Below are 58,086 nucleotides of genomic sequence, written 5' to 3'. Positions count from 1 at the left end.
CACTCTAGATGCCCGGTATGTGTCTAGCAGCCATTGAGTTGATTTTACATCCAGTTTACGCAGACCACGCACACCATTTGGCACATTGTGCAGTTACAGATTGTGTGGTCAGCGATTTGTTCCCCACTGCCACACTCACAGATGGAACCATTCCCCATTTGTGCCTACACCATCTCAGGGTTTTAAACTTTTTTGTCAGGAATAACTTTTCGGTTTTTAATCTTTATCTTCGAAATGACAAAGTCTCTTATACATTATTTCAGGTAGTTTCGCATACTTGTATAGGTAGTTTCGTAGACTTGTAGAGACTCTGCACCAAGGGCGCTTGGCCGATCACCGAAATTGACAAAGTGAAAATTCCTATAGGTGTTGCAGGGGAGTTAATCTAACTAGATGCCGCTGAATAGAGAGCAGTCCTGAAATGCGTTGCTCAAGCGCTCATCACCCCGAGAGCCGAACCAGCGCAGCTTGATCTAGAGTCGGGCACTTAACCACAGCCAGAGATGGGCAAGATCACCAGTATTGGTGATCTTGAAGATCAAGATCACCAAATTATGTGATCTTGAAGATCAAGATCAAGATCGTGATCTTGAAGATCAAGATCACTTTTTGTGTACTTGAAAAAAAATGAAGTTTTTGATAAATGAAATTGCAAAAAATAATAACTATTAGCAATCTGGGTAAAGGTATATAGTTGGTATTGCTAACTTTTACTTTTAACTACTCGATCGCTGGCCTAAGAACTGTAATAAGTTAGTGACTGTTGCTATTATAGGCCTATCAATTGTTGACGTAGTTTGCTTAGAATCGCAACGTCACCCCCAAGGCCGAGGTTAATTACAGTAGTTCTGAAAAGTCGCAAAATTTGCAATTAGTTTTATACTTTTTATTTATAATAAATAAATAAACATAAACTTTGAACCGCATCATTTTTTACCAAATTTTTGTCTGGTTCATGTGGGAGTTTTTATTCGTGTTAGGCTACTAAGTAGTTTTAACTTTCACTGCATTATGTAAATGTTTATTGCACCATTTACCCACCTGGCAACTTTGATACTGTTGTCTGCTATTATAAAAGTTCAGAGGTTTGCGGTCCGACAAACCGCTCCATACTCAGACCCTAAACAAGTCTTCGTCTGGTTGATTTGCTGCAATAGACCACTTTACATGACCCGCCATTCTAGACTTTTGAAACATCTAAAATTGGGTCAATAAAAGCAAACATTTCTTTAAAATTCACATTAAATCATTTTTCATTATACGTCAACATAAAGTACACGGAAGTTGACTTCTTTATTATGACCAACACAGAAAACTTTTTCAATTTTGAAATGGCAACACTGACCAGATTAGATGGATACTTTAATCAGTGGTTCTTAATCTTTTTTGTATGTTTTACCCTTTTAACAAAGATGAATATCAGATTTACCCCCAATAGATAAAATGGTGCTCATTTATTAAAAAACTAAAGTAACAAATTTCATCAGTTATATTCAATGCGACGGTTGCCCTTGCTTTTTGGCAACGAGTTGTTTAATGTCTGGTAACGTAGGAGATAATGCACAACCAGTGCCGGTCTTTGGGGTGTTCAAACCTTGCGATCGCAAAGGGTCCGCAAATTAGGGGCGCCCGTAATTTACTCAGAAAATGCAGTAATTGTTGTCATTTCTAATGGAAAAAAATCAATTCGATTCACAAGCAAGTACCGGTATCCTTGAAGTCAGTTGCGGTTCTCAGAATGCGCAAAATTCAAAGTAATTTTTCAAAATTTTCTGGGGGAAGCCTCCCAGATCCCTCCGCCGCTGGGTGTCGCCTTCGGAGAACACACCGTCAGGCTTCGCCCGCCGGCCGTCAACCCCCCTCTTTCAAATTACCTAGCTACGCTACTGAATGGGATCATTGTCATTGGGGCCGCAAAGCATATTCCGCACACGGCCCGAAATGCCCTAAGACCGGCACTGTGCACAACAAATATCAGACTCAACATGAAGTTGGTGTCGTGCTTTAGGTTTGATAGTAAGCAATGCAGAGAAGCCGCATTCGCATAGGTAAGTTGAAGAAAACGTGACCAGAACATTCAGACCTTGAATACCTATCCTTGGATAGCAATGTTATATTTTAACCCAAAACTTTTCTAGGTTGCAAGAGTGAAACTCATCGTTTGCAAAAGAATCGTTTGTTAATTTTATAAATTCTTCTTGGATTGCTTCAGGAACATTCACTTTACATACAAAAAGATTTCTCGCTACTATCATCAAAATGCTGCCAGTATTTATCTCGGGAAAATATCGTTCAAACTCCTCCTGCAAGTTTTCAAGATAACTGACGATGTCATCCTTCAAGAGATCATTTCCAGTTATGTCCGTCAAGCGGTGAAATGTTATACACAATACCAACACCTACAACTGGCACAATTTTTCTGTCCCGTCAACTGATGTGGATATTTTGATAAATAGCTCATTTACCCCCCAAAACGAGGAAATTTACCCCCAGGGGTAAATTTACCCCAGTTTAAGAAATGCTGCTTTAAATCGTCTTTTGTTGGGCACATATCATATTAACAGTGGCTTAATGTTAGTAGTTGCCACTACCTACTTTGTACAGTACGAGTTCTAAAAAAATGCCTCTATGTAGGAAGTAAAATTCAATTTTAAAGTGATCTTGATCTTATTGTTCTTCAAGATCAAGATCACACAAAAAAAAGTGATCTTAGATCAAGATCACCAAAAAAAAAAAGTGATCTTGAAGATCAAGATCACGCCCATCTCTGACCACAGCTAAAGGGCAATTGTGCAGTTGTCACGTGGTTCTGTTTACATTTCTGTTGTAGAATCTCAAAACTAAGAAACAAAGCGAACACAAGAAAGCGTTGATTGAAACTGAACAACTCGAAACCCATTTTTCGGGCTAACTTGACGACATATTAGAAAAAGAGAAGCGATCCAACGATGGGTCGCGACCTATACTTTAAGAATCCTTGTTACCTACTGACTCTTATTGGTAGGGTTAATGAAAGCAGTAGAGTGGGCTAGCCATAGTGTGGAATTAGGGTCTCAACCCCGATCGATGGAATGCTTCGTGAAATATATATTCAGTCGCCATCTCCGCCTGAGCCAGACTGCACAGCTGCCATCATGAGTCCCGGTTTTGAACTAGCTCGCCAAGTGAGTTCGGTCGCGGAATACTTTTACGTTTTGTGGATGTATGCACCTGGCTGTAGTTGTAGCCAAGACAGCTTGAAATATTTTTATGACGAAATTTCTTTTACTAAATCAACGTGAAAGCAGACACAATGGAAACTTCATAACTTATCTGAACTGAAAGTAGCCTACTATGCAAAACTTTAAACATCCCATATAAATGTAATTAGGCCTACTACTTATGGCAAGTCCTATTAGTCTAAATCTACTTTCTATGACGAAATGCGACGACTTCACGCATCCGAAATTTGTTAAATCGAAGTAATCGAGAAAATGATTCGTTCAAAAAGGACAGTATAAAATAAATCAATCAACTAAAGAGAAATTGGTTTATTTTCAAATGCACTCAACAATTTTAAACCATATTGCGAATCAAAAAACAAAAATACAACAACTGAACAAACAAAAGAAACAATAACGCGGAAGACTAAAAATATGAGAAATTGTCGAGGGAGACAAACAAACGAACCATGTCTGCCTCCATTGACAAAAGCAATTACACGATGTTTGAACTTGTATGGTGAAAATACAAAAAACGACAACATAGCTATAACCGCTGTGACTAGATAGTGAAATTGAATGTGAAACTAGCCTCAGTTTGCTTTTGGTGGTTGTCAGACGGTTTGTTTTTGATAACCATTAAAACGTTGTTCTGCTGGCTGCTAGCATTTTTTGCAACAAATGCAAGCGGGCTATGAGCCACACAGTAAATAAACCGCTTTTTACAATGATTTAACGTCTACAGACCAGGGGCGAGTTTAACTGATGGGGCTCGGGGCACTTTTAGATCGGGAGGCCCCTGTGCAAAAAAGTTTTTCGCGCTACTTGGAAGTCACCCACACCGTTGTTAATGCCTTTACGTCAAGCTCAGTCACCACCTTCTGACTAAAAATTAATCTTGAAAGAAAAAGGAGACATTTTGCAGAAACTTCAAAGGCTGAAAGAAAATAATAACACAAAATCACATTTTTCCACGTCGGAGGGCCCGGAGCAACTGCACCCTCTGCCCCCCCCCCCCCCCCCATAAATCTGGGCCTGCTACAGACGTTGAATCAATGTACAAAACGTTTGACTTGCTGTCTGGACACTCGGCAACACAACAAACATAATCTCTTATGTCTTCACAAGACAATAAAGTCGAAATGGGTCGAAATATAAGTTTTTCTTTCACTCTCTATCTTTTGGGTTTGGTGGCAGTGCAAATTTAAACAAGATCGTGATTTCTAAACTCTGTTTTTATTGATACGCATTTTAAACCATTTTGTTTTGCGATCTATTCCTTTTATGGGTACCAATTTCGTTTGCTTGCTTTGTCGTTCTCTACATGTTCTCGTCAACAATGAAAAATAAAATTGAATTGAAATCTTTGGGATGGAAAGCATCATCATATTCCACCTTTTCCTCGCCGTTGCCAAGCAACACCAACTTCCTCGGAGTCATCTGATTCTACTCACCTTGTCATCTAAAACGAATAAACAGGTCTAAGCAGGTTTAAACAAAGTAAAGCGGTTTGGTGGGGTGAAGTTGGCATGTTTTGAAAGAGCAGTTTCTAACCTAGTGCCCGTGGAAAGGTCTTACACTTTTAGGGTGTCGGTCGTACACTTTTAATCCCTCAATTCATTTCACCACTATTGTAGATTTTTTTTTTTTATCAATTACAAATGAAATTAATAATTTTTAGTTCACCTGGTTTTGTGCAGACGTACCACGTCATTGGCATCATACTCTCCACACAAGCAAGTGGTTTGTGCTGTCCTCTCTTCCAGCCACCTCACTGGCTGGATTCATGCGGAAATCTTCGTACCTATAATTATGACTAAGAGGTTGGCATGGAAGGCATTAAAACCATTCGTAGTTTACGTTAAGCTTCTTCTTGCGTTTGAGGCCGCCGCAGATCACGTTGTTACATCCAGGCGCAGCAACCAATGGATTGTGTGGCTGCATGTTCGACATGCAGTGCTTGACAATTCATTGTGCATGTATAAAACAAACATGAGTTCGATACCTAGCCGGCATTTGGCTTGTTCTTGGTTGGAAAGCCACTGTAACTCGTAAGTGGACAAAATGTTCATTTCATGAAGATTTTCGATGCCTATATTTTCAATGGTATTTGCTTTCTTTCTCCATATTTGTTTTGCAGCAAGACATTTCACTTTGTAAGTTTAATGTAATTATGTCAAAATATAGCAAAAGCTCTCATGCACTTGTCACTGAACAAAATAAATTACCCATCTCCTCCACTAATCACTAATGCAGTTGTTCGGATCTGAGATGAAGCGGAAGCGGATGAGGCTCTCCGTTTGATAGAGGATCTTCTTCCTCCTAAAGGAATCAAATAAATAAACAATACTAATATAGTCTAAACTCTAATTGGTATCCGACAAATTGTTCGTAAGCAATTGTTCGTAAAATTAATTCTTCGTAAAACAATTCTTCCTAAAGCATTTTACGTGCATGCAGTTAAAATTTGATGTATACGAAGAAATGCTTTACGAAGAATTGTTTTACGGATTTCATTTTACGAAAAACAGTTTACGAACAATTGTTTTACGAACAATTGCTTACGAACAATTTGCCTATAACCAGTCTAATTAGTGTAAAAGTATAGAATAATATGGTTTATATTATAAAGATGTAATTATATATTATACTTAATGTAATAATTTAATGCAATGCAATAACAAAATTAAAAAATAATAAGAAGAACGTAACAATAACTTTATGAAACACTTTTACCTGTCTGGGTACATGTTTGTCTGTTTTTGTTGTTACTCTATAACCAAAGTTGTCAGAATACTGAGCATCAAACCATAATTACACTCCTCGCTTTTTAATTGATTCAACGTCTGCATACATTGAATCGATGAACTGATGTTGCTAGGTGTGATTACAGTACTCACCGGTGTTTGTTGAATCTGGATCCATCACCTCAACCGACGTGATAAACCTCACATGGCCAGTGTGCCCGTAAGGCAATCCCTGTGCCATCAAGGGAATAGGAATAGAAGAGGTCGAGGCATTTATTGCCGGTAGCGCCACCGTAAGGACAACTCCAGCGCTGGTTCCAACCCACAAGAGGTCTTTGTATACCAAAAGCGAAGTGATTCGAAGACAAGCAGCCTTGTGTTGTCGAATGATTGCATCAGAACCTGCATACAATTGTTTTGTTATAAATTTTACTATGTGAACAAATTGATTTTTGCAACAAAGTGCTCTTACTGAATTTATCAAGATCTGCAGAAGTTGAATCAATATAAAAAACGGTTGATTTGCTGTCTGGAACATACGTATCGCATTATAAGGACAGTTTTCCATTCAGTGACACGCGGTTGATAGAATAGTCGGCAGACGTGATGATTTCACCTGCTATGCATGTTGTAGCCTAACAGCATACTCTTAACCTCGGTTACTTGGTTGGAAACGCAGAGCTTGTTTTAGTGTTTCCATCTCAATTTTGCGAAACTGTAATGCTTAACCTTCAGAAGACGATTTCTAAGACCGAAGATAAATATTCAACAAACTTTAATCATATAAAAAGGGGGTGTACCTACATACATCTGTTGAATTGGCCCAAGATGCAACAAAAGGATCCGCAAAGGATACCAACTAATTTATTTGGGTTCAAACCAAAATGAGTTGGTGATACTCACTTGCAAGCATCTTGCTCACAGGATGTGATACATCGATCTCCGTTATCTGATCGTGTGTTATTGAGTTGAACAGCTTCACTTGGGGTCTTCGGTCCAAAGCCACCCATACTCCGTGACCACACCATACCATGCAATGTATCTGAGGAAAACATGAGTGTGTTGATTACTGAATACTGAAAAGTTTGGGTGTTCATCAGGACAATTATCGTTTCTAGCACTAGTTGCAACGTTCATCTGATGAAATTGAAAGTAAAATTAACAACAAACAAGATTCAACGTCAATGAAGCAATAAACCATCTTGTTTGCTGTTAATTTTACTTTCAATTTCATCAGATGAACGTTGCAACTAGTGTTGATTACGTTGAAAAAGCTTGTGTAGATATCACACTAACACAAAACCACAATTCCTCACTTGCAAACAAGCAAACAATGTTCTTTAGCTCAAAACCAACAAATTATCCAAGACAATTATCCAATGGGCCGCATAATACAATTGGCCGGTTTTATTAATAAGTTTTAGGCATTTTTCTGTATTATTTTTTGTGTTGAATTTCTAAACGTACAATCGTTCATTTCGTGCTCTAGTAATTTGCAATTCTATCGTATTTCAGTTACGGTAAACTTATTTGTCGCTTTCACAGTGTTCTCTGTCAAAACTTATGCACAACTTGCTGTCAATGACCGTATGCTTCTGAACACAACGAAACAGGAGCAGCATACAACCACTAAGAACTACAGGAGCAAATTATGAACCACAGAATAACTATCTGAGACACGGGGATTTGACTTAATTAACAGTATTCATAAACTCTTACCTGTCTTTTACTATCTTGGCTGACAGGAAAAAATGACTTTAAGTTAAGATTTTTAATTTCCAAGATTCTGATTTGATTTTGACACCCGCACCAAAGCTCTTTATCGTTGACGACAATCATCTTCGTGATTGGATTGTTTGACGAAGATCCTGCGTCGTATCATCATCAGTGGTTAGATACTAATAGGCTTTTTACGAATATTTTCAGATTTGTGATGAGGGCTCAAGTTAAGCCGAAAACGTTAAACAAAAACTAAACAAAAAAACAATCTTTTAACTTGACCTGGTGAAAATACTGTTTAACTTATATTTATCATATAATTTTGGGAGAGAGTTCAACTTTTTGTACCACCGACAAACAAGGCACAACAAGCCACAATAACTTCACCTGATTAACATTACCTGTCAAACACTTTTTACTGTCAAATTCCCACTGTCCCGTATTAACCATGCGATTGTATATCATCAAGTCACCGTTGCTAAGGGCAACGAAAACCTGTAAAATTCAAAAGTAAATAAAGTCAGCTCTTCCATTGGTAACGTAGAACTATTTGCAAGGGAAACATTTTAACTTAACCAAAGAATAGACTTTTTACGTTATCGAAAACAAAAAATATTTGGAAGCACTTTTGCATCAAATACAGTTATTACTCTCTAAAACCTCTACAGTCTGTTTCACCCTAAAAGGGGGATGCTCTACAGCTCTGCATCTGGATCGTCAGAAGATCCTTATTCAAATAATTTCTTATTCTTCTGTGGAAACACTTTTAGATTCTTTGGTATTAGTCCATTAGGAATTGAACCAAAATTTACCAAAACAACTGGTTGGTTGGTTGGTTTTGAACCTTTATCCTCGGACTGACAAAGCCTTGATAGGGGATTCCTCGTAGTTTCGCATACTTGTAGAGGCTCATGACGCAGGGCCGGTTACCGAGATTGACCGAGTGAAGTTTCCAATTGTTGAAGTGTTGTTGCCGGGGAATTATTTCATTCACTAGGTGCCGCTGAATGGAGAGCAGTCCTGAAATGCGTTGCTCAAGCGCACACTCCGAGAGTCGAACCAGCGCCACATGATCTTGAGCCGGGCGCGTAACCACTGAGCTAACGGGGCGGACTAACTGGTGGGGACACAATAAGTTAGCAATTGTAATGCATCTTCTTTCAATGAGAAAAACATAAACATTTTTTTTCCTTGAAACCTGCTGACAATTTCATCTGTAAAACATCATGCTAAATTATGAAAATAGAATGACGATTAATATTGAGCCAGTGGTGTAACAATAACTTGGTGCCAGGGAGTGCAAAAGGGAAATAGTCCTCCCGCTTCCCTGCAAATTTTCCATCCTGACAGTCGGAGAAAAAACAATAAATGTTAATGACGATGTACTTGCTAAGTATCCACATACCTGCCCTTCATGATGTACAATGCATTGAACTGGTGCAGTGTGGTGAAGCTGAACGCAAGGCCGACTGTCGCTTCTCAGTGATTCTGAAGTCGAATATATCTTGATCCTGCAGTACAAATAAACCAAATATTTGCATTGGTTTTGGTGATATTGGAATTGGCTGATTAATTTAATAAAAGACTCTTACAGCGAGGGTCATTTGGCTTCAAGTAGGAAAGACTTCGAAGTCTCTGTAAGTACGTTAAACAGTCAAGATTGAGCTTCATATTGAAAAGCTTTCTCACCTCAAGGATAACCGTCTTCCAATCAATCAGATTAGATTAGATTCTAACTTATTACTAAGTTTACGAATACATTGCTTAAGAAGTTTGCAATACTGTAGAGTTTACAGGACTAATCTCTGCATTAAAAAAATAAATCAAAAGCTGTTATTTCAGTTGAGAAGATGTTGAAAGTAGCAAGGCTAATGACCTAACAATATACAACATCGACATACTTTCCATCTTCAGTCCCCAGCCACATGGAGCCATTGTTTGAAAGCGCCTTTCGTCCATTTACATTGTTGTTGTCATCCATAAGTAGATCTTCAAGACTTCCATGTAGCGTAGAACCATCGTTATCTTTTTTGTATGCTCCTCCTCCGAGAAGAGCGTGCATCATTGAGTTTGGAGGAATTCGACCTCCGGAAGATATTTCCGAAGGGGAAATCTCATTCCCACCACTCGAAAGGTCTGTCAGGATGAAACGAGAAATTCAGGAGTCAAAATACCAACACTAGCCCCCTAGATCGTGATGAATGGAGACTGAGGAGTGAGGATGTGCCTTGCTAGACCCCGTCCTACCCTGATTCTAGGAAATGAGACGTAAAACAGGAAGAAGAAGAAGAATGCTTTAAATTTAGCTTCAAACGTCCATAGCTTTCAAAATGAGTAGTTTTCCAATAGAAATAACTATTTAATTTGATTTTCTAAAACGTTAACACTTTTGAAAACTTATATCAATTTGACACAAATCACAAAAACCAGATGCTTTGCAACTTTAGCTTCCAGTGGCAAAGTAAAAAGTGATGAAGCTATAGCCATGTGACCTCCATATTTAGGATTGACTACTTCACTTCAAAAAAAGACTAAGGTGGATTAAACATAACTAAACTGAATTAAATCAAGTGGAGATTTTGGAATGCCGCCCCTCGAGAGGGAAACATGAGCTATCCACCCCAGTATTCGGCCCAGTTAACTATGATCTTACTGACGAGCTCTGCATCTGGTCCATTAAACATCGCATCAGTTGTGGTATATATACGACGACGAATATATTCAAACGAGTAACTTTATAATCTAAAACAGAGTGAAACTGTTCACCAGGCATTTGATAATTAAAGTAACTTGCGTTCTTCTGATGACTATAGGCTACTAGGTTACCTCCTGATGTTAAAGATGATACCTCCTTTTATGACGTTTATAATTTATAATCTAATGTAGGCTCATATTACTCCAATAAGAACTTCATCAACTTACCCATATTGCTCACACTTGTGTTTGTGCTGTGAGGGCTGATGTTACTTAAGGTACTGATGGGGCTTGTGTTGTCTTCGTCGGATTCGTCACTAACAAAAAAAGTCAAATTATTTCCAAACACGGCAGGCTATAATGACGCTATTTAAACGTCAGATATCAAAATACCGGTGGTGAATTTGTAAATCTGATGTTTGAGCAGTGAATTCAAACTAGACTCTTGATTCTGCAAAGAAGTGGATTCGAGACCTTGTCGAGTCACAGCAAAGGCCACATAAAAAATATAACATGACATATAAACAAGAAATACTATTAATACTACAAAAAGTGCTCAATGCCAAGCAGAGCAAATTACATCAAACATAGTTATTAGTTTTTAAAACCTCTACAGCCTGTTTCACCCTAAAAAAGGGTTCATCGGAAGGTTCTTCATATGATACCCATTTTAGGGTGAAACAGGCCGTAGAAATTTTAGAAAGTAATAGCTATATTTGATGTAAACTGCCATAATATATATATAAAACGCCACGAAATCATATTTCTGCTTAGCGCTCAGCATTGAAGGAATTGAAATTAAACAATATATACTATTAATACTACAAAAAGTGCTCAAAGCTAAGCAGAGCAAATTACATCAAATTCAGTTACCATTTTCTAATAACTACAGCCTGTTTTATTTTACTGAGGATCTTCAGGATATCCTTATTGAAATAGAATATTTCTACTCTAATATTTCTATTTTAATTTTATTTGAATAAGGACATTCTGATGATCCCCAATATAGGGTGAAACAAGCTGTAGAAGTTATTAAAAAATAGTAACTGCATTTGATGGCATTGGAATTACATGTTGACAAAAGAGCTTTCAAAGTAGAATAATAAAAAACACATTTAGTGCCAGCGAGTTCTAATTTAACAAACATTTCACTTTTCTTGTACAGTAGAATTCGCCTATAGTGACACCTGAAGGGACCGCGGAAAAAGTGTCACCATAACCGAAGTGTCACTATAGCGGAATTCTACTTAACTGTTGCGTATGCAAACGGGACTTTGCAACAGGTGTCACTATAGGCGAAGTGTCACTATAGCCAAAGTCACTATAGGCGAATTTTACTGTAATATTTCAGTCATGTGCCTTGCAAAATAATAAAATATGAAAAACCAAAAATATGATATAGCCTAAGGATGACTTACGAATCATCCCACGAAATAATGTAACGAGCTGGGTTACTATTTGAGGAAGAGCGGCGTCTGGTATGGTAGTTTCCTAGAGGAGCGACAGAGATCTCACTGAGCAAGGTGTCAGTTCGCACCAGCTTCCGATCCCAAGGTGGGACCTAAAACAAAATCATGGTTTGAAGTGCGTCATCAATTTGATTGTCATATTTATGTAAATAGCGGTGACAGTTCAGTTAAAATGTTCCAAGTTATGCATGTATCCATACAACTATATATAACTTTTTTATTTCTCAAGGCTTTGACATCCCTGTCTATCAATTGGTGTGCTGGTGTGTTGCTTTCTGCAGCTTGTACTTGCACGACACATAAAATGACACAATTCTGTGAAGGATGTGTAATCTAATTGAGAGCATGGCCAACCTTAACCAAATTTACAATATTCCTTACTCTTCAGTGTGTATCACTAATGCCAGTATAGTGAAAAAAGAATTCTGTTTTTACAGTTTTTATGATGAAAATGTAATCAAGTAGCCATTCAGTCGCTTTCTGATCGAATGCTTCCTAGCCACGCGTCTCGTTCAAACGCGCTATCTTATGCGATTAATGGCGCTTCGAAAGTAGATTTTAAGTAATCTGCCAGCACATCTCACTACATTGTTTTTCAATTTAGGTATCTTACCGGAAACTACACTTGCAACCACACACACCGTGCTACAAACCACACGGAGCTGAAATGAGGGTTATTCATTACAAACATTACTTGAGCAATGCAGCAAATCTTGGCGTTGCAGATTGTCAGACACAGTGATTGCATCGGTTCGGGTTCAAGGGTCAAAATGCAAATCTAAAATACAACAAAATAAAACAGCCTTGAATAAAACAACGAGCACTTGCATGGAGTTTGAAAAGCATCCCAGACAGTAAATCAATAGTCTTTTTTACCTTGATTTAACGTCTGCAGACGTTAAATCAAGGTAAAAAACGATTGATTTGCTGTCTGGGATTTACCTGAGTTTACCACACAGTAGGCCTAACGTAAAAAGACTAGCGAAAGTGTCTCTGTTAAAATAACTCTTCTATATCCGGTTACCGATAAGTCTACCTCAAAAATGTGAGAGTGCTGCTTCTCTGAAAACCAATATTACTTTGACAAGTCGCAGACTTTCCACGTTTACGCAAGGTTGAACTACTTTACACCAAGGGTTAACAATCGACCCCCAAATTGTCCATGGAAAATTTCAAGAAGGGTCGCCAATGCATAAATTTTAGAAAAAAACTAGGCCTGCTAAAAAGTAAGCACAAAAAAATTACATGTTAAAGAGTACAGTAGTTACGCAAAATTATCAGTCCATTGTCATTCTTAGAGGTCAACAGTCTTATGACAAGACGTGCATGACAAAAAAGATTTGGAAACACTGAATTATCTAGAATCTAGATCATAAAATATTTTTATTTCTTTCCAATCGTGTTGGTGATGAATTACTTTTGTATGATCTGACACTCAAATGTAAAACGATTGCTTACCTGTCCCACGTATCCGTCTGTATTGCAAACCCAAACTTCCCTGGTACCAGGAGATGTGTCAACGTTCGGGGAAGCGCACGAAAATTGCATCCCATTTCTGGTCTTGCTGATAGGAATGGCTTTCATAAAGGCAGGCTCCCATTTACTTTTCTGGGATGCTGTAAAAAAACAAGCAAATACGTAAAAATCTTACAAATATCATAAAAAAATCAAAATAAAATCTTTTATAGTTGAAAAAAGTATGAAAATTTAATTTTTCTTCAAGAGACTACTTTTCAGAATGAGTCAAGTTATGAAATATTTTTTACTGCATTCTATTAAGCTACAGATTTCATAAAAATACAATGAAGAAAAAGTTGGTTATTGAAAGGATGTAGCAAATTTGTTGCAATTTCTTTTTTCAGAATAAAAAAAATTGTTTTAACTTTTTAAACCCTGTTCTTTCAACACCAGTTAAAGCTCTTAGATCTTATCATGCATGGCAAAGCCGCTGAACAATGTAACAGCATTTAAGCGTGTTATGTGACCTTTTGAAGCAGAATAAACGTAGCCAAAACTTTAAAGTTTTACCTTGCTTCGTTATGCAGACAAGCCGCCAATAAGGCCCGATTGACTGATAACAAACGCAAACAAGTTTTACCAATCAACCCTTACAGTTTGACAAGATATTCAAAATGAAAGTTAAACAAACAGCAAATCGAGAAAATCCGGCATTTAGCGGATGACGACTTAATCGCATTTCCTGCCAAAGTAGGTGCGGCGGGGCGATAGAGGCTATACAGTACTGCATATGTGAAAACTTTGTAAAAGTATGAACAATGAAATAGTTTTTCAAATGCCACCGCATTTAAGAGACTGCTTTGATGATATGCGGTACTGTGCAGTGTACACTGTTGTTTTGTTGCGCAATGTCTTAAGAAAACAGGTATAAAGAATAAGTAAAAGAAAAAAGAAAAATTTAGTACATTTGTTTTTTTTGGATGTTTTAAATGTTGCGAGCTATAGAAAGGCCAAAGAAGCTAATAAACTGGTGAAGCCAAAGGCAACATTATGAAAAGTAGCATCATGCAGTTCAGACAAGGACAAATAGACAATTTTGCTTCTAATTCTATAATTTGTAATGCAAATGCATCATCTTTTCCATGTTACCGTGGTGTAAACATCATTTGTTGTATCATCATACAGATCTTCGATAAAATGCTATGAATAGCGCGAAAGGTACGCCGATATGGCAAATGAAACGATAATGCTTGCTATCAGTGGGTACTGGATTTTTAGTCTTGTGATGCTAGCCAGAAAAAAATGCACTGTTGATTCTTTTACAGCGGAGAAAGTCTAAGGTGAATTTTAGCTGAACCAAGTGCTGAGTCAGACTGGGCCTAAGACACACTCGACATCAACACCCATCTCAACACATCGCCATAACAGTAGCCTACGAAAAAAACAATGCGCGGATACGAGCTAAAGCCGGTGACGTTGAGAAGTTAAGCACTAATTGGGTCCCAATAAAACATACACTAACATGAAATCGAAACTCACTGAAGTTCTTTTTTGCTTCCCAGAATAAATGCTCAAACTGCGTCTTGTTTTCTTCACTTGGAAACTCAAATTGAAACAATTTCATGCCATCCCTAAAAATAGTTTGAAGTATTTAATGGGTTTAACAATAAGTTATTTAGGCAAAAGCAGAAAAGTCCATTACAAAAACAAGATAATAACAACACCCTGAGAAGAACAGTTTAACGTACTGTACTTCATGTAGGCAACGTTTGACAATTCTTAGTACATAGTAAAAATGTCCATTACGTAAACAAAATAAAAATCAACAACAAACAACCAAGACACTAACTGTGTCGGGATTCCTATCTCGAGTCTTCCAGGTAGGCTGAGGCTTTGGCGGGCTTGTTGCTGCTTCTCTGTGATGCGCTGGTTGGCCACTTGGAGGAGTTCCTTTACTGTGTCGTCAAGTTGCTGAAATTTCAATAAAATGTTGAAAACAAAATTTCGGTTTAGAATTGTTTTAAAAATCTAAGCTTTATGGAAGGGTCTGTATGTTTACCTACTTTAGATTTATCAGTTTTTTCTTCGCTGCTCTTTCAAGCAATTGCTTGGTAGGCCCGCTTAACCTGTTAAACGTGGGCAGTAGTGGTCTACACGAAAGCATGGTGAACCAACTAAGACCATGGTGATCCAGTCCGCACCACAGTAAACAAGCTCTTTCCCATACAATGATATACCACTTCAGACTAAGTCAGTGGTTCCCAAACTTTTTTGAGCGCGACCCAAATATGAGTTTGGTGAACATCTCGCGACCCAAGACGCAGAAAATCTGTATAAACAATTTCAGCAGTCTATACTGTTTTTGCAATGTTTGCCTGCTTTTTCTTCTTCTCTCGTTTGACTTGTAGTAGCTTAGATTGGCAATGCCTCATCGTGTAGCCATGATACGGTAGTTGGGTCCGGTTGTCAAATACGGTACCGATGTTTCCACTTGGAGGCCGTAAGATGGGACATTCGTGGAATATGTGTAGCATTGTTTGTTCTACCGCTCCGCAGACACATATCGGCGTATTGTGCAACCCCCACCTAAACAGATTAGCTCCAGTGCAGCCAACGTCACATCTGATCCTGTTCAATGTGACCCATGCCTTTCTTGAGAGGTCTGCTCCAGGAGGGATGGAGAGTGCTGGTATAACTGAAAACTGGGGAGGGATATGTGGCAGCTCGTTCCATTCCTGGGCCCATGTCTCCATGCGGCTGAAGTTCTTATCCACAAGCGGTGTAGCATATCAATGAAATGGTTGATGACAGGCGTTGAAGCCTGACTGGTCCATATCTTTGGGAGTGACTGTGGAGAAGGTGTTGAGGATCGAGTCTTGCATGCAAAGCCAGTTTGTGAGAGGCTTCTTCCCTACGGACATGAGCAGGAGCAATGCCAGCCAAAGTTGGTAGATAAGCAGTAGGTGTGGGGCGGAGACAGCCAGTGATGATGCGCAAGGTGTCGTTAATGCATACATCCATCTTTTTTGTGTTTCTGCTACGGTTCCACACAGCTGTGGCATATTTGGCTGAGCTGTAGACCAAGGCTAGTGCACTTGTACGCAAGGTTGATGCTCGGGCTCCCCATCCTGTTCCTGCAAGGCTTCTCAAGAAGTTATTTCTCGAGGTAACCTTGGCACGGAGTGACTCCATGTGGGGTCTGTAGGCCAACTGCCGGTCAAGTTTTACTCCAAGGTAAGTTGGGTTTGCAGTATAATATGGTAAAGGATTTCCGTTTAGCGAGACAGACATTTGACGCTGGGATTCCCGATTATTTAAATGCCTGCTCTAAACAAGACACAGACAACCAGTTGTAGAGTGGTGTAGCCTACTGTAGCTCGTCTTGCTCAGAGAGTAAGTAAAAGTGCTGGATTCGTTGTAGAGTCAAACCGGTTTGGCTTCAGTGCCTCTTCTTGGTGCTTAAAAATAGCCTACGCACATTTTTTTGCACATGTCGGATGTCTCTTCTTGTTCTTCTTTGTATTCGTTTGACAACATTTTATAACACAGCCTACGTAGCGGCTTCCCTGCAACCAGGGTCGCAGATAAAAATTAACTTCAAATTAAAAAAATAGTTCAGAAATCTTAAATTGTCAACTCAGAGAGTAATCTACGTTTAACGTGATTTGTTGAAGGAAGTGACTTGAATGCCGGTAAAACTGTTGGCCATAATTGATTGATAGAAGAGAAGCCAAATAAAAGTGTAGGATGCAATGATACTGTCGATGTTGGGATTAAAACAACTCAATAGAAGAAAAAAAAGTTTCTTTATAAATTAATTTACAACAGTCCTATTTTGGCAGATTTAGATCGTCTCTGCACGACCCATTTTCTGACCCATCGCGACCCATGTTTGGGTCGCGACCCATACTTTGGGAACCACTGGACTAAGTGAACAATCCCCTTAGATTATGCTGAATCAGTCCATACCATGATAAACTTTCACACATTACAGTAAACCATCCCATGCACTGGAATACCATTCTAGGCCATGGTAAACCACCCCATACCTCGTTAAACCATTTCATTCCATACCTCAGCAAACTATCCCAATTTAATTGTCAGCAAATAACTTAAATTTGTTAGCAAGGAGGTAATTTGCAGAAAACGTTTAATTCTTGCAGCTTTTAAAGACATCTTTTTTTCCTTAAAGTAAATCAAATCACTACTATTAACTTTAAATTAATAGTAAGTTTCATACTGGAGTGAAATCTTCAGAAATTTGAACAAAAACCTTTTGAAGATCACTCGAGAATGAAACAGACTGTGAAGGTTATCTTCATAATAACGGTTTCACTCACTTGAATTATCTCTTTTTGGCATTGAACAGTAAGCACACGTTTAGCGGTAATAATATCATTTACTGTATTATTTACGTCATATTAGGTAGGCTATTGTTTTGCATTTCTGTGAAAGCTTTTTTACGCCTTTCGTCGGGACTTTCACTACAAAATGAATGCTGGAACCAAGTGTAGGATGAGCCACTAATTCTCTAATTTACAGGAAAAAAAATTGTAATCTTACCCAGTGGAATATGCTTATTTTACTGGCAATAGTTTCTATTTGGTGAAGTAATTCCTGATCACTCTGGAGTTGCTGTAACTGTCTTTCATTGGGAAGCTGACTGGAGCCTGTACTTCCTGAAAAGCAACTTATTGTCATATAAAGAAAAAGGCGGAATCTTGCAGGTGTTCATCTGTGAGGGAAATTGTTGTTTTAGGGTTGGATACACAAACGGATTAAATCCACCGATTAAGCAAATCGGTTGGTTAAAGAGTTTTATCTGCAGACTAAATTTTTCCTCATGCGCCAACCGTATGCATCGATTAATGATCCACCGGTAAACTTATTCGGTGCCTGATCAAGTAATTAAACGCTTAGCTTAATCGTCCGATTACAAGATCCCCGATTTGTGCATCCGAACTTAAAAGAAAACCTGAGCCAAAGCTGTCTGCAGACATTAAAAATTTAAGGCCCACTTATGCAGATCGACGCCACACTTTGGACCAAAGTACAACTAAGGGATAAAATGAAAAATCCAAACCCCTTATGATTTATAATGATGAAATATCTGAACTAGTTTCAAGGAAGTTTTAATCTAACACAACCCAAAAGAAAGTGATGAAGCTGTTAAAATAGACTTTGGGAGCTAATTCCTTGCTGCGTCGTCTAGTGACGTACATGTTGTCAGGCATGTGAGGATGGAAGTACCCCCAGAGGGAAAGTCTCCCCCAATCATGTGAAAGTTGCACTAATTTCTTTTTATCAATATGAAAAAATACGTTTTGGCATAGTTTGGTTGAAATAAAGTTATTAAGTATCAGTAAGATGCAAAAATTGTTGGAGAAGTGAAATCCGCAAGTTTTTAGTTCACAATTAAAAAGTTTAATATTTGAAAATCAAAACGTATTCGTAAATTACAATTGATGACAAGACAAAAGTGACAATGGCAATCGGCCACGCAAGGCCGATGAGAGGATGATTTGCGCCTGGTATCATTTAGATTCTCTGGCCCCAAACTAAGAAACTTTTAAAAAAAACGCACTTTATCCAAAGAATGTGACGTGTTCTTTTGAGTCTCCTTACCCCTTGGGAAGGTTACGGCCCCTAAAATCACCCCAGGGCCGGGTTTAAAAGTACCCTCTGAACCCCCCTGTCAACCCTACCAGAGCAACGCCATTATAGACCGAGAGCCTACGACAGAAGATTTCACCCCATAAGGTACAAAAGGTTTGACCCCTTGAAGTTACTGGGGTCAACCATGTCACTCACAGAAAGTATGGAAGATTGACCGCACCGGGTGGATCTGGACCCTAGAGCCCCCTAAAAAGCCCAAAAAGGGGGTTAATTTCACCCCATAAGGTACATGGACCAAACTTGGTGAAAACGAAGTTCTATGTCAGGACATCACAAAAATATCAAATCTAACAATATTTTCGAGTGGAAAGGTGATGTAAGACTCCCCCCAAAGTGACCCCCCAGGGGGTTAATTTCACCCCATAAGGTACATGGACCAAAGTTGGTCAAAACGAAGTCTTATGTCAGGACATCACAAAAATATCAAATCTAACAATATTTTCGGGTGGAAAGGTGATGTAAGATGCCTTCAAAGTGACTTCCCTTAATGTGACCCCCTCGGAAGGTTTATTCCACCCCATAAGGTACATGGACCAAACTTGGTCAAAATGAAGTCTTATGTCAGGACATCACAAAAATATCAAATCTAACAATATTTTCGGGTGGAAAGGTGATGTAAGATGCCTTCAAAGTGACTTCCCTTAATGTGACCCCCTCGGAAGGTTTATTCCACCCCATAAGGTACATGGACCAAACTTGGTCAAAATGAAGTCTTATGTCAGGACATCACAAAAATATCAAATCTAACAATATTTTCGGGTGGAAAGGTGGTGTAAGATGACTTCAAAGTGACTTTCCTTAATGTGACCCCCTCGGAAGGTGTATTTCACCCCGTAAAGTACATGGACCAAACTTGGTCAAAACGAAGTCTTATGTCAGGACATCACAAAAATATCAAATCTAACAATATTTTCGGGTGGAAAGGTGATGTAAGATGTCATCAAAGTGACCCCCAGAGGGTTTATTTCACCATAGAGTACATGGACCAAACGTGGTCAAAACGAAGTCTTCTAGGGCACCACAAAATATCAAATCTAACAATACTCTCAGTTGGAAAGGTGATAAAAGACCTACCCAAAAGTGAATCTCCTCCTATAGTTTAATTTACTTCATCCCTTTCTCGAACCAACCTTGGTGTAACGAAAGTGCTATGCCAGGACAGTACGAATGGATTAAATTTAAAAATATTTTTATATAGGTTTTGATGAAATACATTCACAAGCTGTCCCATGATGCATGAAATGGAACTATAGCCTACTTTACAAAAAGTTTTTGTATAAATCATATTAAGTCAATCGAAAAAAGGCAACAGGACATGACAATACATGGCTTTGTAACACCAAAAACAGAAAGTACGTAAGAAGCATATAGGCTACAGTAGCCAGAAAATTGATCCAAGATCTTGATACCACCACTAAATGTGGACTTAATCGAACAACTGACTATCCAAATCAAAACGTTTCGAAATGAATCATTTGGAACGTTAATTTAGGCAGTAATGAACATTTTCCAGCTGCTACAATAAATAACCCAATAAACCCAATGTAGTAAATTTTTGTTTAATGCCATTTGCTTCATGTCTCCAATCAGTTATTGTAACTGTTCATTCATAAACAGAGATTGTTTGTGTAAATGTAAACGGTAACTCAATTGGTTAGCGCGTCACTTCTGGAACGAAGAAGCTTCAAGATCAATAGCGGCGCTGGTTCGACTCTCGGGGTGTGCGCTTGAGCAACGCACGTTAAGGGCTGCTCTCCATTCAGCGGCATCTAATGGATGGAATAATTCCCCGACAACAAGCCTTCAACAATCGGAAACTTCACTCTGTCAATCTCGGTGACCGGGCCTGCGCCAGTGATTCAAAGCCTCTACAAGTATGCGAAACTGCCAGGATTAAGCTCTGCAAGAAGCTTTCCCAGTCCGAGGATAAAGATTCAATCAATCAATCAATCACTGGTGTCGCTTTTACTTTCTTCGTCTTATTCTTCAGATTCATACAATTCTCCTGTTATATACAGAGAAATAAAGACTGTACGAAACAATTGCTATTATGCACTACAGATATGCGTAACATACAATAGTAATTTTATTATCTTTTACAGACGTCTATTTTTCTTCGAATAATGCAACATTGCAACTTACTATTAACTGGAAAAAGTTCAACATTTATTTGTTATTTAGTGCACCCAGGCATTTTTCTCAAGATTGCAGAAACTATTGGTTATAGGTTCCTAAAACGAAACTTTACAGCCAGTTATTGGCTAATGTTTACAGTAAGAAAGTAAACGACTGATAGACCAGGAGAAAGTTTTATATTTATAAAGGGTAACCCAAGCGACATCCAATGCTGTTTACCTTCTTCTTGACTTTCCTGGATGAGATCAGATTCCACGCAGAGACATCTAAAGATGCTTTATACCTTTACCTTCAAACCACACCACTTTATAAGAACCTCCTTCTTCTTTCCAGCCATACTCTAGCAGCAACGTTGCTGCTTGTTCACTTCTAGTTGAAGATAACCACCATCTTGTGATGAGATGTGTGCGCCTTGTCTTCTGGAGAAGTACTCGTAAACAAAGTGGTAGAGTACTACTATCTACAGTAGCTTCTGGTATGCATGATATCCTTTCATTTTCTTTTTTGGGTTTGTAGCCGTCTAAAAACATTTGTAAACGGACTTCGTTGACATAATTAATTTTCTTGTTTTTGTACATGTTACACACAAAGTTCTCTATGGCGATGATAGTGTCTTCACTAATTTCTTTGTCGTGTCCGAGTTGGCTAAAAGCTGCCTGCGCTTCGTGGTTTCCTTGGAGTAATTTCAGCGGCCGCACTTTCCCTTTCCTGCTAAATGACGAGGTGTAATCAGAATCTGTAAAGGCATGATATGCAGGTAAACACTTGCAAATCGTCACTCCAAGTGCGGTAGGCCTATGCAGCTGGTTGATGTTGATGTACCGCTGCGTGTTATTGCTTTGCAAGCCAGCTTCTATCCATATCTTTAATGAAGGATCAAAAGTTCCATAGCAACCTAAGCCAATTACAAGACAGTCAGTGTCAGACGTGCGGATAACCACATTGCTTGGGGCTGGTACATCGCAGACAGCTTGCTTTATCTCTGTATATAACAGGAGAATTGTATGAATCTGAAGAATAAGATGAAGAAAGTGAAAGCGACAGCAGTGACAATGAAGAATAAAGAAACGACCGTTTACATTTACACGAACAATCTCTGTTTATGAATGAACAGTTACGATAACTGATTGGAGACATGAAGCAAATGGCATTAAATAAAAATTTACTGCATTGGGTTTATTAGGTTATTTATTGTAGCAGCTGGAAAATGTTCATTACTGCCTAAATTAACGTTCCAAATGATTCATTTCGAAACGTTTTGATTTGGATAGTCAGTTGTTCGATTAAGTCCACATTTAGTGGTGGTATCAAGATCTTGGATCAATTTTCTGGCTACTGTAGCCTATATGCTTCTTGTGTACTTTCTGTTTTTGGTGTTACAAAGCCATGTATTGTCATGTCCTGTTGCCTTTTTTCGATTGACTTAATATGATTTATACAAAAACTTTTTGTAAAGTAGGCTATAGTTCCATTTCATGCATCATGGGACAGCTTGTGAATGTATTTCATCAAAACCTATATAAAAATATTTTTAAATTTAATCCATTCGTACTGTCCTGGCATAGCACTTTCGTTACACCAAGGTTGGTTCGAGAAAGGGATGAAGTAAATTAAACTATAGGAGGAGATTCACTTTTGGGTAGGTCTTTTATCACCTTTCCAACTGAGAGTATTGTTAGATTTGATATTTTGTGGTGCCCTAGAAGACTTCGTTTTGACCACGTTTGGTCCATGTACTCTATGGTGAAATAAACCCTCTGGGGGTCACTTTGATGACATCTTACATCACCTTTCCACCCGAAAATATTGTTAGATTTGATATTTTTGTGATGTCCTGACATAAGACTTCGTTTTGACCAAGTTTGGTCCATGTACTTTATGGGGTGAAATACACCTTCCGAGGGGGTCACATTAAGGAAAGTCACTTTGAAGTCATCTTACACCACCTTTCCACCCGAAAATATTGTTAGATTTGATATTTTTGTGATGTCCTGACATAAGACTTCATTTTGACCAAGTTTGGTCCATGTACCTTATGGGGTGGAATAAACCTTCCGAGGGGGTCACATTAAGGGAAGTCACTTTGAAGGCATCTTACATCACCTTTCCACCCGAAAATATTGTTAGATTTGATATTTTTGTGATGTCCTGACATAAGACTTCGTTTTGACCAACTTTGGTCCATGTACCTTATGGGGTGAAATTAACCCCCTGGGGGGTCACTTTGGGGGGAGTCTTACATCACCTTTCCACTCGAAAATATTGTTAGATTTGATATTTTTGTGATGTCCTGACATAGAACTTCGTTTTCACCAAGTTTGGTCCATGTACCTTATGGGGTGAAATTAACCCCCTTTTTGGGCTTTTTAGGGGGCTCTAGGGTCCAGATCCACCCGGTGCGGTCAATCTTCCATACTTTTTGTGAGTGACATGGTTGACCCCAGTAACTTCAAGGGGTCAAACCTTTTGTACCTTATGGGGTGAAATCTTCTGTCGTAGGCTCCCAGACTATTAGAATAATAATGTTATTATTTTACTCGTTAATATACAGCCACAAAAATAATTTTTGTCAGCAAATAATTTTAATTGAGCATCAATCTCGTAGCGAACGTCTGGGTTATGACATCTGATAAGAAGATGGGGAACCTCTTTATTATAAGTACTTTGGCTGCAACAAAAATAACAACTTCAGTCTCAAAGTATCAACAATTAAATGTTGCTAGCTTCTCTCTGGCAAAAGTATTCGCAACCCTGCGGCCTGGTTTGGATTACATATTTTCTACATGGATTATACAATGTTTTGACGTAAATTAACGTTGAGTGTTGACTTATGGGCACGCTGCTTCTTCATACAGTAATCTCATTATAAATCAAAGATAAACTTTTTGCTTAAATTAAAATTCCAGCATTTTTTGCACTTTGTTGAAGCTCGTGCCCGACCTTAACCTCTGTACGCTTAAACATCGATTCAACGTCAATAGCGGTTCATTTAAAATTGAGCTGTGTAGTTTATCGAACAAAAAATACTTTTCTCAAAGGGAAGTAAACATACTGCGTGCAAAACAATTCTCTTTTCTCACATAACAATGCCTAAAAAGCAATAGAATTTAGGGCATGAGATCAAAAATTGAGGTTGTGCTTCCCAGTCTCCTCTCTGTGTAGTCTGGAGAAAAATTACCAATTAGACAAAAACTAGGTACCAAAGGCTCATACCACAATGGCAAATAATAATATAAGCAAACACAAAGTAAGGTTATTCAGAACCTAACCAACAACACCAACCATTTTTACATCGATTCAACGTCAAACCACAGTGGTGCAAAAACCTTGAGTTCTCGCAATGGACAATTATTTTGATGACATCGAGGGAAAGGCTTTATCGCAGATGAAGATTTTAATCAAAGGAGGCAATCTGTTTTGACAATTATCAAAGGAAAGTCAGCAAACGAAAAGGACAAAAAGCACACAAATAACAAACAGTACCCCCAACTTGCAACAATCGTATTTCTCCTCTTAAACCAAATACGTGTCAGCTTGCATTGCCTACCTTTTAACAGATCCACATCATCCAGAGGGAATTTCCACATGAATTTGTAACGGCAAGTGAAGTCAATCATCACTCGGTCAGGCGTCATGGAGAATCTATAAACAACGTCACTAAATTATTATCAAAGAAACTATCACAAGACCTTAGGATTGTCACTGTCTAGGTATACAAAGTATTTATAGCACAGTGTGTACTGTAGTCTCCACGTTACATACCGGTATGTTAGTAGTTGAGAACAAATCTTTGGAACCAAACTGTCTGGTTTTAAAACTCAACATATAGAAACTCTATGCGTTTGGCAAACTTGTATTGATAAACAGTGTATGACATACACTGCCAGTCTACTACTCTTCAGTGTACTCCATTATTGGTAAACCTATTTCTTCAGTTACAGCAGCTTTAATGAATAATTAAACACATACCTAATTTGCTTTTATATAATGTAGGCTGGTATCTTAAGTTTGTGAAATTATATGCAGAAAAGCCTACTTCAAAATTCATGCAAATGATAAACTTTTGTTATACAGTATTTTTCTTTCACAAATTTAACCTTGTGAAAAGCTTTTGATATCCAATCTATCGAACCAGATTCCGTAATGGGATTTTAATATATCAGCAACAACATAACTGTTACTTGTCACCTGTGAAAAGTAACCTAGGCTTAAGCAAATCTGCTGCTTTATTTAGATCAAATCATCAGTTCGAGGCCAAATGAATGTAATTGTTGGTGAGCACGAGAGTATGCTAAACATTTAAATAAACGTTTATTTTTAATTTGTAATACGGTTTTTGGTAAACTTTGGTTTAAACAATTCCAAACATTATCGCTCATAGATTGTAATTATTGTGAAAGCGAGTAGAAGCACATGGCTATCACAACATTCCACAGTTTACCCAGCTAGCAAAGCAGTTCTTTATTTATATTGACTCAACTTTTGCACATGTTGAATCAATGTAAAAAAGAAGTGATGTGCTGCTTCGGCAATTACTTTAGTCTGTTGCTGCTTTATCTAACACGTGATTAGTGGAGTTATTGATCTTTCTTAGTATCAAATTATCGTCGTTAGTTTAACTTTTTAGAGCACAATTTCAAGAATGTTTTAGGTATTTTTGTTACAAAATGGGTATTTTTTGAGTTAAATATCGTAACTTTGACGTGTATTGACATCAAGTAGTCACATTAGAGATGAGATGTTTAGCTTCTAAGTGCCAATGTCATCTGAGGCACGAGTAAGACACAAATCACTCGATACTTGGCACTTTTATGGCAGGTCTGTGTTTGAAAACTCACGTTCATGCAAATATTACACACTTGGGTGATCTTGGCTGATTCTGGCTAAAATTGACACTTTCATGAGACAAACGTTGCCAGACGATTATTAAACGAAACGCATGAAAACTTAAACCAGAACAAGCAATTTCATAAACATCACAAAAGAAGTTATTTTGAATTTCGTTGCGCATTTGCTTCTAGTAAAAATGCTATTAGTCAGATCAAGGTAATGTGTGGAATCCAGCTTAAGATCAACTCACGCTTTAAATAGCAATTACTGATCGTGCGCTATTTTAAGACATTGTTTATTGATCTCATCGAAGATAACTTTATATCAACGACAACCACTAAGTCACCACCAGAGACCCATCGGGCAGGGGAGCCAGGCATTTTGACAAAGTGTAACCACTTGGCTCGTTTTTTTTGTTTGTTTTTTTTGCATCAAATCATATATAAGTTTTTTCATTAAAAATGAGACCAATAGACTCTTCTCAACTGTATTTTCTTCCTTGGATGAGCACTAAGTGATGTCACTAGTTATGATTTATTACAACATTCTTTGCAACACCAGACACGATTGGATAAAGCGGACATTTTTTGAATTTCTTTTCTTTAAGCTAGTGATTAACTTGTAGTATCTTACAGCTTGTCGAGACTAAATTTTTGAGCAAGATTTATTGAGTTATTTTGAATCACTCCTCACTGGTTAAAAGATACGAAACAGATGGTCACGTGGTGAGTTTGAAAAGCGAAAAACCACAACCAAATCGAAAACTTTATGAAATAAATAGGTTTTTCGATTGTACGCCTACTAAGTCTTTCCTCAACATCGCATGTGAACAGCGTTGCAAGTAATATAAAGTTATTTTGAGAATATAAAAAATCTAGTCCGTAGAGACGTTGAATCAACGTAAAAATGACAGATTTTGTTGTCTGGAACTTTAAAGAAACTTACAAATTCATCGAACTTCTCCTCAGGGACGACGCTCTCCCCCCTTTTTTGGACGTTGTACAGACCAACATGTCATTGAAGAGCCACAAGCTTCGTTCTTTCTTGCTACCAGTTTTCTGGAAATGTCCAAAAAGCACAAAGTTAGTCAAGAGAACTGATAACACACAAGCAATTGATAGGATTGCATACAATTATTCAAACATTGCAAAAACTAATAAACATAATGAATTCAAGAGTTTTTGGTAAAACGCTATGTCTACCTCAAAAAAATAATCTGATATATCTGGAGAAAACTTATATTACATTCTGGTCAACTTGTTTTAAATAATGTTTGTTTTTTGTTTTTTTTGTAACGTCTTGGCTGTGCGTATACTATACAAGTTTTTCGATATTGTTGCCGCTTGTTTGTCTTTCTCAGTTCTACATTTAGCCTGTGGCTACGATCTGGGAAATATCTTGCAACAAAATACTTCTGGAAGCTTAATAGGTATTTCTAATGTTATTACACTTAGCTTGTTAATGTGTTAAATATGAATCTTTCATAGTTATTTTTATTTTATATTACTCACAGTTATCTGTCTTTTTGCTTCAGATAAATCCCAAAATTATATTAATCATGTAAAATCGGCAACAACATGCTCTACGCAAACAACTGAAATTGAATTAGGATAGAAAAGTTGCACAGGGATTGGATAGTGGTTATCTTATGTTTTGTATTCTTCGAGTAACAAAATTTAAAAATTGAAAGCGCATTTCATTACCCCATGTAACTTAGATCTATTAAATTTATATTATTTTCTAACTTCAGTATTTACTGAAGAACATTTTAGGTTACTTACCAGCTCATAACAAATATCTTGGTGTAAAAATTTTCTTTTCGAAGTGCCTCCAATCTAAACGATCATGACTGTTATTTATACGATTTCCAAAGCAAAAACATGTAAGGCTATGTCAGAGGTAGTACAGCTATTGGTTTTTAATGCTGACAAAATACCAAGTTATTGTGGTTTGGGACGCTTTGAAAGCAGGAACCAGCAGAAACCCTCAAGATGGTCATCGGCCCAGACACTCTTAGACCGAGAGCCTACGACAGAAGATTTCACCCCATAAGGTACAAAAGGTTTGACCCCTTGAAGTTACTAGGGTCAACCATGTCACTCACAAAAAGTATGGAAGATTGACCGCACCGGGTGGATCTGGACCCTAGATCCCCCTAAAAAGCCCAAAGAGGGGGTTAATTTCACCCCATAAGGTACATGGACCAAACGTGGTCAAAACGAAGTTCTATGTCAGGACATCACAAAAATATCAAATCTAACAATATTTTCGAGTGGAAAGGTGATGTAAGATGCCTTCAAAGTGACTTCCCTTAATGTGACCCCCTCGGAAGGTTTATTTCACCCCATAAAGTACATGAACCAAACTTGGTCAAAATGAAGTCTTATGTCAGGACATCACAAAAATATCAAATCTAACAATATTTTCGAGTGGAAAGGTGATGTAAGATCACTTCAAAGTGACTTTCCTTAATGTGACCCCCTCAGAAGGTGTATTTCACCCCATAAAGTACATGGACCAAACTTGGTCAAAGCAAAGTCTTATGTCAGGACATCACAAAAATATCAAATCTAACAATAGTTTTGGGAGGAAAGATGATGTAAGACTCCCCCAAAGTGACCCTCCAGGGGATTAATTGCACCCCATAAGGTAGGCTACATGGACTAAAGTAGGTTAAATCGAAGTCTTATTTCACGGCATAATAAAAATATCAAATCTAACAATATTTTCCGGTGGAAAGGTGATGTAAGATGTCATCAAAGTGACCCCCAGAGGGTTTATTTCACCATTGACTACATGGACCAAACGTGGTCAAAACGAAGTCTTATAGGACACCACAAAATATCAAATCTAACAATACTCTCAGTTGGCAAGGTGATAAAAGACCTACCCAAAAGTGAATCTCCTCCTAGTTTAATTTACTTCATCCCTTACTCGAACCAACCTTGGGCTTGGTGTAACGGAAGTGCTATGCCAAGACAGTACGAATGGATTAAATCTAAAAATATTTTTATATAGGTTTTGGTGAAATACATTCACAAGCTGTTCCATGATGCATGAAATGGAACTATAGCCTACTTTACAAAAAGTTTTTGTATAAATCATATTCAGTCAAACGAAAAAAGGCAACAGGACATGACAATACACGGCTTTGTAACACCAAAAACAGAAAGTACATAAGAAGCATATAGGCTACAGTAGCCAGAAAATTGATCCAAGATCTTGATACGACCACTAAACGTTGACTTAATCGAACAACTGACTATCCAAATCAAAACGTTTCGAAATGAATCATTTGGAACGTTAATTCAGGCAGTAATGAACATTTTCCAGCTGCTACAATAAATAACCCAATAAACCCAATGTAGTAAATTTTTGTGTAATGCCATTTGCTTCATGTCTCCAATCAGTTGTTGTAACTGTTCATTCATAAACAGAGATAGTTTGTGTAAATGTAAATGGTCGTTTCTTTATTCTTCACTGTCACTGCTGTCGCTTTCACTTTCTTCGTCTTATTCTTCAGATTCATACAATTCTCCTGTTGTATACAGAGATAAAGCAAGCTGTCTGCGATGTACCAGCCCCCAGCAATGTGGTTATCCGCACGTCTGACACTGACTGTCTTGTAATTGGCCTAGGTTGCTATGAAACTTTTGATCCTTCATTAAAGATATGGATAGAAGCTGGCTTGCAAAGCAATAACACGCAGCGGTACATCAACATCAACCAGGTGCATACCGCACTTGGAGCGACGATTTGCAAGTGTTTACCTGCATATCATGCCTTTACAGGTTCTGATTACACCTCGTCATTTAGCAGGAAAGGGAAAGTGCGGCCGCTGAAATTACTCCAAGGAAACCACGAAGCGCAGGCAGCTTTTAGCCAACTCGGACAAGACAAAGAAATTAGTGAAGACACCATCATCACAATACAGAACTTTGTGTGTAACATGTACAAAAACAAGAAAATTAATTATGTCAACGAAGTCCGTTTACAAAATAATGGTTTTAGACGGCTACAAACCCAAAAAAGAAAATGAAAGGATATCATGCATACCAGAAGCTACTGTAGATAGTATAGTACTCTACCACTTTGTTCACGAGTACTTCTCCAGAAGACAAGGCGCACACATCTCATCACAAGACGCTGGTTATCTTCAACTAGAAGTGAACAAGCAGCAACATCGCTGCTAGAGTAGGCTATGGCTGGAAAGAAGAAGGAGGTTGTTAAAAAGTGGTGTGGTTTGAAGGTAAAGCTTCACCTACATCTTTAGATGTCTCTGCGTGGAATCTGATCTCATCCAGGAAAGTCAAGAAGAAGGTAAACAGCATTGGATGTCGCTTGGGTTACCCTTTATAAATATAAAACTTTCTCCTGGTCTATCCGTCATTTACTTTCTTACTGTAAACATTAGCCAATAACTGGCTGTAAAGTTTCGTTTTAGCAACCTGTAACCAATAGTTACACCAAGGTTGGTTCGAGTAAGGGATGCAGTAAATTAAACTAGGAGGAGATTCACTTTTGGGTAGGTCTTTTATCACCTTGCCAACTGAGAGAATTGTTAGATTTGATATTTTGTGGTGTCCTATAAGACTTCTATATATCTGGGTTCTTTGGTCACTTCGAATGGTCGATGCTGGAGCGACGTAAAATCAAGAATTGCACAATCCAAACAAGCTTTCATCAAAATGGACAAAATACTGAAATCTAATTCAATCTCTCTAAGCATTAGAATAAGAATTTTACATGTGTACATTTGGTCAGTTCTGCTATATGGCTGTGAATCCTGGACTGTATGCCCGAAGATAGAGAAGAAGATCAACAGTGCTGAAATTTGGTTCATTCGTAGAATGATGGGAATTAACTGGATGGATAAAATCACTAACGAAGAAGTGTGGAGACGCTCTGGGTGCACCCCTGGCGTCCTCATCACAACTATCAAAAAAAGGCAAATGACACTTATCCGGCATGTCTACCGCAAACGCGGAATTGAACACTCGGCAATGATGGGGCGATTTCCTGGTCAGAGACACCAGGGGCGTCCACGTTTGGAAATCTTCAAAAATCTTTCAACATGGACGAACCAAAATTTTGAAAACCTAATTAGAAGTATGGACAATCGATCGTTGTGGAGAATCACGGTAGCCGACGCCTTATTCAGGCATGGCCGATGATGATGATGATAAGACTTCGTTTTGACCACGTTTGGTCCATGTAGTCTATGGGGTGAAATAAACCTTCTGGGGGTTACTGTGATGACATCTTACATCACCTTTCCACCGGAAAATATTGTTAGATTTGATATTTTTGTTATGCCGTGAAATAAGACTTCGATTTAACCTACTTTAGTCCATGTAGCCTACCTTATGGGGTGCAATTAATCCCCTGGAGGGTCACTTTGGGAGAGTCATACATCATCTTTCCTCCCAAAACTATTGTTAGATTTGATATTTTTGTGATGTCCTGACATAAGACCTTGCTTTGACCAAGTTTGGTACATGTACATTATGGGGTGAAATACACCTTCTGAGGGGGTCACATTAAGGAAAGTCACTTTGAAGTCATCTTACATCACCTTTCCACTCGAAAATATTGTTAGATTTGATATTTTTGTGATGTCCTGACATAAGACTTCATTTTGACCAAGTTTGGTCCATGTACTTTATGGGGTGAAATAAACCTTCCGAGGGGGTCACATTAAGGAAGTCACTTTGAAGGCATCTTACATCACCTTTCCACCCGAAAACATTGTTAGATTTGATATTTTTGTGATGTCCTGACATAAGACTTCATTTTGACCAAGTTTGGTCCATGTACTTTATGGGGTGAAATACACCTTCCGAGGGGGTCACATTAAGGAAAGTCACTTTGAAGGCATCTTACATCACCTTTCCACTCAAAAATATTGTTAGATTTGATATTTTTGTGATGTCCTGACATAAGACTTCATTTTGACCAAGTTTGGTCCATTTACCTTATGGGGTGAAATTAACCCCCTGGGGGGTCACTTTGGGGGGGTCTTACATCACCTTTCCACTCGAAAATATTGTTAGATTTGATATTTTTGTGATGTCTTGACATAGAACTTCGTTTTGACCAAGTTTGGTCCATGTACTTTATGGGGTGAAATTAACCCCCTTTTTGGGCTTTTTAGGGGGCTCTAGGGTCCAGATCCACCCGGTGCGGTCAATCTTCCATACTTTTTGTGAGTGACATGGTTGACCCCAGTAACTTCAAGGGGTCAAACCTTTTGTACCTTATGGGGTGAAATCTTCTGTCGTAGGCTCCCAGACTATCTTGTGATACTCATCATGCGTGTCAAAGCGAATAAATACTTAAATTAGCCATCATAATATGATGTGTTGCAAATAAAAGCTTTATCTTTAAAAATCACATTAAATATCTTCTTGTGGATTATGGAAAACTTTCTGGGCAACATCTTGAAGTATGAGACTGGAAGCTTGAAGCTTTCAACATTGACTTGTTCAACTCTTTCTTCTACTATTACGAAACCACCAGCTTAAGCTTTTGAAGAGGCTTGCTTGGTTTGATGGTAACAATTTTCAATGTCATTACACAAACTTCTATTACGTCACACTCACATCTATCGATCCTTCTATCAATTGTTCTATTTCCTGGAGTAACCTCGCGTGTCTTTCAGCCGCTTCTGCATCTTTTTCGCCTAGAACAGTAAAAGTACAAGCAAAATGAATGTAGTAAATAAAAACAGTCAGGTTTGGTGGCCAGTAAAGTTGTTAATAGAGCTTATGTTAATTTTCATAAAGTCGTTTTTTTTATAAAAGTTTTTTTTTGTTATAATAGTTTTATGTTTCTTTTTATAAAGACGCGTCAAACCTTTGTTCATTTGAACTGAAAGGGCGTGGATTTCTTTTTGGGCTATCAGAAGACTTTCGCGATCAGGATGTTCTTCCGGTGTGTGCTTTAATAAATCCTGCAATTCCAAAACAAATGAGTTGATTAGTTGATGCAGATGATGAGGAATGATGCTCCATGTTCCTTGAGTAACAAAAAACCTATAAAAAATGGCTTGATAAAAATTGCACTATACACAACTCTTTAACAAAAACTCACACGTGTACAAATCGAGATGTATTCGGACTGTTCAGGTTTACAGTATAGACAATTACGTTTACTTTGACGTTATAGTTTCGCTTACAAAGGGAAAGAACACACCACAATTATTTCTACACTGTCTTTGAAGTCAAGGACAGCCACGCAAGGAAGTTCTTATTCAAATAGAATCCAATATTTAATTCAAATACTTTAGCCATGTAGCCTACATAATGAACGTGAATGTACAAAATCACTACACAACCTTAATAATTAATTCATATCTGGGTATCCGTTGTACGGGTTTGATCATGAGGTCGGATAAACCTTGTTTATCCTTGCTTCCTCGCTGGCATTGCTGAAAAACAGAAATCTTTTCTCAATATCTATATGCATACAATGCAAGTGGTTTTTAAGCCGGAGCAACAAAGGACTGTAGAAACATTGTTGTTAAGTATCATTATTATTTTTATTAACAATATTATTATTACATGTATTACTGAATGTTTGTCACTTAAGAGAATGGTAGATTGTAAAATGATGACGTAAGTAAATTACCATGTTACGCATCGTTGGAAATTTTTGGTTCTTTAAAATTTAAACGAATTACAAGAAACACTTTACTTTGTAGAAGATATGCAAATTCACTTGGCTTTAATGCCTTTTAATGACACTGCTACTACAAGACATTGATGTCACTCTTATTGAAACAACAGTTCTTTGAACAACTTCTCTTCCTTCCCACAAAGCAAAGAAACCAGAGTTTTCGTTGATCAACAGCTATTTCTATTTGCAGCATGAACGATATTGGGTGACGTTGAGTTATGGTAAAAATTTGTTCAAAGCTCGAAGGAACGTTCGGTCAGATGAAAGGTAAATCGTATTGGTTGTATTCTTTCTTGCATAAAAAAAATGATGATAAGTTGTCGGAGTAAATTGGGGTAAAAATGGAAAAAAAAACAATTGCTAAAAACTTTAACAGTTGCAAAACGACAAAAAATCAGCGTTAGTTCGTTATTTAAAAAAAAAGTTACTTGATTGTGATATTTGTGATCTATACAGGACTGTGGAGTCGGGCGAAAAATGTACGACTCCGACTCCTCGGTTTATAATTGGCCGACAACGACTCCGGCTACAGTGTTGCTAGATTTTGGAGGGTTGCCAGATTTTTTTTAATTTTGCCTTTTTTTATTTTTAAAAAAATTTATTTCGCTGAGTTGTCATCGAAATTGAAGCAGCGACTTTCATAATAACTAACAATAAAACACTCCTGTTTTTCGATGAAGTAGTTGAACTCAATACGGAAAACAAGAAATAATATTTTAAAAAACTATTATAAACAAAAATTTTATTGTTTATCGTTTTGTATCCACCCGAAAGCGGAGTCGGCCTTTTTTTAACGATTCCCACTCCGGACATGTCAAAATCCTTTCGACTCCGACTCCACAGCCCTGGACATATAGAGTGTTTATTATTGTGATATGGTTCGAGACATGCGAAGAAATCAAAATTAAATCTTATCATTCTTCAATTGCTGCGTTGAGTAACAGGACTGATTCATTCTTCAAAGATTCATTTTTTCGTGAATCAAATGGCATCACGCTAGCTCTTGCTTTATCGTTGAACTCTGCCACGTGTCAGGCAGAGTATTCTGTATCACTTGTCAACAAATTAATACTAACAATATTCAACTGAGAATGGAAACACTTTAAATTTAATCTTACCCCTAAAAAGAGTTTGAAAGCAGATCTAGCTTGAATTGCAATATTTACAGCCTCTCTGGCGTTCAGGTAGTTCTTTATGTAACTTGTGTACGACTCGAGCAGCTTGTCTTTGTTGAACTAAACATAGACAAATATTGCACTTAAAACAAGCGAAACAAACAACAACCATTAGAAAGTATCACATCGTAAAACATCGTTAGTTTTGTTGACAGCAGAGTAGTCGTTGAAGCAACAAAGCCATTTGTTGCTTGAGTCTGTAGTAAACAATTGCAGTCCTGTGAAGTTTTCATAGTTGCAAGTTGATAGAGTTGGCTGACGCATGCCTGACGTCATAAAGGAGTACAGCTGTTTGAAACAAAAGTATTTCGATATATTTTGTGTCGTTTTGACGCAACATTAGTTCTGTCAGTTTAGTTATACTTCGCATCAATACAGTTTTGGAGAAATAATAGAAAACAAATCACCTCTCAAAACCAAACAAAGGCCTATACATTTAATTTAAGGGTGATCAAGTTTGCGAATCTTTATGTTTTTTAATGCTTGGCAAGTCGTCGTTGTGTAGGTTTGCCTGCTCAGTTTGAATTAAGCCACTAAGTGATCAATTCGTTTCGGTCAAAAATTGTTTCGAAAATCCCAAATGAGAATCATGACGCGGAGCAAGATAACAGCTACCTTTGCATTTATTAACTGACACCTTTCATCAATGCAATCAGCGAAAATGAGGAAGTTTTCAATTTCACTACTATTCTCGACCTATAAGACTAGGCTACGTCTTACAATACAAACATGTTTATATATTTTTTCTAATCCGCTTAACTATGTTCAGCTGGAAATTGATTTGGATATTATCTCCATTTGATCTTATTTAAATCGATTATGGCAGTGACTCAAAGTGACAATGAACTTATTGGTATTTCATCAAGGGATCAGTTTCATTTTCTTGCCAATATAAAAACGTTTACATTAAGAAATACAATGAATACCTAGCAGTGAAAAAAATGTTCATTGATCTTTTTATCTGCACTTGGCCGTGACTGAAAAACGACACTCGGGAGCGAACTCCCATACCTGCTACCAAATTTGGGTGATGTTGTGATACTAGCACGGTGAGCAGTTTCTCCTTCTACTTATATAGGTAATTTTGTTTACCGCACCGAATAGCAGAAGACATTAGTGCATTATTTCTACCAATTGTATCCAAAGTACCGCCGCTAAAGGCAAAATGTAACTGACAACACCCTTGTTGCAAAACAAGCTATTTTTTGCTTCAATTAAAAGATTAAAATAGTCAAACTAAGAAAATAAGTGCTTTTCCAAACAAGGCACCCGCATTTTCTATTATTGTAGCGTACCAAACGTTTTGCCAATATCAGTTCTCACTGATGACATCTAAGTAAGTTTCACATTAACGACTTTAAAACAAAATCACAAGTTGACCTGTACTTTTGCAGAAACAAAATGCATTATTTTTGCGTTGAGTCAACGTTTTCCGACGTTGAAATAATGTAAAAATGACACATTCAAACGCAGTGACTAAGACTAACAATGGCAGCAGCTGACAAAATCAACGAGTACTCAGCAAAGGAATAGAGTACCACCATTTAGCGCACTTACATCAATTAGCCACTACCCTTCCACAAGGCCATTGCAACTTCCTGACGCTTGGCATCAGTGCTAACTGCCATCCAGATAGCAAAATCCAAAATTTTTGCATTGATTCAACGTTTGCTGGCGTTGAATCGATGTAAAATGGTGGATTTTACTTTCCGAGGCATGTGGCCTATATCAACCGGCGTTGTGACAACATTCAATCATAAAAGCTTTTGATGATGCAACAATGACGTAAATATGCCACCCTACATTTTCTATGATTTTTTTCGCTGTAAACTACAGGCTTACTTTGCTAGAAGATGTTAGAATTGATAATCAGGTTTATTGCCGACGTTTCATCACTCGGCGTGACTGGACTCGACAGAAACCAAGCACGTTTCACAGTAGAAAGCTCCATGTGTAGAATGGATGTCGATTGTCGGTTGTGGCTGCATAGCCGAGTGGTGAGAGCCATGGTTCGACGGTCGAAAGGCCGCCGGTTCGACACCGCTCAAGAGCATGTGGCTGTGCCTTTGGCCTTACACTTAAAGGCATGTCTGAAGATGAATACTAAGATTGGCTTCCTTGCTTTCCCGTTCACTTAATATAAACCTTCTGGATATGACAAAAAAATGACACTATCTAAAAGTATACTGGGGCTGTTTGTAAAGATTTTTAGGCAAAACGAAATTAAACTTTATTCCATGAAAAGCAGTTTAAAATGAAACGAAATGCTATAAAAAAATATTTCCAACCAAACAAGAAAAACTATATGAAACACTTGTGTGGCAATGGTAGTAATTTATAATTCTTTGAAGTCCATTCATTGTAAACAGTAGTGCAATTTGGGCGTTCGGAGATTTTCCCCATCTTTTTTTTTGTTTTGAACTAACGAAGAAACAAAATAGCTTTAATTCGTGAAAAAACAAAAACAAAAGATTTTGTCATGGAACAAAGTTAGAAAATTAATGAGCATTTAGCCTAAAAGTTTTGAAACATTTTTTTTTAGAACAATCCAAAAGCACACGAAAAAAGCGAAAGACAAGCAAGATCCGAAAATAAAAAACTGAAGATTAAAACGAGAATACAGATGCAGTGCAGTCTTACAAAAATTCAATGCAGTCTTACAAAAATAAAGGTATAAAGTAACATTCTCAATCCATTCTCTCAAGAATCAATCATACTCAAGAACAAAATTTAGTGTCGATTTGTGAAGTCTATGGCATGACTTGGCACAGGATTGAACCCACGTCGGTTGCTTCTCGAAACAGAAACTTTATTTTATAAAACAGTCCCACAAATCTACGATACTAACGCTTATGTCAACACAGCTTTAACAAAACAAACAAAACTGTACTTAGTAACCTTTTCTACATAATTTCCTTAGAAGGTTTGTTGGCGTGCGAAAGCTCCTAAGAGAAAAAACAACTTTCGAAGCAATCTTTTTTATACTTTTAAGGTTCAATGAATATGCAATCCCAGTACTTAAAATAACTCTCAACATCTTTGATTTTTCTATAATTTTGTATCTGAACCTTTGAACTGAAAGTTCTAGTCATTGTTGCAAGGATTTGACTTTGAAACACCATTGCACAATGGCAGGGTTACATTCTGATGTGGTGACAAAACTTGCTTTTTCCACCGTTTCAACGTATGGTGATATCAAAACAATGTATTAGAGTTCGGTGTTTTACATGCAGTGCAAACAACGTTTGTTCCGGGAAGGGTAGCTGAAAGGAATCCAACTGGCCGTTTTTGTTTAAAGTGTTATATTTAAGACGTCAAAAGAAAACCAGAAAAGAAATTTGATGAAAACAAAAGGAAAGGGGGAGGAAAAAATAGGAGGCAAGATAGAAGGGAGCAAGTATTTGTATTTGTTTTGTTTTTTTAAAATGAGCTCAAATTTCTGTTTCTTTCTCCAAGCAGTGGCGGATCCAAGAGAGGAGGGCGATAAGGACGATCCCTCCCAGAAACACATAAACGTAACTTTATTTACCGTGTTTTTTTGCAAGATCACGACCAAGATCACAAGATCACGATCAAGACATTACTTATCCTTGTGTTTTGTTTTTCAACAACCAGCTTGACTCGGGAGTCGAACCAGGTTAGCATAATTGGAAAGCAATCGCCTTATCCGCTGCGCCATACCACCGCAACACCAGTGGTAGTAAGAAAGCATAAACGCATTAGCTACATCTTTGTTGTGCTTGGACCTGGGAATGAACAAAGACTCATCAGAACAGTAAGGATTTAACTTTCTAGAGGTTGGTGGTTTGGTATTGCCAAGAAAACCTTTTCTGTTCATTTCGCACCATTGAGTCTGTGGCCATCTTCCTTACACAATCAGCAAGTGTAAGAAAGTAAATAAACCGTCACTTATTTTTAGACATGCCTTCGTGCTTCTAAAGTATGTTTTGTTGCATTTATGAGAAATGTGCTTCAAAAATAAACCGTCATTTTTTTGGGATGTGATGTGATAGTTGGGCTGTTGGCAGCCATCACAGCAAAAATTTCCATTTGATTTGCACCAAATCGGTTCACGCTGGGTGTTATTTGAAGTCCCAAGTAAAAATATACTCTAGTGACAAAATAAAAGTACATGACTAAACGTGAGAATCCAGAAATGATGATGTAAATCCTTAGTCTCCTACAAGTCGGTAGTTGTAAACTAAGCAAGCGACAACCGAGCAAGCGACAATTGAGCTAACAACATATCAGTGGCTGAGGTGGGTGAATGATGAAACTGAGCAAGTCGAAACTTGAAATGTCAGAATTCAGCAAAATAAGTTTGACTAGCGATGACCACGCAAATCCGACGTAAGTACGTAAATAATCAAATCCGACGTAAGTACGTAAATCTCATTTGCTAACTTAGCAGTAGCTGAAAATAATGTACTTGCTGAGTTGTGGCATGCCGAGTGGTCTGACGACCTAAATCTTTATCTAAGGTTCAATTGTTGGATTGAGCGCAAAAAGTCAAAAATGAGTGCCATTAATCTCGTTCAAACAACATGGTTCAACTGTGACGACATAAAATAAAAATAATAATATTAAATATTCTGTCAAGCCATAGAGAAATAAAATCTTTCACTTAATTCAGGAGAAAGTAAACTTATCTATCTGTACCACCTGTTCAAAGAAAGTTAAATATACATCTCCGACAGTAGATCTTGTTGAAAAAACTTGGCACTGTAAACCTTACACACGTATGTTATAACCTGCACAGACGGATTTGCTCGTGCATAAAAGTGTTACTTTTGAAATTTCAACAACAATTTTATGTTTTGGTGTCAGACAGAAATTGCAATATAATTATATCCTAGCCTACTTTTGTGCACTCGGATGAAGCACCAACTTATGAGGTCATTAACTTATAAGAAACCGATTGTCAGTGATATCTTATCCGACAAAAACATAATAATACACATAATTTCGAGTTCTGAAATCAAGTTGGTCTTTAAGTCCAAAAAAATCTCAATTCTTTGGATTACAATCGGCGCGGAACCTTTTCTCAAGTTCGCAATCTAAACTATCAGATTTGTCGAGAATTCGGTAACTTTATCTCGTTATCTGGACAATGCATCTCTTCACCCAACTTGGTCTAGCTTCACAGTCAATAAAAATGATTGTTTCACATTATTTCAACATCTAATGACATAGAAACGGTTACTTAAAACGGAAAAAACGGGAGAATTTAATAGCTAGGTGGAAACTTAGAGGTCACAAGAGAAATTTTTCAAAATCTTGAAATCCTTTGTACTTGTTTGCATGCAGATGATGAAAAGGCTGTTTGTACAATCATGTCACCACAAAGCCACGACTAGGTCGTTTAACTTACATTGTAAAAGGGTTTTTCTGATGCTTTTCGACGAACAAAAGAACAGTCTACAACAGTTGAATTTCAGCACAAAAGAGTTAGGTCTTTACAAGCGGCACTGGTACGAAGTTCTGAGTTACATTTCGTGTCCTAATTGACAAGATCACAGCCTTAGGCACAATTCGTGTTAGAGATAAACCACAAATCTTTTCATATCTGGTCAAACAAACGCCAACTTCAGAATCAAGGCACAGAAAGTGGATACGTAACATATTTGTCCAAGCCATCTTCAAACAGCAATTGTTCTCTAACAAGCAGCAACGTACAACTGAAATACCTTCTGTGCACACGCGACATCATCAGCAACTCGCAGCATACAAACAGTAAATAAATTTCACGAATCTGGTGATATCATATAACTTGACTTTGTATGCTTGTAGTAGCCTACAATGACACTCTATTACCACCTGTGTTATATAACATAGAAACACTTTTATTAGTTTCCCACAATCAAAACAAAAAATAATATATCATTTTCCATAATATAGTTGGGGAAGGGGTCTTGAAAATGGAAGAAGGTAAATGGTGTTTGAGATCGAAATAATCTATTTAATGATTTATTGATTAACTGTAGAAAGATTTTGGTTGCACGGTCGCAACATCTTTTCAAGATTTTTCTGTTCTGCAACTCGTAGAAGGTTACCCTTCACAAGATTACTGCAATGAATGTCTTCTAAATGATTGCTATTTTTACTTTTTAACAAATGACGAAAATTACACAACAAACAACATTACTGGTGCATTTAACGCATGGCAGAATTTACCTCAAGGCAATGTGACAACTGCCGAGAGCAGGTATCAAGAATATAACCACAGTGTGACCTCGAGATGGGGAGGGGAGCCATATTACTAAACCCACGCGAGTGATAATAACCAACTGCGTTTGCTGGAAAGAGAAAGCTTTTGAGGACTCGCAGACGTTGGTTCGAACCCTGCAGTGTCGTACATAAGAAAGCCATCGTAATGAGTTTTCCGCGAATGACGTAACGGTCGGTGACGTAAAAATGAGCATGACCCAAAACAACTTGATGTAATTGTGGTCAGCACATCTCAATCATTTTTGTTTCACTTTTTGTCATTAACGTATCTGAGATGCAAAGCGAAATAGCAGCGAGCCCTAACGCATACGTCACTAAACTCCAATGCAACCTCAAAAGATTTAAAGCTGTATCGGTGTGCAAATAAATTCAAGTTCTGCAGAGATAAACTCCTCAAATTAAACTTTCAATATTCTTTGTGTTGACCTTAATTAACTTCAGTGTGGCACCACTACCACAAAAAGGAACTTTTCATCAAAATGTGAGGCATGTCCTGTTATCTTTCCCAAGATAAGCGAAAAATGTCTGCAAACTATCCTAACAAACCACAGATAAGTTTACGCAAGGCCTGCACGTTTGTTTATGACGTAATTGCAGACAAACGTTTTTCATAAACCTGTGCTTGATAACTGATGACAAACAAAGTGTGAAATACATCAATAGTTATTTTTTGTTGATTCATCGTTAAACAATGTCTGATCAATGTTGGTTTAGATTTAAAAACCCCACTCAACCCGTCAGGTTACATGAGCTCAAGATTAACTTTTGAAATTTGCAAATAACACTTTTAAAGGAACATAAATTATGTCGCAAAGTATCAAACACTATCAAAAAGATACTGATTTCTACATTGCGTGTATGTGCAGTTCAACCGCTGAAGATACTATTAGTCGAGTCCTTTCCATTAATTTCACAAAGTGATTGATTGCCTTAAAAAAATTTAGGTTTTAATCAAAAAGTATGAAAGAAGCGGGGGTTGCACTTGTGAGGATACCGAAACTACAAAAAAGTAAACAGAAAAGCTGGATAACGGTCAACAAACTCAAGTTCTTTACCCTGATACAATGCCTGCAGACATTTTCAGTTCGGTTCAGTTTGTTTTTATTTCTGACCATCACAACGGAAAAACAATAGGCTATATGACAAACATAGCAGAGATCTAGAAAAAGGTAGAAGCGATAAAACGCGGACGTTCTAACGTGCATGATACCAAAGCAGGACAATCAGTTTAAAATATGGCACGGTCACAACACTTTAAATTTTGATTTACCAATATTTTGATTCAACTTAGTTATTGCCCGCCATAGGACAGCTTCGTACGAGAATGTTAACAGCCTATGCACCAGCAACCAGTCACATTCTAACCTAATTGAAACGATGTCATCTAATAGCACTTGGATGCAAACATTCCAAAGTGACATGCAAAGATCACGTTTGTGGCAGCACCATGTTACAGTAATTGGTGTTTCAACATATAATTTTCTGCTTTGGTGCATCTGCAGTTGCATCGGGCGTTTTTGGTTTTTTAACATTGCTAAAGCACGCCACCATCTATTTCAACTTCAACGTCGATATACGTATTTTAACCGTAACAATGTTATAATTTTACCAAGTAAAATGAAGTGCTTGTCCGTGTGACTCCCAAGATGACGCCCCAACCAGGGTAAAAACTTTCTATTTCATGATGCGCCTCGCATTTAGCTGGTTAGAAAGCAGCACATGTATCCTGCACTCAAAACTGCCAAGTTTTTGGAGAATTGCCAAGTGAAAACACTTTGAAGAATTTTAGTGGTTTCAAAAAACGCTTTTGCGAGTCTTTAAAGTTTAAAAATGGCTTTGTCTTGTACTCTATAAGCCGTTTACTGTGGTGTGCAAATTGCTTTGTCCACAGGTCCACTGACAAAACGCAATCTAACGACTGCCGTAATGTAATTTTTGATTAAATATTGTATTTTTTTTGTCGTATTCAGGCTTGTTCGAGGTAGTTGAAGATTTAAATTAAGTGAATGGAAAAGCAAGGAAGCCAATCTTCGTGTCCACTTTCAGGCATGTTAATATGTGTCCTTCCAAAGACACTGCAGCGTGCGTTGATAGGTGTCAAATATCGTCCTTCTGGACGTTCAGTGGGCGTTCTCGCCAACAAAACATATTTGCAGACGTTGAATTAACATTACAAGAACACATTTTGCTATATAGGAGCAGATTCGCTGAAAATGCTTCGTTGATGCGAATGAAGAGTTCTCCTTCATCAATTCTTCATCATCCGTCTTTGAACGCTGAACGCAACAACAGCACTGTTCAGAACTTTTCTCGATGTTGTTGAAGCCGGTACATCAAACGGCTTGATCGCAGGCATTGAATCAACGTAAACAAAACTGTTTTCTGGCTGGCAATAGAAAATGCATTGAGCTTCTTAACAAAAGAACACCATGACAAAATTTAAAATGCCAATGGCTGCTGTAAAGCCGAGTGATGGAAGTCCTGGTTCAACGTTCCAAAGGGCGTCGGGTTGACACCGCTCAAGAGCATGTGCCTGTGTCTTCATCAAAGCATGCCTAAAGGTGGACACAAGGACTGGCTTTACTGTTTTTCTGTTTTCTTGATATAATCTTCAACCACTGGCGTAAGCTTGGATACCACGAAAGTAAATTAAAGACGCAAAGTTTTCTGCTTTTTATCATTTTTATATCTTCAAACGTTAAAAGGATGTAAACCGACTCTTATCTACGTTACATTAGCAACAGCATTGCGACTAAGGGATAGTGGAAGTTGAAGCAGCACTGGCATGATACAAACGTTGTGAAACCGAAAGTAAATAAACATTAATCATCAACTGTAAACGTAAAGCTGTCAAACCACTAGAATCACTTCAGACAAACCAACAGTAAACACAAACTGAATACGTAAAGTATCAGTGTTGCCAATTGTCAGTTGTCAAATTAAATTTCTGATATATCTGTCGGCTTTGCTAACTAAAAACAAGCTCTTAAAACCACATTAGTGCTGCCAGTAAGCAACTAATTATTATTTACTTGGCTCAGAATATAAAGTACTGCATTACGATATTGATTCAAAAATAATTAATTAGTTTCCACAACAAGTTTCCAATTCTGTTTTAACAACTGCCAAAATCTAGCCCATTATTTGTACGGTAACAACAGCACAAAAGTAGCTCAAAATCACACAAAATATACATAAAGAATGTATTTATTAACTACTACTTAAACCATCAGCTTACACTAGCGGCTTTAATTCCTAACAGAACTGTCTCCTGTTAAATTTGAAGCTTGCAAGTGTGCATGGCTTGTGGCATCATAAATTTGTATTTATATTTACTGTATTTTAAAACTAGATCACACCCGCACCCGAGCATACTGTAGTCGAGATGCGTACAATATTGACAAACAAAAATCAATAAAGAAAAAGATGTGATTTAAAAGTTATGAATATTTTAAAACGCACTGAAAAGAAATCAAAGATATCCAAAAAATTACTAGTTGGTTTTACATCAAATATAATTATTATCATACTTTCTAAAACCTCGACAGCCTGTTTCACCCTAAAAGGGGGATCATCCGAAGGACCTTATTCAAATAGAATCTAGTAGGTTTTGTAGTTAAAAATAAAATTGTTATGACAGTGACAGCGCGTTATTCAGGTGAGTAGCAACGCGAAATTGCAACACGCAATCTATGACTGAAAGAAAAAAAATTTTCGTTACTTTTAGGGTGAGCTTGAACCCAGGCGCGAATCTAAGAGTTTTTTTCGGGGGGGGCCAGAAAATTTGAAAATCAATTAAAAAGAAAGAAAAGGCTAAACAGTTATGAACAATGATACTACGACATATACGATATGCTATAAAATAGACATTAAAAGAACCATTTTCATCAATTGTGATGCCGAGGGACTAATATCAGCTGTTTAGAAGCTTATCAAACCATTTGATGCGGAAACATACAATTTCTACAATTTTTCACAAAATTTCGGGGGGGGCCCAGGCCCCTTGGGCCCCCCCCATAAATCCGCGCCTGCTTGAACCCGAAGATGATGACATAGGTTAAAACTTATGGAATGCAACTTTCTTGACGACTTTGCCTCAAATTTCAGTAACTAAGTGAACAGCAAAGACGCAGGTAGCCACTTTAACAAGTCGAAATTCTGCCACTGAAATTGACTACAATGCAACCACCAACCAATCAGAACGTGTTATAAGAGGCCACCGTCCAATTGTGACCCTTATAGCACTCATTCAGAGAGTTAATGCTTGTTTTGAACTTTATTTGGAAATTACAGAAGAAAAAGAGCAATAGCAGAGGTGAGAATCGAACACGCGTCAATGAAATGACTACTTTCTAGCCCTAACCCTAACCCCTAAGCCAACCAGCTGACAAAAAATCCATCACTTAATTTGCTTTCTATGATCTTCTTTTCGCCATTTTTTACGTCACTTAAACCGCAGCTTATGATTGGTTGGCGGTTTCATTCTAGTCAATTTCAGTGGCAGAATTTCGACTTGTTAAAGTGGCTACCAAAGACGCAGAAGAGAGGCCCCGAGGCTATGACGTTGCAAACCACAAGACAGATTATATCCAAGCCTATTTTCACCATCTTATTTCTTGTGGCATTTTGCAAAACTTAATGCTTGGGTTTGAGACCATTGAACTGATGCAAATGAAGATACGCGTATATACCGATTTGCTGCGGACAGAAGCGTTGACAGAGAGGGTTCAGGGGGTGTTTTAGACCTGGGCCAGGGATACGTTTAGGGGTCCATAGCCTTTCCTAGGGGTCCGGTAACTTGAAGAAACTACCGCATATTCTTTGGATATAGTGCAATTTCCTTAGAAGTGCTTTGATTTGGAAGTCCAGGGTCTCATTGGTACTGGGCCTAAATTATCTTCAACAGCCCTGGCTGTAAAGTCAAGTTTACAAGATTTTCTAAGTTGGTTTTCAGTTTACCTGAAAACCTAAAGTAGTGGGCAGAAAAAATTTCGAAGGTTTAGACATATTTTTGAATATGGTTTGAACGGGGTCTTAGTGAGAAACTCTTAGGAGTAAGATTTTAACTGAGGGAATTCATCTGGTGATGTATTTTCTCTCAGGAATTTGATGACAAGTTTGTAAAGACAGGATTTCTTCCATCTTCAAAACTGCGCTGAATGTGACCTTCCCAGCTATCATAAAGTTATCGATTTTCATTGTATAAACGTTGTTGGACGGACTTGTTGAGCTGGTATGCTTTTATATATTCTGCAATCTTGCGTCATCAAGCTTGGAAGAACAACTAAGCTTTCACGTCACGACTTTCAGTGAAGCACAAGACCGTAACTTTGTAACAAGTTGCTGCACTCCTGCACTAAGACTTTAAGAGTTTTTACAAAGATTGATTATGCTGATGTGTTTACGCTTATCCATCGCTATAAACAGCGTATGACGTCATAGAGGCTTGATCAAAAACAAACAAGCATGCAAAAGAGCAACGGTGGCTTTTCAATTCTGAGAAGACTTAAGTAGATTGAATAAAATAAGTCCATTATTGTACACAGTCGTTTGCAGTTATACGCAGTTATGTGTCAAGTAGTTATACACAGGCCCGTAGAGAGGCTACATTGGCCCCGGTAACAATGACATTTCCTGGCCCTCAAAACAAGACACCGCTCAGCAAAATGCGCTAACTGTATAACAAAAATATATGAAATGTTTTAAAGTTCCAGGCTCCTGGAAAGGTTTCGGGCCTTTAAATTTACTCCATTCCCAGGCCAATAATAACCCATGAACCCCCCATGTCAACGTTGCAGTATACGTAACTTGTGTATTTCCATTATCCTAACATTACTCTGAAAGATTAACTCGACAGTAACTTATCATTAAGTAAACATTGTGACGTCATTACACAAATATTTCAAACGCAACATAAAGACAAAGGTCAAAGTGTACCCGTCTGGCATTTTTGATCAATCTCATACTTTCAGACAACTCAACAAGTGTTAAAAACAAATAACTGGGGAACAGCTTGTAGAAGAGAAAAACAATTCTCACACGTTTTACTGTTTTGAAGGGGGCAAAACACACTCTGATGTACGAAAAACGGTCAAAATTGCAGCCAAAATATAAGAAGCCACTACGATACCGTATGTAAAACTCGTAACAACGCTACGAAGTGAACCAACACGACTAATCGCAAGTTTTGGGTCAACCTTGAATTGAACACTTGGACACGTTGTAGCGTTGCGATAACTACATCAAGTAAACGTTTATTTACAAACTGATCACAGCAGCTGTAACTAAACATACCTCATAGCTGTCAAATTCATTTGTTATCAAACGTACATCGTAAACACATTGAGATGAATTTAATTATCTTAACAAGATTAAAAAAGAAATCTTTCGCAACATAAAACATTAAAACTATTAAATCAATAAGATCGAATCTGTAGGAAAACCGCGAAACTCAATCACAATCAAGCAAATTCAATAATTCATTAGTGAGGCTATCATTCTAGTGCAGATTGATACCAAGAACAACGTTTGCTGGCCTACCAGATTGGAAAAATATATAATTTTCAACGATTTCTGTCACGATAAAAGCACATATATAAAAACATAAAACATAAATTATAAGAACACATTTCTGTTGGTATTATAAACAGTCTAAGCAGTTTTCGCAGTTCAAACTACATTAATACAATGTCCACAGACCAAAAAAGGAGTGATTTGCAGACTGGAACTTATTTACATCATTCCTCTGGCTTGTGACTCGTCCAAGAGTCGCTTTGATAAAAACTTTACTCACCGACTGCATGAAGACTTCACCCATTTTGATGTCCTCTGGATCCCAATTGTCATAACAATCGCTGACATTGGCAAAGAATTTCTGATGCTGTTGCAGTATTTGAGGAATTTGGAAAAATATTTCGTCAACTAGCCTGGGCTCACATATAGAATGATTTTCCGGTCGCTTTAATGGCTTAAAGTATGTCTGTGATAAAAAATAAACACATTAACCTTCAGCGTTTCCAACTTAATTTCTTGAAATGCATGGTTGTAAACAAAACAATGCAACGGCTTCTTCAAACGCGATTATTGCTCACAATTCGAAGATCAGTTCACCCGGGTCATTTTTGAGTCAAGCGCGACCTGAGCCAAATATAATTATCTTGAATGATGAAGGTGTTCAGCAAAACGCAATTGCAGCAAAAAAGAGGGTGGTCTGTTGCACGCAAACTTGTTACCTTATGCTAACATGGAAAATTTTGGCAGAGTTCTCATATTCATAAATTGAGTAATAAAATACCACAACCAGATTTTGTATAATTTTACTTAAACACAAAAAAAATTACACGTTTTTGGTACAGCACTGCGACCTTTTTACTAAAAATGCTTAGCAAAAAAATTGCATAAGGGAATTTATTAATGTTTTATTTAACTCTAGAATCGATTTTGATTTAAGTGCGTTGTTGAGATACGCCTGGCTGATGATGGCCTTTTAGCTCGAAAAAGATTTATTCGAATTGACAGAAAGTAATGCAAGTGACTTTTAATTTAATGAACCTTTTGCGTGCGGTATTGGAAGACCTTTATAAATTCTTTAAATTTTGATATTTTCTTCGTGATCTTATGCTTTCCCATACACCAGCAATATACTGTGACAGCTAATCATTCTATGCAATTAGTTGCCAGACAGCATGGCCAGTCACGATGCGCAAAAAAAAAATAGTTTAGGGAAATACGATATGGCTTAATATCAATTTTATTTTATTTTTTCTAAAACTTAATAAAAACGTGTTTTTATCGATGATGAATGCCTTACAAAATGTTTTAAAAACCTATTGTTATAGAAAAGCGAAATAACGTTAGTGGATACCCTTGTGGAATTTGAATATAAGGAACTTTTTCTTTCAGGTTTGGCAATTTTTTTGGATAACGGCCGGGTTAAGGTAGGCGATATTTCTTCAAATTGGTATTCAATGTGTGACAGATTGACAAAGTGACAAGTTCTGACACGTAAACTTTCTGCAATTCTATTTCAATTTTTCACAAAAAAAGAAACTTTTTCTTTCTGCACGAACCAGAAAACAACCATTGTCTTGCAGAACGGTACCATGGATCGGAACGCTGATTACCCCATTCCTCTCTTGACATTTGGCGCTCTAACAATCCCCGCAATCACGCGTTTTTTATTGTAAATCAACATCGCAAAACGATTTTCTGGAAGGACCTTAGTACTACTGCACAGTGTGTTCGAGAAAACGTGTCCAAGTTCGATTCTACAATTCTGGCATCCTGATCGCAAGGTGTTTTCCATAATAAACAACAATCGCCATTGTTTACAATATGAGATCTAGTGGCAAGAGCGATTGTACGACGTGCCTGAGGGCGTCGGATCGACACCTATCGAAAGCACGCGGTCACACTTATAAAAAGTGGTCCCGATACTGATATTTCCTGTCTTCTGGTCGACTTTAACTTAATCACTGGACATTTGCGTGGATACGACATGAGAAAAAGAGAAGATCTGGCGTATATTATGACCCGTACAGAATTAATGTCCAAAACTTTCGCAACTTTTTACCTCAAATAAAATACGCAGGGAGTTAACATAGGAAGCTTCTGTCTCAAGCAGGTTGTTCACAACATGTTTCCTCATGTCCTGAAAAAAATAAAAAAAAATTAGCAAACTATTCAAACCTTTCATAAGGAAGCAAAATAACGCTAAAGTTAAGAAATAATTTTAAAAAACTGCAACTTGACGCATATGCTAGACCGTAGGACGTTGGAGCTCTAATTTCTTAAATGCCATAAACTAATAATTGTCAAACCGAACATTCATAATCTTTTTAGTGTAAAGACTTAAGATTAGAAAGTAAATTAAACTTAATCGTTTCCATCAAAGACCGTTAAACATGGATGGTTGTTTCAATGGTTATGATTGTATTTTAAGCTAGAGTTCACAATCCAAGGTTAATAATATTGCAATAAGAACATACACTCTTCAACGATTCATCAAAGAGCACTAGAAGATGGAATGCAGAGACAAAATTTGAATCATTAACTTTTCAACGACCACTTGGCATGACATACTAGCTACTCGTTAGAGAATGTCGCTTCAAACCAAACATAACAATGCTGTGTGTGTATCTATTGACAGGATTCGAACACTTTCACAAGAAGTTCTGCTACTATCAGCAGTAGCACCGCGCTAGCGCCAGTATAGATACAGTGACACATGTTGGAGGCTTTTCATGTGCTGATTGTAGGAAGTCATTCCATTTTCAAGAGCAGGTTTGTACGAACCGGTTGAATGCGACCACTGTATGTTTTAGCTTTAGGATAAGCAACTAAAGGAAGTTTGGCGTTTGAAAGCTCGCAAGGTACAACAATAATTGATTGAATTTTTTGATTGATTGAATTTTTATCCTCGGACTGGGAACGCTTCTTGCAGAGCTTAATCCTGGCAGTTTCGCATACTTGTAGAGGCTTTGAATCACTGACGCAGGCCCGGTCACCGAGATTGACAGAGTGAAGTTTCCGATTGTTGAAGTCTTGTTGCCGTGGAATTATTCCATCCACTAGGTGCCGCTGAATGAAGAGCAGTCCTTAACGTGCGTTGCTCAAGCGCACACCCCGAGAGTCGAACCAGCGCCGCTTGATCTTGAAGCTTCTTCGTTCCAGAAGTGACGCGCTAACCAATAATAATGTTATGGTTTTATTTATTGTCGCTCTACAACAGCTAAGGTCTTTTAGCGACAGAGCTCATGTTTAATTTTATATCAGGTTTACGATGGTATCACATTATTACCTGATTCATTCTCACTGCGTTATGCAAGAAAGCACACTATCGGTACCGTTTTTAAAGTCTTCGGTTTGACTCGACCTGGAATCGATCTCAGATCTACCAGCACCAGAGCCGAAGACGAAACCACTCGGCCACTGAGCTGGTAAACAAACAAGCAATGTTTCACAAAAACAACAAGTAGCGTTTTATGTAAGAATTAGAAAAACCGCCACAAGCTACAGCGAAACATTGTGATGGCTTGAATTGCCAAATAGAATCTTACCAATTTTTCTCTTCCATGAACGTAGTTGTTGTAATCCAATCTGCTATTGGGTTCGCTGCGTCTCATGTTTGCTGGAAGGGTCGACGACATTCTCTCAGTCGAATTTGACAAGGGCTTAGATGAAAGCAAGTTTGATTGGCTTTGAGTATCTTTAGCCAAAAATGAGGGGGCCTGAACTAAACCGGCTCTACGCCCTCCCCGGTCGGTCATTTTCCTGGCCATTCGATCGTTGATATTTTCACTGACAGCTGGCTCACTGCAAGATCTTGTGTGAGAAACAGGCTTTTTAGTGGCTGACAAATTGTCGTTGCTACTGGAGGACATCATCTCATACAGTTTATGAAACTGCTCCTCCTCTTGTTCCAATGCTTTGTCTACAACAACACTGGACGTCTTGGAACTACTTTGTGATGGAGTTAGATCTTCGGGATGTATGGGCTGAAAGATCTTCTCATCTTTAGCACCATTTCTCAATTGTTCTGCTCTCTTTCTTGCTTTGACACTTGGAACTCTTCGAAATGTTCTTGGTGACATGCTTAAATGTTGGTCGCTGTAGATAGAATGAGACATTTCCTCAATTGATTTTGTTACATCTCCAATGCCAGCGTTGTCGTCTATGTTTTCAGTGCCATGGAGAGAAGTTTGTGAGTAGTTTCTGTACTTTGAACTGTTGTCCATTCTACCGGCTTGTTCAGACAAGGCAGGATCGCTACAAGAATTATGTATTGATCCTTTTTCTTGGTTTAGACCCAATTTGCTAATAAGCCCAGCGGATAAAACTGCTTTTGCATTGGGGTCGCTATACGATTTCTTTTTCAAAGCTTTGAGAGAGTTCTTAGACTCAAACTCAGCGAATGCTTGGTTGATGGGATCCGAATCGTCAATTACATCATGCGTTTTGCTGAAGTCGCCTTGATTGGAAGCGTTTTCGCTATAGCCAGATAAATCGCTAACAGAATTATTTGAAGTCGGTTCTTCGTGTCCAGAGCAATTGCATGGGTTCAAATTGTATTGAAAGTCACTGTCAACCGATCCTGTTTCGTTCTCGGTGCTTGTTAAAGATTTCTTGCGGTTTGGAATCGGGTCACTTCGGGATCGGGTTGAATCGCTGTTGCTGCTGCTGCTGATGTTGCTCGAGCTTGAGTTGCTCTGGCCGGCTGCTGAAAATTTGCGTGGTTTTCTGTTGTTGGAGGAATTGGTAAAATCGCTTTGTTCGTTGTCGCGAGACGCGTTATCCAAAGAGAAGTTTGGATAATTAAACGCAGACATGTTCATCGAAATGGGCCTTGAAATTAGATCTTCTTCTATGAAGCAGCCTTCATCTATGTCACCAGGGTTTGTCGATGCACCAGGGCTGAAGCCGTTTGGAGTTCGCGGTAACGCGGTGGATTGTGAGACAACACTTGTCTTTCTCGTCGAAGTCGAGATCGGTTGAAGGCCACTCGACGGCCCAGAGATTGAATTCGCGCGGCAAATACTGCAATCTTCCATCGACTCCGATGATACCGATCCCACGTCTCCTGGTAAACTGTCTGAGCTCATTTGGTCAGCAGACAATGTATTTTCGCTTTGAGATAGCGACGAGTCTACGTACTTGGGAGCAATATACAAAGGGGCGCCCTTGAGATAAATATTTCGCATAGGGAGAATGTCCAGGTCAACGTCATTAAAGCGATATGTCTCGTCAGATTCCTTATCTGTTTTATTGTCTTCGCTAATCGAAGTAATCGATAAATTACTTTCGCTTGTGGTGCTTTCAGATTCTTTCAATTTCGTGTTTTGATTGTCAAAGCGCCATTTAGAAGATGACAGCTTTTCCATCAGATACGGATCCATTCGTCCGTCCAAGGAGCGAGAGCGGATATTTCTCTCCGGTATTTCTATCGTATCTCCACTTCGGATCGAAGCTTGAAGAGTTTCAGTGCTAGTGTGGGGTGATACGTCGCGTAGGTAAAGATTCTGTCCTTGCAACTGGTAGCTGCCTGTAGAAGATCCTGATTGTTTGCGTGATCGCGTGGTCCAGCTCTCAACCGCTTGCTGGTCCACTGGGTCACTTAGGTTAGTTTCTTTCGGTGACGTAGGTAAGTCTTTCCTGCTTAGCATGCGAGAACTGTCGTTGTTTTTTGACTGCTGATTCGGTAACCTTTCCATCTCGTGCACCGTTTCTAAAACATTGTTGGTCATTTTATCCGATTCGGTTGACTGCACATGATTATGGTTGAGTAGTTTTTCTGTAGCTTCGTCTCTGGGCCAAAAATCTTCACTAAGCTTTTTCGCTTTGAGCAGTGGTTGGCTGGAAACTATTTCCTCTGCATCAGGAGTCAGTGACTTGCTTGTTTTTCGGTTATTTACCTTTGCTCGGCGCTGGGGTTGTTGATCGTGAAGAGTGCGGTCAGGTACAGCACTCGAAAGTTTGCCACTGTTGAACAAACTTCGTAACTCCTCCACTTGCTTTGGTCTGCCTCGGGAAGGCAAAGACGACGACTTGTGGATCCGTTCAGAGAGGCCTGAGGTCTTGTCTTGCGGGTTTGAGTTTGCATCGTTATGCTGATTAGATAACGAATCTGTGCATTGATTCAAATAATCAGATCGTCCATCACGATCTTGACGTCGCTTAACTTCCGAGATAGATGAAGTCTGCTTACGTGTAATTGTCATGTCGTTTACCATCCGGGGCTGCTTGTAATTACCTTCATTTGAAGACTTGTTTTGAACTTGTGATAATCTCATCAGTACATTATCGTTATTATTCAACGCGTCATCTGTAGCATTAGCTGGGCTAAAATTCGCCGGGAGCGTCGAATATCTTTCGTCCATCTCTACCAAATGTTGCTTTCGATGTTTAGTTCTGCTTCGGTGATAACCACCAGGCGTTCGCGACGCGTTTGACCGTGAATATAACAATCGATTGTCGCTGTTGGAACTAATTCCTGAATTTGCGGCTTCATTAAGCGCTTTTTGTGAGACGTCGCCCGTTGATTGTGCAGACCGATTAAGCAACAAGTAGTCGGGGGTGTGAGTAGATCGCTGCGCCACGCGGATTCGATGCCGCGTCTTTCTTGTTTGTCGACTGGTCGCCTTTTCTGGAATACCATCGAAGCCCTCACCGTCACGCTGACTGTTCGTAATGCGCTTCGGCATTGCTGGCAAATCTACAGCCGCGTCGCTGCTGCTACTGCTGTCACTCGATCCGCTAGACAACCGGTTTTGGCCTAAGCGCATAGAGGGTCGCTTTATTCTGTCAGTCTTTTTTAGAGGATCGCTCATGAAAACCGTGGATGTTTGATGCACATTTCGTCTGACCTGACTGTTGGTAACGTCTATTGCGGCGCTAGCTTGACCTTTTACGTTAGTGGTGACGACAGGTTGTATATATGCGGGTAAGTACGGTTGCTTTGCTGCTGGTCTATTCTCTTGTAGCCTGTGCATATCTTCTTGCTTTGTGTGTAATTGTTTGCTTTCTCCAGTTGCCCTATATCGTCTTCCTCTCCCATTGTCTGCCGCTTCAGTCAATCCTGCGGTGCGATTCACTTCTGGATTCAATGCAGGTTTGGAATACACAGACACGTAGTCGGGAATGATTCGCGCGCCCGTAGACCGATCAATATTGTCTGAAGCGTTTGATATCTTTCTGACTCTTTCAAAACTCGCATTGTTTTCTACAGAGTTTTCAAAGTCATTCTTTTTATCTTCCTCTAAGTCACGTGACATACTGGCAAGCCTCGGAGCAGCAGAGACGCTTGGAGATTCCTTCCCGTTCTTTTTAGCGATCGCCTCTACGCTCGAATTATAGATTTGATAAAAGTCATCTTCGCCTTCAATCTTGATATCTTCACTGTCACTAGCAAACGGCGAACCGCTGCAAAATCGATCACTTTTGGAATCAGTCCTTCCAATAATAGATTTTGCAGAAGGGCTTTTGATGTTCTTAAAAAGGGCACTTCTGGTACTCATAACGTCAAAATGAGTGAGCAAAACTTTCACAAATAATTCCAAACTTTTAAAGTTAGGTAATGTACGATTGTCTTGAAATGCAATGTTGACATTAAAATCACTGCTTTTGGTACTGAAACATTGTGTTCATTGGAGCTTGGTATCAATTTAAAGCATGAATTCCACCATCAATTTGCTTGATAACGAGTCTTAAAATTTGATAAATTTGACAGACAATTTCTATTTACATAAATATTATCTTGCACTGTAAAGTGTAAATATAGAAAATAAATTCATCTACGAATATATGACAAGTCTAGGCCTACGTTTTATTACCCTCTGCCAGTGGCGTAGTTAGGAGCCATTGTTTATTAAAAGTTTTCAGTTAACGTTGCTTTGCGGCTCACACTTGCTATCAAAAGAGGCAAACTATCATGGCCCCAGGGCGCCGAAAACCCAAGCTACGTTACTTCTGCTAACATTCCTTCATAAAAACTTTTTTGTTAACAGATGCAATTCAAAAGAATTATATCAGTTGAAAAACTTTCCTAGATAACATCTGCAGACGTTGAATCCATGCAAAAAAACGACTAATTTACTGTCCGCTTGTAACCTGTCATCGATTTTTATCCATGCTTGCTGGCTACTACGTTATCTCAAAGATTAAAAAGGCACAACTTAGCCCCAACAATTCTTTCCATTACGTTGCTTTAACGTATTGGGACGTTTGATCTTCAACATAAGACTACTAATGTTTAGTGGGCGACTGCATAGAGCTCAAATGTGACAACTAGGTTGATTGGTGGCAGGACTGAGTAAACTCATCTGCCTTGGATGTTTGAGTGCAAGCAAGCATGCAAAATCGTTCTTTTTTTAATGTTAAATCAACGTGTGCAGACGCTGAATCAATGTAAAGAAATACGTTTTTTTTGGCTGGAAAGCAAGTATGTTTCGTGCTACAACCTAGCCAGAAACCCTTCCCCTTTACATTGATTAAATATCTCCAGACATTGACATAACGTAAAACAAACGTCTGTTTTGACACTGGGAAATCTAACAATATCGTGACTGGATTTTCACCAAGTTTGCGTTGTTGCGGTTATATTCGATGCTAACTAACGGGCGTCACAGGAACAGCACTTCCACTGTACAAATGCATGTACGCCAAATAAATCAATCCTGCTTCAGTTTAATCATGAACTTGGCAGACGCATTGCTTTATTTTGAGTTCGGATGGAATAAGATACAGGGCTTAGCAGTTACGTCGAGATCTTAAAGCTATGCAGAACCCTATAACTGAAGCAATGTTGGAGTTTGGACATTTCATGAACTTTCCACATGGTTCTGATTGTTAACCTGGTCAAATGGTTTAAGGTTTAGACTTGAAAAAAAACTATTGATTTATTTTCTTAATGATTGCTTTCTGCGTTAGGTTGATCGCCCATTTGAACAAAAAGAAATTAAGGACATCTTCTAGTTCTGACCTTCGATAGGTTGGCACCACCTTGTGAAAGATCTGTCTTGAAGGCTTTGATTGTTAGTTTAAAAAAATATCTGGAGGCGAATGACTATATCTTCTGTAACCTGATCACTCAGGCTGTCAAGACTTAAATGTTTAAATAAAAATTTTGTATTTCCTGTCGTCGTCGTCGTGTGAGCGTTTGGGGCCGAGGGTTTATCCTTTTACCACCCTAGATTCACGATGTTCCCGGACTATACTGGAAGGCTACTAGAGAGCAGCCAGTCTTTGGTTTCTTGTGATTGAACCAATTTCGTGTGGTCGTCGGACAACTCGGCATGCGACAACTCAGCAAGTACATTTCAGCTGCAGCCAAGCCAGCAAATATGATTTATGTGTTAGTTTTGCTGACTTGTGACATGCCAAGCTTCGGCTTGCTCAGTTTCATCATTTCCCAACTTCAGCCACTTGCTGAAATGTTGGATGGTTGGTGAATCTTTATCCTCGGTCGGACTGACAAAGCGTTGATAGGTTACTCCTGGTAGTTTCGCATACTTGTAGAGGCTTTTGACGCAGGGCCGGTTACCAGTGAAATTTTCCGATTATTGGAGTGTTGTTGCCGGAAAAGTATGAGTAAAAAGTGCCGCTGAATGGAGGAAATTGTTTAGGTGCCGCTGAATGGAGAGCAGTTCTGAAATGCTTTGCTCAAACGCACACCGCAAGAGTCGAACTAGCGCCGCGTGATCTTGAGTCAGTCGCTTGACCACTGAGCTAACACTGCTGGCTCAGTAGCCACTTGCTCAACTGCTATTTGCTCAGGTCACAACTGCTGATTTGCAGGAGACTCATTTCGTGTAAACATAACTACTTTATCGTTCAAACGATTGATGCACTTGTTTTTCCCAGGATAAATTTCAATTTAACTCATTCGTTAAAACAAAGTTCTACCATGACATTTTCTTTTCGTGGTGTCCAACGGCATGAACACAATGAAAAATTTTGTCACAGTCTGAGAATCATTATAGTACCGGTACATAAATCAAGCACAACCAATTTTTAAATATCGTAATATTTCAATCATGCTGCAAACTCGGAAACTTTCATGGACCCTTGAAAACGCTTTGCGAACCCCTGGTTAAGTACCGCTGGGCTACAGGAGTTTAAACGTAGTCGAGTGGTCACTCGCCTACTGTAGGCCTACATCTACACTGTGTCTTTTATATTGCTGTGTATTAACTTCATTTCACTTCCTTATGGCTGTTTCACAAAACTGCCAAAATGGCCACAAATGTTGAGTACTCTCACCATGTTTTCACGCGTTCAAGCTTCAAGCCGAAAGCCGGCAACAATTTGTGAAACTGTAGGGCTGTAGGCTACATGTGCAAAATCTAGGCTGCCTGTCGTATTCAAATGCAGAACTAGTAAGGTAGTTTCTTTTAAACAAGTAGGCTACACTATGAAGCATCATACTCTACTGGCCTCTGTAAGCTTCTATTCAACTGTACGCTATTTAACGAAACGACAGCGTTTCGTAGATTACAAAAAGAACTTATTTCGCATACTGAAAATGCCTGAAATATTTGTTAAATTGGACTTTCAGACTGAACAACTGCTGGTCTCAAACAAC

General features: G+C 38.3%; 1 protein-coding gene across 1 annotated transcript; it reads right to left on the bottom strand.

The window, feature by feature from the left end:
* Positions 1-3,515: 3,515 nt before the first annotated feature.
* Positions 3,516-55,021, bottom strand: LOC145782841 (uncharacterized). Its single transcript, XM_082594606.1, has 26 exons — positions 51,068-55,021; positions 49,582-49,659; positions 47,803-47,988; positions 34,725-34,841; positions 33,266-33,358; positions 32,785-32,881; positions 32,532-32,611; positions 27,711-27,764; positions 26,875-26,987; positions 24,647-24,741; positions 17,851-17,966; positions 15,137-15,258; positions 14,827-14,918; positions 13,288-13,445; positions 12,524-12,607; positions 11,779-11,921; positions 10,589-10,677; positions 9,568-9,802; positions 9,072-9,177; positions 8,068-8,161; positions 7,667-7,815; positions 6,851-6,989; positions 6,101-6,349; positions 5,429-5,522; positions 4,887-5,004; positions 3,516-4,662 (listed from the first exon to the last, which is right to left on the bottom strand). Exons 1-25 carry the CDS (start codon positions 55,019-55,021, stop codon positions 4,920-4,922), a joined length of 6,822 nt encoding a protein of 2,273 aa, XP_082450732.1. The 3' UTR covers positions 3,516-4,662; positions 4,887-4,919.
* Between the last annotated feature and the right edge of the window lie 3,065 nt (positions 55,022-58,086).

This window comes from Aplidium turbinatum, chromosome 14, assembly GCF_918807975.1.
Source record: "Aplidium turbinatum chromosome 14, kaAplTurb1.1, whole genome shotgun sequence".
NCBI classification, from domain to species: Eukaryota; Metazoa; Chordata; class Ascidiacea; order Aplousobranchia; family Polyclinidae; genus Aplidium; species Aplidium turbinatum.
This window is presented reverse-complemented; position numbering and strand designations above follow the sequence as displayed.

Coding starts and splice junctions, on each gene's coding strand:
- LOC145782841 (XM_082594606.1), bottom strand. CDS start 55,021: ATGAGTACCAGAAGTGCCCTTTTTAAGAACATCAAAAGCCCTTCTGCA. Junction 49,660..51,067: donor TTCATGGAAGAGAAAAATTG/GTAAGATTCTAT, acceptor TATTTTTTTCAG/GACATGAGGAAACATGTTGT. Junction 17,967..24,646: donor TGATGTGGATCTGTTAAAAG/GTAGGCAATGCA, acceptor GTTGCTTTTCAG/GAAGTACAGGCTCCAGTCAG.